The sequence below is a fragment of the Bufo gargarizans genome, unplaced genomic scaffold (genome assembly GCF_014858855.1).
Source record: "Bufo gargarizans isolate SCDJY-AF-19 unplaced genomic scaffold, ASM1485885v1 original_scaffold_1747_pilon, whole genome shotgun sequence".
Classification (NCBI taxonomy): Eukaryota; Metazoa; Chordata; class Amphibia; order Anura; family Bufonidae; genus Bufo; species Bufo gargarizans.
In genome coordinates, this window is record NW_025334494.1 from 52,352 (window position 1) to 124,440 (window position 72,089).

The window sequence follows — 72,089 nt, forward strand, 5'->3', positions numbered from 1 at the left end:
AAGACTTCTAAAGGATTTGTCCCTTGTGGACACCCTCATTTTTAATGCAGACCTGCTTGCCCAAAAATGTTACAAAAATGACAAAAACGCTATGTAAGTAGACTGTACAGTGGTTTGCTCAGGCCCCAGCAGTATTGAACTAAAAAATGATTTGCAGTGAAATACGACACAATTCTTTTTTTTTACGCTTTTTAAAACCACAACTGGGACTGGACCTGAACTGAGAACCTTTATTGGATTTCTTATTTTATCTTCTATTCGATTTATATGTTTACGTGCCATATAGTGCTCTCTAGAATACTACAGTATATTTAGGCTCATGATTTCTTCTCCCCCCCCCTTTTTCAATTTTTTTTTTCTTGATTTATAAATACTTGTGTAATTTACTGGTATTTTATGGACGTCTGTAAGCCACTTGTGAGAATATTTCTGCAGCCTATAATTATATTCCTAATAGACAAACCTGGGCTTTTTGTGTCCTTCATCTGGACAGCTTTTATTGGCGCTTTTGAAGTTTTATTTGTAAGTTTCAAAATGTATATGTGGAGTAAACTAGTCCAAAAACATAAAATCAGCAAATTTTTAATTTAACCCTTTATGCCCATACTTAAAGGGGTTATCACATGACTAATGTGAAAAATGAAAATTAGACCTCATATAGTACATGCCAACCTCTTTCTAAGGCCTCCTGCACACGACAGTATTTTTTAACGTCCCGCAAAACGTGGTTCCGTTGTACCGTAATCCGTGCCCGTTTTTTCTTCCGTGGGTCTTCCGTGATTTTTGGAGAATCCACGGACATGAAAAATGAAAAAAAAAATCTAAGTCAAGTTTGCCATTGAAATGATAGGAAAAAACTGACACGGATCACGGACGCGGATGACAATCTTGTGTGCATCCGTGATTTTTCACGGACCCATTGACTTGAATGGGTCCGTGAACCGTTGGCCGTGATAAAAATAGGACAGGTTATATTTTTTTTCACGGCCAGGAAACACTGATCACGGATGCGGCTGCCAAACGGTGCAGTTTCTGATTTTTCCACTGACCCATTAAAAGTCAATGGGACCGCAGAAAAACACGTTAAACGGGACAACGGCCACGGGTGCACACAACGGTCGTGTGCAGGAGGCCTAACAAAGAAAAAGCCCTGTACGTCACATGCATCCAGAGATCTCCCTATTCATTGCTCCAATTGCTCTGAAAGATATCAAGCTGTCAGCTCAGGGGGTGTGTCGTTTCTGCTGCAGCTAAGGGGGCGTGTCCATGCTCTCCCTATCACAGCCCAGGAAGCAGTTGAAGGATGAGACTGAACATGTGCGGCCTTCTCAGTGAGCAGGACAAAGAAATAAGAATAAAAACGAACAGCAGATGGCGATATACAGAAACATTTTTTTTAATAACTCAGAGGCTATGCTACATTTTTAATTACATGCAATTACAAAAGTATTCAGATCCAGGTGCTGGTTTGAAAACTGTAGAATGTTTTTTGTGGCACAACCCCTTTTAATGTCACTTTAAATTGGAGTACATGTAATTGTATGGTAATTAATAATTCACAGACTAAATTAATGTCTGCCTGACTAGGTCATATCTATCTATCTATATAATATGTACCCATCTATGTACAGTATCTATCTGTCTTAAAGGTGGATTTATACGGTGCAATCATTGTGCAGATTATCGGGAATGAACGTTCCCAACAATCGCTCGTTTCCAACAATCTGCCAATGTTAATGTTCTGCCGATCATCTGATGAATGATCGAAACACTCATTCATTGAGTGAAACTATAATTCGTGCAGGCACCTAAATTATTGTTTCTGGGCAGCAGATCGTGCTATCTAAACAGTGATCTGCTGCCCAGAAACAATGCAGCTGTTCATGAGGGAGCGATCAAAATAGCGATCCCTCGTCTTCGCTGCATGTAAATGCAGAGCTTTACCTCCACAGAACGAGCAGCCGACTGTATTCCTTCCTGACAAACTGCTGCTCATCTTTGCATGTAAATGTCCTTAACACATATCTATCAATCTATCAGTTATCTATCTATCCGCGTCACTCTTCCTAGGCAGGTGACATCACATTCATTAGTCACATGACCTAGGTGCAGCTCATTTCCATTCAAATGAATTGGCTTGGGTTGCAATACCAAGCACAGCCACTATACGATGGACAGCACTGTGCTTGGTCAGCTGCTAGGAGGCGCCGCGGCTTCTTAAAACAGCTGATCGGCATGGGTGCCGGTTGTCGGACCTCCACCGGTCAGGAATGAATGTCCTATCCTGAGAATACGTCATCAATATTAAACATCCGGAAAACCTCAGTAAATTTGGAATGACTGCTGAGAGTCATAGACAAAAGGGTCCGGAGGGGAGGTCATTGTACAAGGAAACAATAGATGAGCTCTGAAATCACCTGTCTTATCTCTACACAGAGGTGATATCATTACAGGCAGGATTAGAATGACAGATAAGTAGATAACTGCAGTAAAGCGGATCTGTACAGACTAAGAAGTGGCGCCTATTATTAGGCTTAGTGACCAGTGCGAAAACTGCAGGATTTTATAGTTATTGTTTAAACATAGATAACGACAAGGAAAATAAAAATATTAAAAAATTATTTAGAAATATGTTAAACCTAAAAACGTGACCTAAACAATAGGTCATTTTCTGATGACCCGTTCCCGTTAAGGGAACTTATCAGGGTGTTCTCATTTCCTTTCCCTCATTAATCTTTCATACACTCTTTACAACATAAAGCAAGGACACAGAAATCTGTGCGAAGTGCGGCCGTCCTGGCGGTAGAAGGGAGGAGAGCAGCCATTTCCCATTGACAGTTTTACAGCAGAAAGGATTTTACTATGAGCTCCTAAAATTCACCAGTGCACCACATAATGGGGGAGATTTATCAAAACTGGTGTAAAGAAAAACTGGCCTAGTCGCCCATAGCAACCAATCAGATTGATCCTTTAATTTTCCAAGGGAGCTCTGAAAAATGAGAGGTGGAATCTGATTGGTTGCTATGGGCGACTAGGCTAGTTTTCCTTAGCACCAGTTTTTATGATTCTTCCCCAATGTATGAATTAATCAGGCATCAGTAAATGGCTCGTTCTGAGCACAGGCACCTGAGAATCCCCTCCGAAAATATGGTGCCAAATGGGAGCATGATATTGTGGCCCAGTAAGGGCTCATGCACATAGTAACATAGACCGTATGTATTTTGCGGTCCGCAAAAAACGGATCCACATAAAATACGGATGACATCCGTGTGCATTCCGTATTTTGCGGAACAGAACAGCTGGCCCCTGATAGAACAGTACTATCTTTGTCCGTAATGCGGACAATAATAGGACATGTTCTATTTTTTTGCGAGTATGGACATACGAAAACTGAATACACATGGAGAACCTTCCGTTTTTTTTGCGGACCTATTGAAGTGAATGGTTCCGCATACGGTCCGCAAAAAAAGCGGAGCAGACACAGAAAGAAAATACGTTCGTGTGCATGAGCCCTAAGGCTGAGTTCACACAAGCCATGTTCCATTTGGGTGCTCTTTGAGTTTAGAACGGTCAGCACCCACACTGAACCCTGATCTCTGGTCGGTGCAGAGGAAATGGCTGCATGTTCTAACTTTCTCCATTTTTATGGCAATACTCAGTAAGTGAATGGGTCTGCAGGCAAAGCCAAGCCCAGGCGGCTACATCCCTGGCCGATCTGTTTGTAATCGTCTGCAAGAGACTTAAAGGAAATGCGTCACCAAAATTGTATCTGTCAGTTAAAATCAGATACTGACACATCTCTTTTTTTTTTTTCTAATTAGTTTTTATTATATGATTGCTGATTTTTTTTAATTTTTTTTTTTTTATTCTGTTTCCTGAATATGATTATGGGGCGGCCATCTTGCCTGAGTTGTTCTTAACAGCATTTAGAAAGCAGTAAGAAAATAGCTTTATGGCAGCCCCATGGGCCATAGACACAGTGGTCAGGAGAGGACCTCATTGACTTCTATGGGTGAGTTTTCTGGGCATGCTCTGTGACCTGTGCAGAGGTCATTGTACATGGAAAGAATAGATAAGATGTGATAACACCTATTGTGAATGGAGGATGCTGTCTTATCTTTATATAGAGGTGATATCATTACAGGCAGAATTGGAATAACAGATAAGCAGGTAACTGCAGTAAAGCGATCTGTACAGACCAAGAAGTGGCGGCTATTATTATTCTCAGTAGCCAGTGCGAAAACTGCAGGAATTTCAGTTTTTTATTTAAATATAGATGGTGACATGGAAAATTAAAAATAACACCATCAAAAAATGTTTTATGTATTTTTAAACATAAAAATTGGATTTAAACAATAGGTCATTTTCTGATGATATATTCCCTTTAAAGGTGTTGTCCTGCCACATATATTGATGACTAGTGATGAGCGAACTTCTGTTTTAAGTTCGGCGTCTAAAGTTCGGCTTCCGGTTAGCGGAGAATCCCGATATGGTTCCGGATATGGATTCCGACTTCCGTTGTGGTCCGTGGTAGCGGAATCAATAATCGGCCATTATTGATTCCGCTACCACGGACCACAACGGAAGTCGGAATCCATATCCGGATCCATATCCGGATTCTCCGCTAACCGGAAGCCGAACTTTAGACGCCGAACTTAAAACAGAAGTTCGCTCATCACTATTGATGACCTATCTTCAGGTTATCAATATCTGATCTGTGGGGGTCTGACACCTGGCACCATGCGAGCGCTACTTCCTGTTCATTACATTGCACATTGTCTCGGCAGTGCAGTGTAATCACTTGAATGGAACGAGTACTTGCAATTACCCTCCGCCACCGCTCCAGATGAGACAATGGGCAGTGTAATGACCAGAGAAAGCTGCACTTGCGTGGAGCACCGCCTCCTCATCAAACAGCTGGATCGGCGGGGGGGTGCCAGCTGTCGGACCGACCCCTCCGATCAGATATTGATGACCTATCCTGAGCACAACCCCTTCAAGGCCTCTTTCACACAAACGATCCGCATTGTGTCCGGATCTGATGGTTTTGCACGCAGGTTCAATCAGTTTTTTTCAGCAATTGTGGTTTTCTTCCATCTGGATTGCATGCATTTTTTTTTTTTACACTTTTTCGAAGAAAAACTGAAGGATAACAATCTACATCTCCCAGCAACCATCAGTGAAAAATGCGTTACATCCGGATGCAATCCGTTTTTCACACAAGCCCCATTCACTTCTATGGAGCCAGAGCTGCATGAAAAACACACAATATAGAACAAGCTGCAATTTTTCCTGAACGCAGATATGAACCGTGAAAAATGAGCCCATGTGCACAGACCCACTGAAATGAATGGGTCAGGTCTGATTGCAACACGCATCACACCCATGTGAAATAGCACTAAAGAGCCCACGGACGCCATGTTTTTTTTATTTTTATTTTTATATGGGAAAGTTCTCTCTCAGTTGCTAAGCTTCACTTTCATTGTGTTTGTCTGTGGATTAGACCGGAGTTTCACCTGCAGCAGCTCAGTGGGATTTGCGGTGAAGTGCCATTAGCTGGTATAGATTACACAACCGAATACCCGCAGCTCCGGCCCATCAGACAAGCAACCCCTCATTACTTTACAATGGTAGTGTAACCGTACACCGTGTTCACCTTCTGTCAGCCTATATCTGCAATCTGACTCCTCTATTTTATATATAAACATGTGGCCCTCGCCCGAGTACAGCCAAGGTCACGCGCTGCCAGGGCATGTTCTGGTGTGCCCGTCTCTTACACGCCCTGGATGGGATCAATATTTATGAGGCTGCAGAATGTCACTTAGGAAAAAAAAGACATTTGTCAGAGAGGTATGAGTTACTGCACGCCTCGCGGAGGACACTAGCACCTAGCGCATTGATTGTCTGGATATTACTGCCGCTATTAACGCGCGTCTGACCGACCGACTGATTTCTATTCCAGTACCCGCCATAGCGTGCCAAGGTGAATGATTAATAAAATTACAGTTTACAGTGATACAATAATTACAGTTATTATAGGGTATGTAGGGAACAGGGCGATCCATATGCCAAGCAGCGTGTCCTAAGGGTCCTGCTGTCAACGTTGTACTTGCACTGGGGACCTCCACTGACTATGTCCACTTGTCCACAATATGAGGCCCTGATAAGTGCCCCCATACAGAGTGATGCCCCCTTAATGGACTCTCCACACAGCATGATGCCCACATAGGAGCCCCTTATACAGTATGATCACCCCTTAGGTGCTCCCATACAGAGTGATGCCCCCTTAATTGACCTCCCACATAGTATGATGCCCTCATAAGAGCCCCCCATACAGTATGAGAACCCCTTAGGTGTCACCATACAGAGCGTTGCCCCTTAATTGACCCCCCACACAGAATGTTCAAGCCCCCCAGAGCGACTAGCTTGGGGGACACTTGGGGGCAATGACACCTATGAATTGTATTTGTTCTTTCTCTTTCCCCCTCCCCCCTCTCCTGGGTTTGTTTTTCCCGCCTTTTTTTTTTTTTTCAAGTATTACCTCAGGTGAATTTGGAGATCCAGTTTGGTCCGATTTGTGCTGGGTCTGATGGCCGGTTAAGGCTACTTTCACACTCGCGTTTTGGCTTTCCGCTTGCGAGATCCGTTCAGGGCTCTCACAAGCGGTCCAAAACGGATCAGTTTGCATTCTAATGTATTCTGAATGGAAAAGGATCCGCTCAGAAAGCATCAGTTTGCCTCCGTTCAGTCTCCATTCTGCTTTGGAGACGGACACCAAAACGCTGCTTGCCGTCTGATGAAACTGAGCCAAACAGGTCCTGGCACACAATGTAAGTCAATGGGGACGGATCCGTTTTCACTGACACAATCTGGCACAATAGAAAACGAATCCGTCTTGGCTATGTTAAAGATAATACAAACGGATCCGTTCTGAACGGATGCAGACGGTGGTATTATCTGAACGGATCCGTCCATGACGGATCCGCACAAAATGCGAGTGTGAAATTAGCCTTAAGATGAAACGCAGCGGGTCAAGCTCAGCCTCTGATTGGTTACAAATTGTTGCTATGGAGATTTCCAGGTTTCTGATTTGTTTCTGCTCCCACGGCGGGAAACTTCTTCCCTTTTATATTGACAGGTTCGCCGCTACTCCCCTAATGTTAACCTTTTTTTTATTTTTATTATTTTTTTTTTTTTTTTTTTTTCTTCGTCGCATTGCTTTATTAGTGGGGCTGTATCGCTCCGCTGATGCTGAGTGGATCTTGGTTCATATGGAACAGTGAAGTGTGCGACAACAGGACGCAGCTACAACATAAGGTCCTTTATTAACTGCAAAACGGTAGCGGTGGTCTATGTGGCCACATGAAACCGTATGTGGGAAAGACCAAAAGAGAATTTAGTATTTAGCCAGAAGGGTCAATAAATGGTTAAAATCCCTCTGGTGCTCTCAGCAATGTAAGATGAGGCAGGGATGAGAGGAGGACTTACCGCTCCTCATAGCGTTATCTCTACCGCCACTAGCTCCGCCCAGGGGTGTGTGGCTTCTTCAATATTGGTGCGGCTCTCGGCGGCCACGCTACGGTCGAACCAGAGCCGGAGGCTATTCTCTATGCTGCACGCGCGCCAGCCTCGGCGTGCAGCGTTCTCCCTGTTACAATAGGTAGCGGTGGAAATATGCCAAGTGTATGTGGCGGTCCGCACCTATTGGAACTATCCTATGCTCCTGATGACATGTCACCCGGTCTGTGGTGACATAGAAACGCGTCGAGCTAACGCGATATTAGGCAGGGATTAGTAGCTAATAGAGGACAGTGATTTAAGCGAGGGGGGCTGTATAGGAATAAGTGCATAAAATAAAAGGCACTTCCCCTATGAACGCACAGTCCCCATTGTGACGGTCTTCTATCTAGTGCTGCCAGGACACGCCGATATAAACATATGGTGTGCGTTTTCAGCTGTGGTTTAAAAGAATACAGTGCAGCTTGTCTTTATTATAATGTTTTTTGGCAGCACGTCTCGTAGTGTTCTCAGCCTATTGGAGTGTAAGACGCGCTACTACATCTCTCCAGCCGGACGGCTGCATCAGCTCTATATAGGAATGTGAGCCACCCTTCCATACTGTTGGCGGCTAGCCACACATTTTAGATTAATATAAATAAAGTTTATTTTAGGCGTCTTAATCAGGCAGTTAACCCTATGTTCTATGTTTTACACAAATGGTCCTTGGTGTAGTAAACTGGTTTAAGATTGGTCTATTTATTGATATGGTTTAATGGTTTGAATTATTTCATTGACTCATTTGATTAATTTTAATACTATGTTTCTATGGTTACCCATAATAAAGCACTGCGGCCATTGTCTGCTCTGGCCTCCTTTCTGCACTTGGCGCAGCAGATTCAATGACGTCACTGTTTTGTGCCTGTCTGCGCCAAAACACCAGGGGTAGAGGAATGGCAGAGCAGAGAGCTGGTGGCTCCCTGCTTCACCCTCGTATTCACCTGTATCTGCATCCTGAAGAAGTTGAAATCAGGACATTTGCGGCAGCCGACCCACCCAGGACCGCTGGACAGAGGTCGAAATTCGGAATGGGTCATAGAAAATGGCCGGATCTTCTGGTAGAAACCAAGGGTCCAGATTTACGTAATGTGATTGGACAGTACAGGTGCTCCCTAAGGCTCTGTACAGGTACAAGATCAGAAGCACACAACGCCCCGCACCCCATCAATCAGCTGTTCAGTAGTAGCTCCGAGGCCAATACACAGCTCCACCCCATGTGCAGTGGACGGAGATGGTTACTGCAGCACTGCTCTCATTCACTTCAATATGGGCAGCGTTGCAGTTACCAACTCCATCCACTACGCAATGGGAGGCACTGTGTAGTTCTGGTGCCTTTTCCTGATGCCATGGCCACTCCCGAACAGCTGATAGTTTGGGGTGCTAGGTGTCTGACCTCCACTGATTATGATATTGATGATCTATCCTAGGGTCAAGTTTTCAGTTTAATTCCTGGAGAATCCTGTAAAGCAGGGCATGGTGGGAATTGTAGTTTTACAACAGCTGGAGAGCTGCGGGTTGGCCATCCCTGGGCTAGTATACATTTACTAATGTATTGTGATGGTCCATATTGCTTCCGTTGCTGGCTGGATTAATTTTTCCATCACATTATACACTGCTCGTATCCATGGTTACGACCACACTGCAATCCAGCAGCGGTGGTCGTGCTTGCACATTATAGAAAAAAGCACCGGCCTATGTGAGCTCCCACGGTCCTGGCCACCAGAGAGGCTGTAGCTTTTTCCTATAGTGTGCAAGCTCAACCACCACTGATAGATTTGAGGGTGGTCGTAACCATGGAAACAAGCAATGTATAACATGATGGAAAAATGAATCCAGCCAGCAAAGGAGGCAATATGGACAATTGCAATACATTAGTAAGTGGCTTGTATTAACTTTCTCTACATGATAAATGCTACTAGCTGAAGTGAGACAACCCCTTTAAGGACGCTCCAAATACGTGATCCGATTTGCTATAAGGAACCTCTTGTGCTGTCTCTGCTGCTTCCAGAGTTATGGCACCTCTCATACAGAATAATGGACAGATTCTTATCGTTCTCCAAGAATGATCTGCACTGGCAAAATTTCAATGCAGATTTATCACAAGCAGAGACTAAATCCCTCCGTCTGCTCCTCTGGTGCGCAGCCACGCTGACGGTATTTTATGTTTTGTTAATTAGTTAAATGACAGTTTAAAGGATGTAATTAATCATTGCTGGCAAATAAGACCAGCAGTGATACAGCTGCTCGCAGATTGGCACTACCGGGGGGAGCATCCCGGGTAATTCCAGTTCTGTTGTCTTTCTGTCTGTCGATGTAGTTATGATTTTTATTAGCATCATTTTGGACCACGTATTATTTAATCATTAACTTTAATTATGAGTTTTGGAGAATGGGGGGGGGGGGGGTCTAAATAAAAAATATCCATCCAAAGTTTTTTTTTTGTTTGTTTTTTTAACCATGGTGTACAAATAAAGTTGTTGGTTTTTTGTTAGTTTTTTTAAAAATGGTCGCTATAATTGCCATACTAGTACCATATATAGATTTTTTTTTGTTTGTTTATTCTTCACCAGTTGGCTGCACAGTTTTACCACAAATTATGCGGACATTGGCTGCCATGGGTGGGCATGACTGGCCTCTGCCATCAGGCAGTACCCCTAAGATACAGCCACACGTTCAGGTTTTTGAAGCACCAAACAAGAGTGGATTCAAAAAAACTGTCGTATCTGTCATTTCAGCAAATGGAATTTATCATGTAGACAAAGTTAAAGCATACCTGATATTTTTTTTTTAAAGTTTGTATAATGTCTGTGCTTCTTTGTACAATCATAGCTGTGAAGGAACAGTTATGTTTGGGCTTCCCTAAAGTTTTTCAGCCATATTATCCCCTGTTTCAGCTGCACAGCTAGATGCATTTCTCTCAGAAGCAGTGGTTGTCTCCCTTCTGCCAGTACTGTATGTAGTGACCTCACTTCTCTTACTTCCCACTATGTTTGTCTTCTTCTAGGGAGCTCAAACGGTTGATAAGGGGGAATAAATCACACTTGCATAAAGGCAGAAGGCTCCTGGGATGCTTAAAAGTAGTTTTATCTGGATCTCCCCCCCCCCCCCCCCCCCCCACTTCCTCTCAGCCGTCTTCTTCTGAGTCTGTTACCAAGGATGGATCTTGCCTGACAACGGGCAGTGGACTGCAAGTTTGGTGGAAGTGAGACCTCTAGTGGCCATGAGTTTACAGCATTTTTCAGGTGGATGCAGGCAGATTTTTTAAATGAAGTGGTTTAGAAATTAGCTTAATACACCATTCTCTATTAAATGAAATTAAATTATGTTAAAGTGCAGTGACTCTTTAATACAAGGCACTTACTAATGTATTGTGACTGTCCATATTGCCTCTTTTGCTGGCTGGATTCATTTTTCCATCACATTATATACTGCTCATTTCCAGGGGTCACAACCACCCTGTAATCCAGCAGTGGTGGCAGTGTTGCACATTCTAGGAAAAAGTGCCTGTCTCTCTAGTGGCCGGGACTGTGGGAGTGCACTTGGGCACACATATGCAGCAGCTCCCATCCCGGCCACATCATATCTGCGCTGCAGTGGTGGTTGCAACCCCTAGATATGAGCAGTGTATAATGTGATGGAAAAATGAATCCAGCCAGCAAAGGAAACACAATGAACAATCACAATACATTAGTAAGTGCCTTGTATTAAATTTATCTACGGTACATAATAAATTCCATTTGCTAAAGTGAGACAACCCCTTTAATACTTTATCTCCTTTTATGATCCATACCTGATTTTGGCTTCTAAAACTACATCAAAAACTTGACTGAGTCCCTTATTTTATAATCGCAGAGTACCTTCACCAGTGTAAAACGTTACCTTTACTGATGATCATTAAAACTTACCCAGATTGTGCCCGTTAAAAGCAATTGACAATAAGGCTGGGCGGGACAAGGGCAGGAAAAAATCACCCTCACACTTGCCCTATCAAACTACAAGCCCTGCCTAGCAAAATGGAATGGCCGCCCGATAGGGGCGATCCCATGTGCCCCTGACAAGGGATAGATACCGCCACCCGAGAAGTGACCTTTTATGACTACAGCCAAACAGTAACGTCATTGGTCAATGCATGTATCAGAAAATAATAAAGTTACTTACAATATAAATAAATAGTCGCACATAATACATATATGCTCCAAAATAAACCAGTGGTGTCTTCGTTTGATCACCAGTGGAATAAAGGAGCACATACCATATGTCCCAGGAATGCAAACTTTGTCCCGACGCGTTTTTCTGAACCGTTCTCTGGAGTCAGTTCATCAGGGGACCACGTATAACACAACAAAACTCCACATAGCAAATAATACAAAAATGGAGGCAATGATATATGTGCGAATCAGATTAAACTATTATAATAATGCCCATATGATAATGGTAAATCTTATGGCCAAAAAGAGTAAGAATTATATTTGGGACCAAATATAATGATCTGCATCACACATCCAAAGCCCCTTTTAAAGCATACCGCAGACCAGTTAAATACTGATAGTAATGATATGACTTTATAAATAAAATTGGAAAAACAGCAGGAAAGACTAATCAAAGTAATCGATCGATGTAGCAGAAAGACGGGAGAATATGGTCATGCTTCCCTTACTGCCTATTGAATTGCCAGGTCTGGAGAGGGTATGATAATTAGGTAATTCTGGGTCAGCACAGGAACATTGGTGGTGCAGTGAGAGATTTTTCCTTCCCTTGTCCCGCCCAGCCTTATTGTCAATTGCTTTTTATGGGCACATTCTGGGTGAGTTTTAATGATCATAAGTAAGGCCTCATGCACACAGCCGTTTTGGTCCGCATCCGAGCCGCTGTTTTGGCTCCGTGTGCTGTCCGCATCCGTTGCTCCGTTCCGTGGCCCCGCAAAAAAAATAAAATAACATGTCCTATTCTTGTCAGCGCTTTGCGGACAAGAATAGGCAGTTTTGCGGATCCGCGATTTGAACGAAGCAGTCATGTGCATGTAGCCTAAAGGTTACGTTTTACACTGGTGAAAGTACTCTGTGATTATATGATAATTTTATAACACCAGTGACTACCTGACATCTGATGTCTATATCTATCAGAACTGTGATAAATGTTTGAGTCCCTTATTTTTTTTGTTTTATTTTTTGTAAGCTAGGGAGTAGAGACTAGTTAGTTTCACAGGACATGGAGAAATAGGTAAATCTGCTCCATACGTCAATGTGCCTTAGGCCTTATGCACACAGCCGTAGTTTCAGTCCACATAATGCGGATCAGATGCGGACCCTTTCAGTTCTGCAGGGCCGCAAAAGTTGCGTAAAGGTATCCACACCTGTATGTCCATTCCATGGCCCCGCAAAAAAAAGTGGAACATGTCCTATTCTTGTCCCTTTTATCAGAAAAGAATAGGCATTTCTAACGAAGAGGAGGACGTACAATTTGCGGACCACAAAAAATGATACAGCCGTGTGTATGAGGCCTTACTTTGAAAAGTATCAGCAGTGATGAAGGACGTTCTATAGCAGAACTAAGCCGTTTAGTTGTGCATCCAGTAGTTAAATAAGACAGTAAATTGCTTAGGCTACTTTAATATTGCATTGTGAGATCCCTGCCAGAACAGCCTGCCAGGACTCGCAACGTTAGTGTGAAACTAGTCTTGCAAAAAAAAAAAAAGCAGCAGTCTCTGTGTCAGTCTCTCTCCCTCTGTCTGTCTCCAGCAGCCGCTCCCCTCTTTTCCGCCCCTCTCTATAGACTTCTATATAATCTGATCCTTCAGCGAGTAGACAGCTCATTTTAGCTGAAGACCGATTTGAGCAGGGAATTAAGAGTTAGTGAAGAGGAGGGGGAGCAGGAGAGCAGCCTGATAAGTAGAGAAGCAAGCATCTTTCTCTGAAAAGTTTTATTACAAAATTTCTTATATTCATGTGTACTACTCTTTAATGCTGCGATCACTTGATCGCTACCAACCCTTAAATGCTGCGATCACCTGATGCCTAGTATATCAAAGCATTATTGTCTGCCAGTGCGCGGGATTTCAGGGCGCGCTGTGGGTTTTCAAGTTGACATCATGCCCTTGATGGTGCATAATTCTGGTGAATTTTCTGAAGACGAATTCTGCTGCAATGTCTGCAGGTAACCTCCGATTTCTTCCATGGATTAATAGCTAAAACCATGCTCGAATAACGCTGTCAAGTCGGAGCCCCAGGCAACTCTATGGTCTTGCTGGGATTTGAAAAATGCATGTATATAAGGAAGTTGGGAGGACTAGCTGCCGGCCGAGCAAAAGCCATGGATGATGTGTAGGCACCTTCAAAGAATCCACAGATCCTTGCCCTTTAAATGCAATAGTGATCCTGCCTGTGATCCTGTTTTGCATTACAGTGGATTGCTTTCCCAGGAGACTAGTTCATGTTCGATATTCTGACATCTCTGTAAAATCAGGGAGGGTGGTATCATGTCACCGCAGGGACAGTGTGAAGTCTACTTGGCACCGGGCATGCGTCTCCAGCTTGATATGGCCCTGTGGCAGGGTTAGTTATCACTTAGCCTGGGCAAGGCTATCCAGTGAAGTTTCCATTGCTAATCTGATATCTTCTTTTGTTACTGGATTTATAACGTGGGGCTTGAACGAGCTTTTCACATAATCATTTTCAAGGCGAGGGGAAAACCAGTTCTCTCGTAGCATCCAGCCTTCCATGTTCATTCAAGTTTAAATATTGCTAATATTTCTTATTTTACAGTAGGTTTGCTTTGTGAGATGGATTTCTGTCTGTGTGCTATGGGAAGGGGCTTTTTATCCAGAGTTAGAAGAAAAAAAGTCATTTTTTTTCTTCTCAAAAAAACAGCGCCCCTCTTGTCAGTGGACTATATCTGGTATTGCAACTGCTTTGAACAGGGATGAGCTGCAGTGACGTACACAGCCCATTGACTTTTTCGGTTGCCCGTGAGTCTTGGTGAGAACGCAGCATTTCCTCGGGTGCATGTCATGTGCCAGATTTGTCTTATGTTTTATACACTTTCTTATGCCTTAGGCCTCATGCACATGACCCTGCCGCAAAAAACGTAAGCCGCCCGTGTTGCTTTCCGCAATTTGCGGAACGGAACGGGCGCCAGCAATATAAATGCCTATTCTTGTCCGCAAAGCGCAGACAAGAATAGGACATGTTATATTTTTTTTTTTGCATGGTCGCGGAACGGAGCCAAGGATGCGGACAGCACACGGAGTGCTGTCCGCATCTTTTGCGGCCCCATTGAAGTAAATGGGTCCGAGCCGCCAAAACAGCGGCTCGAATGCGGACCCAAACAACGGTCGTGTGCATGAGGCCTTAGGCTAGTTTCACACTAACGGTAAGAGATCCGGTAGGGAACAAGCCTACTAGAGCGCTCTGGATCCGGCATTGCCAGACGGTACAGCGTGCCAAGGATTTTGTCCAGCCAATTCTCTACACTAACTGACCCTGTCAATCAAAGTGGAGAGGGCGCAGCAGTTGGAGAGAGAGCAGAGAAATGGGGGCACATATGAACATGGGACCAACACAGATGCCTTCTGCTGCCAAGTGCCCATGTAACAGGTCAGCCAGTGCGATAACTACAAAACTGCTGACAGATGTCCTTTAAATGAGGCAATCCCCTCTCCGTAAATTTCTGATTTAGTACATACTTGCATCCCCCTGTAATAACAATTCTGGAGCATGTATACCTATGAGTCTATGTTGTGCCGTTCCTCTATTATCCCTTCATATGAATGACTTGCCAGTGGTCTGCAATAAAGTTCTATACGGGTGTTACCAGTTGGGGGGGTGTCTGTACAGTTTGACACTATCCAATCAGTGCTCCCAGTGTCAGACTGTGCAGGGACACACCCCCAACTGGTAACACCCAGCTGGACTTTAACTGTAAACTGCTAGCAATTCATTTATAACTTTTAGCAGGAATAATAGAGAAATGGCACATCATAGAGTGATAAGAAAAGATGTTCCAGAATTGTTATTACACGGGGAATGGAAGTTGGTTCTAAAACAGACCAGTCAGGAGAGGTCCATTTTAGCCCCCAGATCTCCCCCCCCCCCCCCCATTCAAGTAAAAAGAAAAGTTGTCTGGATCTGCATATTTCAGCATCTTGTGTATAAGGCCCTTATATACATGAATTTTATATAAAAAGCAGAAAACTTCTTTAAGGGGTTAAGAGGCAAATATTTTTATTAATTCAGGCTGAATTCTCCATTTGGAAGTTGCAGCGTAGAGTGGAAGTGGCGGCTCTGGGCTCACGTCCCAGTTATTGAGGAAGTCCAATGATGTGTGTTACGCGGCTGCACAATTATATTGTATCCTGTTTATCCTTAGTTCATGGGATGACCGGGAAATGTAGCTTTAGAGGAGCTTTACATCTTCAACCATGTGCAGCAGTGAGCCGCTGCTCTGCGGAGGTGGATTTGTGATCTAGTCGTAGGTGTAATATGTTCCTGATAGGAGTCTTCTATGGGCCTGGTTGCTTAGTGTGCTCACCTCAAATAGTGGGATGCATCACTAGGATATGCCACCAATGTCAGATTGGCGCGGGTCCCACCTCTGGGACCGATACCCATCTCTAGAACAAGGGGCCAAAGTTAAGGAGAGCGCACTGTGCATGCTCATAGCCAAAGGGATGCGCTTAGCTATTTTCAAAAGTCCCATAGAAATGATTGGAGAGCGCACCACACAAGCGCGGCCACCGCTCCATTCACTTCTATGAAACTGCCGGAGAAAGAGGAGCCAGCTCTCAGCTGTTTTTGGCACTCCCATAGAAATGAACAAAGAGTGGTCGCGCATGCGCAGTGCACACTTGTTTACTTTCAGAGCTCCCTTCTAGAGTGTGGGTCCCACCTCTAGGACCCACACCTATCTCTAGAAGGGAGCTCCGAAAGTAAACAAGTGCGCGCTGCTCATGCGCGACCACTGTTGGTATTATGCCACCAATGTTTGAGGTGAGTCAACCCCTTTAATCTTCTAGGAAGAAGAGACTTGATCTCAACCCCATCAAACACCTTTGAGATGAACTAGAATGGAGATTGAAAGCCGGGTCTGATGTCACAAATGCTCTTCTGGACGAATGGGCAAATATTCCCACAGAGACCCTCTAAAATCTTGCCTTCCCAGAAGAGTGGAAGCTGTTTTTAGTTGCAGAAGGAGGACCAACTCCATATTATTGCCTATGGATTCGGAGTGGGATGTCATAAGAGCTCCTGTAGCTGTAATGTGGAGGTGCCCCAATACTTTTGTCCACATAGTGCTCATACGGAGAGATGTTCTCATCGAGGGAAGATACTTCCATACATATGCAGTCCGTATGGAATCTAACAGAAATTATCTCCATATGCTAATATATGAAATTGGACAATATGGAAATACAGTAAAGGCCACGTGTTCCTCTATTACAGCTGCGTGCAATATGGAGCTATAATAAGCTCATGCGCATGAGCCCTATTCCAATAAGGACAAGATCCAGCACCGTATTCTTCTAGTTGTCTCGTTGTACCGGAACACAGATTTTAGTAGGAATAATCACGTCGCTGGTTCTCCTTCAGTTTCTGTTGCGGTTTGGAGCCCTCAGAATATAAAGTAGACGTTTGAACATCCGCACCAGATTTCCTCTTTGGGGCACATAGCACATAACGAGCCTGTAACATGCTGGATACCAATTTATTTCATGTTCTGACACGCTGGGTGTATCTTATGTCTCATTCTTTTGTGATAATTTGGTGATAATAGAGAAATAGCCTGAAAATCCAGAGGGAATGTTCAGATGGACATTTACTGGTGGCCTGTAGTTGTTTCATCCATGTTGGTCTGAAGCTTCTTCTTTTTTTCTCTTCTTATTACAGATCAATGAGCTCAGCCACGTCCAGATCCCCATCATGCTGATGCCGGACGACTTCAAGGCCTATTCTAAAATTAAGGTGGACAATCACCTATTTAACAAGTAAGTGATCTGCTGAACCCCTCTGCACAGTATAGACCAGTTATTTGCTTATTGTGGTCAAACGGACACAATGGTCGTCATTTATTAAGAAGCCTGCACCAGTTTTTGGCATAAAAAAAGTCGCAGGACACCATTTTGCGACTTTAACACCTGTGTGTCAACATTTTGCCACTTAACCTTTTTTATACCGTCCTCACTAATTGGGAGTGGCAGGGGCTGGGACATCGGCCCTGGCAAATTTACAACATTACACCTGAAAACAGGTGTAAAAGAGGAGTGAAAACTAGTGTTGAGCAAACTGAACTTCGGATCCTAGATCCAAAGTCGATTAGACCCAGACTTCCTTTTAATGCTATACGGAGATCCGTCCTGTTCCGCGAGGGAAATTCGTTATTCCCGAAGCCTCGCGGGACTTCGGTGAATTACTTCTGGATTTGATTTTTCAACTTTAAAACCATTTTAAATTTTAAAACATGGATCTGAAGTCTGCTTCGGTACCGACTGGTACCTTGGTACCGAAGCCAACTTCGGATCCATGTTTTAAAATGGTTTTTAAGTTGAAAAAAGTTATTTACCGAAGTCCCGCGAGACTTTGGGAATAACGAATCTCCCTTGCCGGAGCCCATACATTTGAATGCTGTACAGAGACGGATCTCCGTACAGTATTCAAACAAAATTTTGAACAAATTGACTTCGAATCTATGATCCAAAGCTCGATTCGCTCAACACTAGTGAAAACTACTCCAGTTAAGGGTACAAAAAATGAGAATGCTTGGACTGGGGGAAAATGTCTGTATGTGGGTAAGTAACTGGTTATTAACGGTACACACTCAGATTGGGTCACTGTCACTAGTGGGGTACCTCAGGGGTCAGTATTGGGCCCTATTCTCTTCAATATATTTATTAATGATCTTGTAGAAGGCTTGCACATATAATAAATATATACGGTACAGACCAAAAGTTTGGACACACCTTCTCATTCAAAGAGTTTTCTTTATTTCCATGACTATGAAAATTGTAGATTCACACTGAAGGCATCAAAACTATGAATTAACACATGTGGAATTATATACATAACAAAAAAGTGTGAAACAACTGAAAATATGTCATATTCTAGGTTCTTCAAAGTAGCCACCTTTTGCTTTGATTACTGCTTTGCACACTCTTGGCATTCTCTTGATGAGCTTCAAGAGGTAGTCACCTGAAATGGTTTTCACTTCACAGGTGTGCCCTGTAAAGTTTAATAAGTGGGATTTATTGCCTTATAAATGGGGTTGGGACCATCAGTTGCGTTGAGGAGAAGTCAGGTGGATATACAGCTGATAGTCCTACTGAATAGACTGTTAGCTGCTTTTTTCTTGCCATAATACAAATTCTAACAGTCTATTCAGTAGGACTATCAGCTGTGTATCCACCTGACTTCTCCTCAACGCAACTGATGGTCCCAACCCCATTTATAAGGCAAGACATCCCACTTATTAAACTTTACAGGGCACACCTGTGAAGTGAAAACCATTTCAGGTGACTACCTCTTGAAGCTCATCAAGAGAATGGCAAGAGTGTGCAAAGCAGTAATCAAAGCAAAAGGTGGCTACTTTGAAGAACCTAGAATATGACATATTTTCAGTTGTTTCACACTTTTTTGTTATGTATATAATTCCACATGTGTTAATTCATAGTTTTGATGCCTTCAGTGTGAATCTACAATTTTCATAGTCATGAAAATAAAGAAAACTCTTTGAATGAGAAGGTGTGTCCAAACTTTTGGTCTGTACTGTGTGTGTGTGTATATATATATTTTTTTTTGTGGGGTTTCGCTCTTCTGGTAGGGTAAGCGGGCGCAGTACAGAGGCAAAATACAAGTCTTTAAATCAAAACGTCAGTGTTTATTCACACTTGAGGCAATTGCACAAAACAGCACGTAACTTTGCAGTCTTGGTGTTAATTCACACACAATGGAAAGTTCATATAACACAAGTCACCTTGCTGGCAGTTCTGCCTCCAGTAGTCCACAGCAGGCTTTAGTGGGCCTGTTTCCCCAGCGTGCGGCTCTCAGCCCTCTAGCAAGGCACAAAGCCTCAGATTCCAAAAACAGAGACATCTCTGCTTAGCCCAGCTGCCTATTTAAGGATAGCCAGGCGCTGCCACAACCCAAACCGGCACTTAAACTCCAGTCCGGTATTTGAGCTCACCTGGCTGGAGGCTTGGGCAGAGAAGTGGCAGATGAGGTATAACGCTGATAAATGTAGGGTTATGCATGTGGGAAGGAATAATATACAGACGTGGACAAAATTGTTGGTACCCTTTGGTCAATGAAAGAAAAAGTCACAATGGTCACAGAAATAACTTTAATCTGACAAAAGTAATAATAAATTAAAATTCTATAAATGTTAACCAATGAAAGTCAGACATTGTTTTTCAACCATGCTTCAACAGAATTATGTAAAAAAATAAACTCATGAAACAGGCATGGACAAAAATGATGGTACCCCTAACTTAATATTTTGTTGCGCAACCTTTTGAGGCAATCACTGCAATCAAACGCTTCCTGTAACTGTCAATGAGACATCTGCACCTCTCAGCAGGTATTTTGGCCCACTCCTCATGAGCAAACTGCTCCAGTTGTGTCCGGTTTGAAGGGTGCCTTTTCCAGACTGCATGTTTCAGCTCCTTCCAAAGATGCTCAATAGGATTGAGGTCAGGGCTCATAGAAGGCCACTTTAGAATAGTCCAATTTTTTCCTCTTAGCCATTCTTGGGTGTTTTTAGCGGTGTGTTTTGGGTCATTGTCCTGTTGCAAGACCCATGACCTGCGACTGAGACCAAGCTTTCTGACACTGGCTAGTACATTTCTCTCTAGAATTCCTTGATAGTCTTGAGATTTCATTGTACCCTGCACAGATTCAAGACACCCTGTGCCAGACGCAGCAAAGCAGCCCCAGAACATAACAGAGCCTCCTCCATGTTTCACAGTAGGGACAGTGTTCTTTTCTTGATATGCTTCATTTTTTCGTCTGTGAACATACAGCTGATGTGCCTTGGCAAAAACTTCGATTTTTGTCTCATCTGTCCACAGGACATTCTCCCAGAAGCTTTGTGGCTTGTCAACATGTAGTTTGGCATATTCCAGTCTTGCTTTTTTATGATTCGTTTTCAACAATGGTGTCCTCCTTGGTCGTCTCCCATGTAGTCCACTTTGGCTCAAACAACGACGGATGGTGCGATCTGACACTGATGTTCCTTGAGCATGAAGTTCACCTTGAATCTCTTTAGAAGTCTTTCTAGGCTCTTTTGTTACCATTCGGATTATCCGTCTCTTAGATTTGTCATCAATTTTCCTCCTGCGGCCACGTCCAGGGAGGTTGGCTACAGTCCCATGGATCTTAAACTTATGAATAATATGTGCAACTGTACTCACAGGAACATCTAGTTGCTTGGAGATGGTCTTATAGCCTTTACCTTTAACATGCTTGTCTATAATTTTCTTTCTGATCTCTTGAGACAGCTCTTTCCTTTGCTTCCTCTGGTCCATGTCGAGTGTGGTACACACCATATCACCAAACAACACAGTGATTACCTGGAGCCATATATATAGGCCCAATGGCTGATTACAAGGTTGTAGACACCTGTGATGCTAATTAGTGGACACACCTTGAATTAACATGTCCCTTTGGTCACATTATGTTCTGTGTTTTCTAGGGGTACCATCATTTTTGTCCATGCCTGTTTCATGAGTTTATTTTTTTACATAATTCTGTTGAAGCATGGTTGAAAAACAATGTCTGACTTTCATTGGTTAACATTTATAGAATTTTAATTTATTATTACTTTTGTCAGATTAAAGTTATTTCTGTGACCATTGTGACTTTTTCTTTCATTGACCAAAGGGTACCAACAATTTTGTCCACGTCTGTAAGTCACCAGTACATACTAAATGATAAAACACTGACATGGAAAAGGACTTTTAGTTTTTTAGGAGTTTTAGTGGACAGCAAACTTAAAGCGGTTCTCCAACCCCTATAAATACCCCCCCCCCCCCCCCCCAATACCCGGGCCCCTCGTATACATTATACTTAGCTGCTCTCTGGAACCTGCGTCGCTCTGGATCCCTGCATGGCCACTGTTGCATCTCCCTGTCTCACGGATCAAAACATCTGGCGATGGGGGGAGCAGCCAATAGTAAAGCCACGACAGGGAGGAGCCTCCCTAGCATCGCGGGTGAAGAAAGGAATTTATTTCCCCTAAAATAAGAAATATTGGCTTCTTCCTCACAGGTTTTTTTTTAAGCCTTCCTCTGGATTAACTTGCAGAATAACAGGCTGAACTGGTGCACCTAATTTATGATGAAGCCTGTCCCTCGTCATAAAGTAGGCACTTCCTGCGGCTGCTCAGGCGGTATCAAAGACCAGCGTAAAAAGACGGTCTTTGATAAATGACCCCCAATGTTTTGTTGGCCCACCAATAGATTCACCACTGGACTCGGCCACAACAGGACCCTATTCTAACAGTGAGCAAGGATAGCAGAATTTACAGTGTGGTTGCCCCATCTTAACATTTATGGCATATTGTTAGGATGTGCCACGACTGTCAGACAGATGCGGGTCCAACCTCTGGGACCTGCTGCTATCTCCAGAATGGAAAAGTGAAGGGACTGCCAGAAAAAACCCAGCGGGCGCTCGCCTGTTTTCAAAACTCCCATTGTTGTTCTGGGGGGGCTAGGACTGGAATCTTTATTAGAATAATACATACACAGCTAGTTTCTTAATGCAATGTGGGCAGAATAGGAAGTTGGGTTGCACTAGGAATTGGTATTTACCTGGTTCAGTTCGATACCAGGATTGGCATTTTCTCTGTATCAAGCTGTACTATTGCACAGCCTTGTATCCGTTCCTATCAGAGAACATGGTGCATGCAAAGCACAGTGCACACCATGCTCTTATAAGCGGCTGCACAGTTGAGAAGGAGGGAGAGAGTCCTTGCCGCCTCACTGCGACGCCACCAATAATATAACTGAGTGGCCCGATGGGGGAGTGTCCTGAGGATAGGTCATCAGAATCAAAATCTCAGAAAACCCCTTTAAGTGTTCAGAAAGGTTATTATAAGGACATTATAAAATTTTCATTTTTAATATTTCAAAGGAAATAACCCATAGATGGTGAAACAGTGGAGTTTTGATTTGTGATACGCCATAGTCTTTGTCCTCTAAAATAATTTGCTAAATTAAATATAATCCAAAATGAGCAGACGCATTTTTCCGGTACCATAATTCAAAAATTTATTTCTCTGCGGTTTAGATACTTTAGGACGGTATTAGCACTCGGCTGAGATTTAAATTTCAAAGACTTTTCTCCAGCAGCACAAAAAAGCAGCTCAAACCATAATTTACGGCTTTAGAGTTGCGCGATGTGGTAGAGTCTTTGGTTTGTGTGGGTCTTTTTGTTTGTTTTTTTCTTTATAAAATACCTAAGTGAAAGATGAAAAAGCCGGGAATTGCTCACCAGTGGCTTCGTATTGATTGTAGTTGTTTCAGCAGCAAACGAGGGATCGGTTTGAAAGGCAAAGATGAATTATGGGCGACACTGGATTGTGTTTGCTTTAGCGACGGCAAACAAAAAAACTCTTTGTTCTCATGTATTATATTGCTAGTTGTTGTCAGGGTATAGGGGTTTAAAGGGCTTTGGATATGAAAGGCAAGCCACAGTCGTACTCTTTTATTTTCCACTTCATGTTTTGATTTTCACAAATTGATTCTCATTAGGTCGGGCAGGTGGCATACCTTCAAGCCTCGACTAGATGAATGCGTCGCGAGAATCGCACAGAAGTCAGCGGAAATGTTGAGCACTGCAGTATCACTTTCCACTGACCTCAACTGAGCTCAGAACTTCAGAAGTTTTTATCTGGAAAAAGCTGCCGCAGTCTACTTTCACACTTGTGTTTTTGCCTGATCCGGCAGGGATCAGCAAAAACGCTTCCACTACTGATAATACACCCGTCTGGTATGAACGGATCCGGTTGTATTATCTTTAACATAGTAATGACTGATCCGTCATGAACTCCATCGAAAGTCAATCGGAGACGGGTCCATTTTCTATTGTGTCTGAGAAAACAGATCTTCCCCCATTGACGTGCATTGTGGGTCATGCGGGATCCGTTTTGCTCCACATCCCATGACTAAAAACAGGTGTAAAAGTTGGTGTAAGGCCTCATGCACACGACCGTTGTGTGCATCCATGTCCGTTGTTCCGTTTTCCGTGATTTTCTGCGGACCCATTGACTAACAATGGGTCAGTTGAAAACTCGGAAAATGCCCCGTTTGTCATCCGCGTCCGTGATCCGTGTTTCCTGTCCGTCAAAAAAATATCCTATTTTTTGACGGACAACGGTTCGCAGACCCATTCAAGTCAATGGGTCAGTGAAAAAACACGGAGGGAGACAAGATTGTCATCTGCGTCCGTGTCCGTTTTTTTCCTATCATTTTCAAGGCAAACTTGACTTAGATTTTTTTTTTCACTTTTCTGGTCTGGTGATCCTCCAAAAATCAAGGAAGACACACGGAAGAAAAAACGGACACGGATCACGGAACAACGGAACCCCGTTTTGCGGGCAGTGAAAAAATACTGTTGTGTGCATGAGGCCTAAATCTATTCCACTGAGGGAGGGAATTAGTTTTATTCGACAATGCCGGAGATGCTCCTAATTTATCACGAGGCGCATGCTTCATCATATATTAGGGGAAACTAAGACCGATTAAAAAAGCCTGCCTTTGCACATTACCCCCCCCCCCCCCCCCCCCCCCCCGCACCTTCCGTAGTTTTATTGTGCTCCACCTGTTTTAGGGTACTTTCACACTTGCGGCAGGACAGATCCGACAGGCTGTTCACCCTGTCGGATCCGTCCTTCCACTGTTTTGCCGTGCCGCCGGACCGCCGCTCCATCCCCATTGACTATAATGGGGACGGGGCGGCGCTCCAGCGCAGTATGGCAGTTCACGGTCAGAGGCCGCCGGACTGAAAAGTCGGACATGCAGGACTTTTAGTCCAGCGGCCTTTTTCCCTGCACTGCCATACTGCACCGGAGCGCCGCCCCCGTCCCCATTATAGCCATTGGGGACAGAGCGGCGGCACGGCGAAACAGCGGAAGGACGGATCCGACAGGGTGAACAGCCTGTCGGATCCGTCCTGCTGCAAGTGTGAAAGTAGCCTTAGCTTTGTGGCCCAAAACTGCTTTGCACAGCAATTTGCAGTAAAACAATGTGTGGTTTCCCCAGGAAACACCTCTACCTAAATACGTCTACGTGTGCGGACACCTACAGCATGAAGCTTAACCCCTTATGGATACAGCCATATTGTGGTCCTTAAAGGGTTTGGCTCATCTCAAACATTGATGGCGTATCTAATATCTCCAGAACGGAGCCCCCGAAGTGAATGACGAGCAGCCACCTTCCATTCACTGCTGTAGGTAGGGATGAGCGAATCGACTTCGGATGAAACATCCGAAGTCGATTCGCATAAAACCTAGTTTCCATACTGTACGGAGCGAGCGCTCTGTACAGTATTAGAATGTATTGGCTCCTATGAGCCGAAGTTATTACCTTGGAACCGAACCCGAGTTCGGGAAATGTTTTTTTTACAGTATAAATCAATTTCTGAAGTTATTATGCGAAGTCTTGCGAGCCTTCGCAAAGTAATCACTTCAGCTCATCGGAGCCAATACATTCTAATACTGGACGGAGCGCTCGCTCCGTGCAGTATTGAAACAAAGTTTAATGCTAATCAGCTTCGGATGTTTCATCCAAAGTCTATTCGCTCATCCCTAGCTGTAGGAGTTCTGAAAATAACAGAGTGCCAGATCAGCTATTTCCGGCAGTCCCAATAGCGGTGAATGGAGCGGCGGCTTTAAGGAAATAGTGATTTATTTATTTTTTTATGACTTTTGGAACGCAGTGATAACTATTTCATTTTACAAATGACATAGCCATACGAGTAGGGATGATTGAACTTGAAATTTTCAAGTTTGATTTGTGGCCGCTCATCAATATTCACTTCGCTGGGCGGCGCTTACTGTCCCCGACTTCACAAGATCCGGCGCATGCGCAGGGCACTGTTCAGCGCAGCGCTTCAGAGCGGGGACCGCAGAAGCCGCCCAGCAAACTGAATATTCATGAGCTGGGCGGCGCTTCAAAACGGCAGTTGGGGAGGCTGGCTGGGCGCAAGAGAGGTGAAACGCCGCCCCTTGGGCAGATTGAAGACCGTTGGAGCAGGTTATAAAACTTAAAGTTTACTGTATGTATAATGTGGACAGGGGGGATACTTATATGATTGTAATACCCATTATAAGACCTGTACTGCCATATATATACCTCAATATGCTTATTGGCCCTGTCAGTGTCCCTTTAAGTTCGCTCATCCCTACATGTGAGGTATCAGGGCAGGATGAGATTTATTGGTAATTGCAATACAGTACTGTGCAAAAGTTTTGGCCAGACATGGAAAACATGCTGCAAAATAAGAATGCTTTTAAAAATAAAAGTGTTAATAGTTTATTTTTATTAATTTACAATATGCAAAATGAATGAACAAAAGAGAAAACTAAATCAAATCAATATTTGGTGTGACCGCACTTTGCCTTCAACATAGCATCATTTCTTCTAGGTACACTCGCACACGGTTTATGAAGGAACTCGGCAGGGAGGTTGTTCCAAACATCTTGGAGAATGAAGCACAGATACTCTGTGGATGTAGGCTTGCTCAGATCCTTCTGTCTTCCTGTAATCGCAGACAGACTGGATGAGGTTGAGATCAGGGCTCTGTGGGGGCAATATCATCACTTCCAAGACTTCCAGTTGTTAAAGGGCTTATCCAATTTTAAAAATGCCCCCCACAAAGCCCGGGCTCCTCCCATAGATCATACTTTCCCTGATCCCCGTCACACATCACTCCGGACCCCTGCGCGGCCGCCACTGTATCTGCCCGTCACACGGATCATAACGACGGCAGGGTGCAGTCAATAGCAGGCTGTGACTTGCATCACGGGTGCTGGGAAGCAGGATAAATATGATCTATAGGAGGGGTCCGGGCATTGTAGGGGACATTTTTAGAACTGGATAACCCCTTTTGTGACATTGGCTGTATGTTTAGGGTGGTTGTCCTGCTGTGGAATACATTTAAACTATTAACACTTCTATTTTTTAAAGCATTCTTACTTAACATCCTTATTTTAACAGCTGTCTAAAACTTTTGTGCAGTACTGTATATGGATGGAAAAATGTTTATTCTTTTTATGTGGGAATAGAAAAAACAGCAATTCCTCCACTGGTTTTAAGATTTGGTTTTTACCCTGTATCTTTCTCCTGGCCAGTGCGATTACAACAATACAACATTTATATGCTGTATTTTTCACGCCATAAGGGCTCATGCACACAAACATATTTTCTTTCCGTGTCCGTTCAGTTTTTTTTGCGGACCATATGTGGAACCATTAATTACAATAGGTCTGCAAAACATAGAACATGACCTATTATTGTCCGCATTACGGACAAGGATAGGACTGTTCTATTAGGGGCCAACTGTTCCGTTCCGCAAAATACGGAATGTACACAGACGTCATCCGTAGTTTTTGCGGATCCGTTTTTTACAGAATACATACGGTCGTGTGCATGAGCCCTAACATGCACCTAGGATTTAGAGGAAGAAAATAGGAAAAAAATATCTTTCTTTGGACCTCAGATCAGACCCCCATTCCTCATTTAGACCTCAGATCAGACCCCTAAATCAGACACCCGTTCCTCATTAGACCTCAGATCAGACCCCCAAATCAGACCTCAGATCAGACCCCCATTCCTCATTAGACCTCAGATCAGACCCCTATTCCTTATTAGACTTTAGATCAGACCCCCTTTCCCCATTAGACCTCAGAGCAGACATAAAATAAATAAATAAAAATGATGAATTAACTTACCTCTCCAGCCCTGTACTATGCCGGCACTCTGCATACCCGGTGGCTCTTAATGCACTCACCGCTCCCTCGTTTTCTCCTGGTGCCTAAATGCACTGTGACCTGACGTCGCACAGTGAAATGAAGGCAGGCAATGAAAGTTCCTTAGACTGTAATATTATTCTATCATGGTCTAAGGGACAAAAAAAAAGTTTAAAAAAATAGGAAAAACTCCCCCACTAAAACGCAAATCACTCCACTATACAAAATTTTACATATAAAAATGAACAGAAAAAGAAACATAATGTATCGCCGTGTCTGAAAATGTCTGAACTATTAAAGGGGTTTTCCGAGATTTGGATACTGATGACTTGAGATGAGCGAATTTATGAAAAGTTCGATTCGGCTGTTTCACAGAATTGTACAAAAAAATGTGCTTTGTGGCAAATAACTTCGTCACGAAGCACATTTTTTTGTAAGTAGCAGGTGCAATGACAGGGAGCAGCGATAGCGCCGCGCCCCCGTCATTGTACCCCTCAGATGCCGCGATCATGTATGCATCGGAGTGTAAAAACAGTGTGAAATTAACATAATTATTATTTTTTTTATCAAACTTACCGCCTCCATTTTGCTCACGACGGGCTGGCCGCGGGTATCTTGCTTGAAGATCTGGAAAGAAATCTTGAGCGGCGCGAGATTATGTCATCACGCCGGGAGGCGTGGTGACGCACAGGATTTCGCCCGAGATCTTCAATCAAGATAATGGCTGGTGGCCCGTCGCGAGCAAATGGAGGAGGTAAGTATGATTTTTATTTTTTATTTTTACACTAGTTCAGGTTAAATAGTTTCGCTGACACGAAGCAGAAGGAAATTCGGCTTCGAGGCGAATCGAATTTATCCAGAAATTCGGATAGAATTCCACTTCGTGTGATTCATATGGCTCATCTCTACTGATGACCTATCCCCAGGACAAATCATCATTATCTGATCGGTGGTGGTCCGACACCCAGGGAACCCCGCCGATCAGCTGTGCGAGAAGGCATCGGCGCTCCTGTGATCGCCGTGGCCTTCTTGCAGCTTACAGCACCATACATTGAAGTGAATGAGGCTGAACACGATACCAAGCACAGCCACTATACAATGTGCCGCGCTGTGCTTGGTGAGCGGTAAGCACCAGTGCCTTCTCAAACAGCTGATCGGCGAGGGTCCCGGGTGTCAGACCCCCACCGATTTCATACTGATGACTTATTCTGAGGACAGGTCTTCAGTATCAAAATCTCATTTGCCATTTTTTGATCACCTAGTCCCAAAAATAGCAAATAAAAAGTGATCAAAAAGTTGTATGACCCCAAAGTGGTACCATAAAAAACTACAGTTCGCCTGACAAAATAGAAGTCCACATACAGCTCTGAAGACAGAAGTATAAAAAAGTTATGGCTGTCAGAATATGGTGATGCAAAGAAAAATATATATATAATTTTTTTGTGTGTGTTTACATGGGAAAAGGCGTTTTGTGGGAACTGGGAGTTTGCTGGTGCTGTCTCTGCCTACATTACACATGGTGATTAAATATTGGTGACCACCAGTGTTTGCTGAAGGCTTTCTAACATTTTGGGAGCATACAGTAATACTAATCCATTAGGCACACCCACTATTTCAATAGTCACAGAACTCACTATCTAATCCACCACCAGGTTGCAGTTCCTTCTGATGTGGTTAGTGGCAATCAGCTTTGGGGCGTCTGTTTTTTTTTTTTTTTTTTTTAATGTTCCTTTGGTCTCTTCTGTGTTTTTGTTTACTTGTTTGCTGTTTTTCTTTACTTTTGTTACAATAATGTCTTTCAGTTTTTGTCATAACTTTCTTTGTCTAGGGATGGGAAGTATATCTCTGCAAGGAGGGTTATTCCTTCATCGGGTCAGACGGAATATAAGATAGGGGCTCTGATGTGAACATAATAGCCTCATACCTTTAGTTTTTTATGTTAGTATTTCAGGTTTTCTATTTTTATTATATTTTTTTTTTTCTGTGTACTATTCTTATTCTTTATACAGTGAAATCCCTTTAATCCAGCATAAAATCACCCAAACAAGTCTGATAGTTGCTACTCATTTCCAGAATAGAACTACAATATAATGTGGAATTTCACCACACATGGCAAGATTTAAAGGAGTTGTCTCAGTTTAGCAGATGGCATTTATCATGTAGGGAAAGTCAATACAAGGCAATTACTAATGTATTGTGATCGTCCATATTGCCTCCTTTGCTGGCTGGATTCATTTTTCCATCACATTATACACTGCTCGTTTCCATGGTTACGACCACCTTGCAATCCATCAGCAGTGATCGTGCTTGTACACTATAGAAAAAAGTGGTTGGAACCACGGGAGTTAGCATAGACTGGCGCTTTTTCCTACAGTGTGCAAGCACAACCACCGCTGTTGGATTACAGGGTGGTCGTAACCATGGAAACAAGCAGTGTATAATGTGATGGAAAAATGAATCCAGCCAGCAAAGGAAGCAAAATGGACGATCACAATACATTAGTAAGTGCCTGGCATTCACTTTCTCTACATGATAAATGCCATTTGCTGAAGTGAGACTGCCCCTTTAAGCAACTGAGAAATTCCAAACACTGTAATATTTCCCTATTAACGTTTTTGGTGGGCTCTCCACTGTTGATAGTGAGTATGATATGCTTTTGTATTAACCTCCCATAATATAGACAAGGAATCGGAGCAGAAAAAATTTAAATAAAACATAAAAATAAATGAAGAGAAGATTTGCTAAGCTAGATGTGCAAAAATTCTGGCTGAATTTGTGCCAGAAAACTGTTTTACACATCTTTTGCCAGATTTTTTAGAGGGGTTTTCCAGGTCCCAGCCTGTCCCACAAACTCAAATTAGTTACACATAACGTGTCTCTGGAACAGCTTGCAATATACTTATTGTTGCGTGGATTAACCGATTGGAAACCTGGTCACGTGATGCTCATCTTCTAGAAAATCCAGCTTCTGTTGACGTCACGTCCTTTACCAGGTTTCTGGCCTGGGCTACACATGGGACATTACTTCCCTTGTGGATGGGGCCCAAAAATGTTCTCTCCCTAGCGCATGCATAGATGAAGTGGATTCAGGAGTTTGCACTTGTGCCAGAAAAAGGAATAGTTCTGGCCCCATCCACAGCGGAAGTGACTTCCAATACATAGTCCAGACCAGTAAAGGACGTGACGTCGGTGGAGGCTGGATTTTCAGAAGAGAAGCATCGCGCAACTGGGTTCCCGGGATGCAACTTTGAGACGGTAAGTATATTACAAACTTTATTTTACAGGCGTGTATTGTGAGTGGGCTTATGGCACCTACTGGGTCCCAGAAAAACCCTTTATGTGTATTAGACACTTTTTGTGCCTCACTATACAGTGTCTAGAGAAGGTGACGTGCCTTAGGGTAAAGGGACGTGGCTTTGGTAGGAAAGAGTGTGGTTTAAAATGCACCACCAAAATTTTGCCACAAGATATTGGCCTGAAGAAAGCCAACTAAGAAGTGGCCTAAGGAAACGTGTGAGGTTTTGTGTGTTTCGTCATCCTCCTCGGATGTATATACTCTTAACAACATGCTATTTGCTTTTCAGAGAAAACATGCCTAGCCACTTTAAATTTAAAGAATATTGTCCCATGGTCTTCCGAAATCTAAGGGAAAGGTTTGGGATTGATGATCAAGATTTTCAGGTAAGACAATCTTATGGAACACCTTATTCTCAAGTCTCACCCAGGTCGGAGCTTATGCTTTGTGAATGATCAGTCATCTGATGGGTTCCCCAGTGAGGTATTAGAACGGGATTATAATCAGCTGGTTTTGGTCAATAATTTGAGGTCAGGCCTTCCTCATTCTCAGTGGTACAGTTATGGTCCTAATGTTTTTTTTTTGTATTATATTGTTCAGATTGGTTCAATCCACAAAACCCAAAACCAGCTGCCTCTGTGCTGGCGGAACAGTGCCCGGGACAAATATTTGCCCTGATAAAATAGGAAACGTCTGTAGGGTTGATGTCTGGCATTGCGCAGACCCTTAAAGGGGTTGTGAAAAAGAATGGGGGGGGGGGGTTGCAAACCTTTTTGGGTGGACCTATAAAGGAATGGTCACTTACCTGCTTATCAGCACTGTCTCCCCGCTACTTCTTCTCCAGGCCTCTCCCCTTCTTATTCTTGGTCAACCCCTTTAAAGGGAGTCTGTCATCAGGAAGTTCACCATTACACCAGTCACAATGCCTTATAGGGCTAGCTCAGATAAATGTAATGATACCTTTCACTTGGCAATCCGTTGCTTCATTCTGGGGGAAAAAAACCCACTCTTAATCTATATGCAAATGAGCAGTTAAGTGCACTGAAGGCGGGCCCAAGCCACTCTGTGCACCCTTGCTGCTCCTGCTTCCTCTACCAGTCCCTTCATCTCCTTTCTGATTGACAGGGTCAGGCGAGATGACTGTGCAGGAACCTGGCCTTGTCACAAACTAGAGGGAGGGGCTGGCAGGAGGAGGAGCAAGGGTGCACAGAGTGGCTTGGACCCACCCTCAGTGCATTTAACTGCTCATTTGCATATGGGTTAACTTTTTTTCTCCCTCCAGAACGAAGCAACAGGTTGCGAAGTGAAAGGTATCATTGCATTCAGCTGAGCTAGCCCTACAAAGTTGTGTGTCTGGCTTATCAGTGAATTTACTGGCGAAAAAATTCCCTTTAAAGGCATTTAAAGGGCAATACCCATCCTATGTGACAGCCAGAGGCATCCAGGGTTAAAGAAACCTTATAGCACAGCCCTATAGCCCCAACCACCTCTGGGCCCCCATAAAGGATGAATATTCCAATCACAGCCATGAATAGATGAGATAAGACTGCCCCTATAAATGGATTGTCCAGGATTAGAAACCACCACCACTGTACACAGGTTGCAGCTTTGCCCCATTTGACTCCAATGGAGCTGAGCTGCAATATCAGAAGCAACCCGTGAACAGGCGTGGCGCTCCTTTTGAAAGGAGGCAGCCATGTTTTTGTCATCTTGGACAATCCCTTTAAATCTACAGTGTTACATTGTGTTACATTGATTCCAGTGAGTTGGAAGCTCTATGAATACATATATACTGAGCTCTGCGTTATTGATATCCATTGTGACCGTTATCCACTGCGGCTGGTGTACCTTTATGGTTAATTCACTTTTTATATATAGAAGTCATCAGCAGTGTCACCATTCATTTATCTTCCTCCTTCCGACGTGTTTCTCTTCCTGTTTAAATAGAAGGAAAGAAAAAGTCACTGTTCCAGACTAAATTTGTATGTAGCCCAGAGCAAAATGACAGACAGGGCGAGTCCCAGATGGGGCAGAAATTCCAGTAAATGTACAAATCTTGCCGAACTGGCATACCGAAATTTTTATCATCCAATGAAAGACCTGCAGACAGGGGCACGAGTCAGAGGGAGTAACCTATTGTCATTGGACATATGCACTGGATTTCGGGAGATTTACTAAGCTACATGTGCCCCAACTTTACTTTGCCACAAGAAACTGGTGAACATGCCTTGTTGTGTGTCTAACGCTTTTCAATTTCTAGTGTGGTTCAGAGAGAAGGCAGGGTTTAAAAGGCACAAACATTTGCAGCAAGATATTGGTGTCAAATATGCCACCCAAGAGGCGGTATAGGGAAAAGTAGGTAACATCTAGCACCATGCATCAAAGCTGTCACACACCGTCAACCAAATCATCAGATTTGTACCTATGAAACTGCTTGGTCTGTTACATGTGCACTTGGAAGACATCTGTGTTGGTCCCATGTTCATATGTGCCCGCATTGCTGAGAAACATGATGATTTAATATATGCAAATTAGCCTCTAGGGGCAACGGGGGCGTTTCCGTTACTCCTGGACGCTCAGCGCTCTCTGCAAATGCCGCGCCCCCTGCACTTTGATTGACAGGACCAGGCGTAATGATGTTTTCACTGCCTGGCCCTGTCAAAATGGAGAGGACGCTGGAGTTACAGACAGAGCAGAGCCTCTAGGTGTAATGGTAACGCCCCCGTTGCTCCAGGAGCTCATTTGCATATATTAAAATTATCATTTCTTAGCCATGCGGACACATATGAACATGGGACCAACACAGATGCCTTCAGCTGCCGAGTGGACATGTAACAGGTCAGCCAGTGTCATAGGGACAAATCTGCTGACAGATGAACTTTAAAGGGGTTTTCCCGATCCTCAGGCTGTATGAAGAGGCCGCAGTGCTCCGTCGGCTCCTAAGCCATGTGATGTCATGTTCATCGATCACATGGGCTAGGCACAGCTTGGTCTCTTTTCAGTGAATGGGGGTGAGCTATGCCAACAGCAGCGCAGTGCTTGGTAAGCTGTGAGGAGGCCGCAGTGCCCACCAGTGGTTTAGGTGGTTATAATACTCCCTGTCTCCAAAAGCACTTTGGAGTCTCTTAGCAGAACCACAGACGTGCAATAAGGTTCTCGTTACATCCTTCTGCAGTTCCCGGACTGAGTGGTGCAGAACTGAGAAATAGTTGGCCAATGTGTCTGGGTATCCATATGGGGGATGCTTTAGCAATATTCCCTTCCACAGCAGCAATGTTCTATTTTTTTGCGGAACGGAAATAGGGAGTACTTTGGTAGTATGGCTGCATTGTAGGGTCAGAGTTTAAGGTTCTCTGAACTTGGGCCCAGTTGTGCAGGAGGTTGAGTAGACAAGTCTTCCCTCCAGGCTGCTTCAGAGGAGACTCTCTCTACACTAACTAGCCAGGGGACGGACCCAGTCCATCACCTGACAACCTAACACACAGTTTGCCAAGCTGTTAACTCTGTGTTGTCCACACAATGCCATACATATGTACAGCGCTATGGAATGAATGGCGCTTTAATAATAAATAATAATAATTTAGAGCATGCAGACAACAAATCACAACAATTAACTCTTTTTCAGTAGCCCTTCTGGGGTACTGCAGTACGAAACTGCCAGAAAAGAGAATTTTAACTATTTAGTACAAGAGGATGGCGTGAGGAGAAACATATTCTTTCACTGGATGAAAAACTATTACAAAAGGCTGATAGTTTTCAGTGCAGCTTATCTAATACCCTCACATGATGTGCAATAATGTACAGAAAGCAGATTCCACAGACATGTTAAATGTGTGAAGAATTGACTACTGGAATCTGATGAATTGCTGTGGGCCACATAACAAGTATTCTAGCAAGTTTCTAGGAATTTTTTGAAGATGATTTTGGACGGCATAGCTCCACTGTAAAAACCGGGTGGGACTGGGGAAAAAGGGGGAAAGAAATAAAACCATTATTTTTTAGGACTTTTTTTTTTTAAAACTGTTCTTCACTTGAAGGTAACAATTACTTGTTTTACATTAGACGTATTGTCCATTTCTGATCACACAGTCCTGCTTCAAGGACTAAGCAGCAAGTGTTTAATTCTGCTAGAGCGCTACCACAGGCAGAAGGAAGCATTACACAGTTCTCACTGAAATCAGTGGACATTGACTTCACAGGCGGCTCCTCCAGGGTGAGAGGAGCTTTTTGCGGATGCTCTGCCTTCTGGCTCATCAATAAGGGCCCCTTTATTTATTCAGAAAGCCCTAGAAGTGTAATTGAATTTATGATTTTCTAAACCAGACGACCCCTTTAAATCTTATTTGCCTAAAATATCAAGTTCAACTAACTAAAAAAAAAAAAAAAAAGGGGTGAACCTATTAGAGCTTTATACGCCAGGACTAAAATTCGGTGCAAGGTAGTCCATGGTCACACAAATTGGCTGATACTTTTTGTTGGTTTTCTTATGAGATCCATGGATGTCATCATTGGTGGGCCCCTCAAAAATGGGCATATTACTTTTAAGAAATGTAGTAAAATGCTAGTATGCCTAATACTGTCCCATTTTCTTCAATCGGAGGAGTCTCCTAACTGGTTGTCCTTGGTCTTCTGGTCCTATTAAGACAATCCATGTTATCACGATGGAAATAGATGCTAAATGATCAGACGTTCTTAGTTTATGGCTGTTACAATTTAAAGGTATACCTCCTGAAATACAGAGCAGAGTGTATTCCTCCTGGTAATGTACAAATGAATCGACATCCGTGTTTAACCATTCCCTTGTCAATGGGGCGTGACCCTGCAGTCTCTCTTTTTTTTTTTTTTTACAAAGATGTTAATATAATTTCAACATTATCATAGCCAGTAACATTCAATCCAACACTGTAAACTCAAGCCTAATACCTTAAGCCCCAGTATTCCCCCTCTTTCCCTTAGCTGCTTTCCCGGCCCCTGCAGTCTCTGATACTATCCGGTCAGTGCTGACTTGCAAGTGGAATGTCCAGTTTATTCATCCATTTCCAGGAAGAATAACAGAGGAACACTCCAAAGACCTACTGATAGGGACCTTAGATTGTGAGCCCCATTGGGGACAGTTGGATGCTAATGTCTGTAAAGCGATGCGGAATATATTAGCGCTATATAAGTGCAGAAAATAAATAAACTGCATACTGCTAAGGATACTTTCACACTTGCGGCAGTGTGATCCGGCGGGCAGTTCCGTCTCACAAATGCATTGCAAGGACGGATCCGTCTCTCCGCTTGTCATGTGGACAGACGGATCCGTCTTGTATCTTTTTTCACATTTTTACCGGTATGCGCAGGCCGGAAGGACTGATCCGGTATTTTGAATGCCGTCCCCGGCACTAATACATTCCTATGGGAAAAAATGCCGGATCCGGCATTCAGGCAAGTGTTCAGTTTTTTTTCCGCCGGAGATAAACCCGTAGCATGCTACGGTTTTCTCTTTTGCCTGATCAGTCAAAACGACTGAACTGAAGACATCATGATGCATCCTGAACGGATTAGGGCTCTTTCACACTTGCGTTCTTGTCTTCCGGCATAGAGTTCCGTCGTCGGGGCTCTATGCCGGAAGAATCCGGATCAGTGTTATCCTAATGCATCCTGAACGGATTTCTCTCCTTTCAGAATGCATCAGGATGTCTTCAGTTCCGGAACGGAACGTTTTTTGGCCGGAGAAAATACCGCAGCATGCTGCGCTTTTTGCTCCGGCCAAAAATCCTGAAGACTTGCCGCAAGGCCGGATCCGGAATCAATGCCCATTGAAAGGCATGGATCCGGCCTTAAGCTAAACGTTGTTTCGGCGCATTGCCGGATCCAATGTTTAGCTTTTTCTGAATGGTTACCGTGGCTACCAGGAAGCTAAAGTCCTGGCAGCCATGGTAAAGTGTAGTGGGGAGCAGGGGAGCAGTATACTTACCGTCCGTGCGGCTCCCGGGGCGCTCCAGAGTGACGTCAGGGCGCCCCACGCGCATGGATGACGTGATCGCATGGCACGTCATCCATGTGCATGGGGCGCTCTGACGTCATTCTGGAGCGCCCCGGGAGCCGCGCGGACTGTAAGTATACCGCTCCCCCGCTCCCCGCTCCTACTATGGCAACCAGGACTTTAATAGCGTCCTGGCTGCCATAGTAACACTGAACGCATTTTGAAGACGGATCCGTCTTCAAATGCTTTCAGTACACTTGCGTTTTTTCGGATACGGCGTGTAATTCCGGCAAATGGAGTACACGCCGGATCCGGACAAAGCAAGTGTGAAAGAGCCCTAACTCTCCATTCAGAATTCATGGGGATATGCCTGATCAGTTATTTTCCGGTATAGGGCCCCTGTGAGGGAACTCTATGCCGGAAAAGAAAAACGCAAGTGTGAAAGTACCCTAAGTAAATCTCCATACACCGCTTGATCTCTTCAATGAGAACCAGTACCCCCCACCAGAAAAAAAAAACAGCGTTCCCCATACTTTACCTAGCCATATTGTCCCTCCATAGCCCTGCTATTTCATAAAAATATTTATTACATATTAAAATTACTCCTTTCAGGGTCCGTCTGAAGATGCTCACGTACATGGTGGTCATGACCTTGACCCCTGAAAACTACAATTGGGTAATTACGTGAGTGATCTCTCACCGTGAGCTCTGTTGGCCAAATTACCTCCATCTATGGAGTCTGTAGCCCCCGGGTCTAGTGATATCAGATGTCACTGGTTCAGGACCTTGACTTTGAAGCAGAGAATGTCAATTTCAGGATAATTTATTGCGACTATCCTATGAGACTGTGTTTGAGATCATCCAAACAGAATCCTGAAAACTCGCTCTGTCCGTTTGCTTTAATCTTACTGGAGTGTAATTCGACCGGTGCCTTTACAAGCAATCTGGCACTGGAATGCTGCTTTCATCTTCTTCTGAGCACCGTGGACTCACCTGCCACCTGGTGGTCACTCAGTGGCGCTGCCCCCAGTAAGATTAGTCCGCACACGAGCCTGGACGGTGCACAGTAGGCTGTTTGTATGAAATGCAGCAGCCTATGAATATGGATGAGGCTGCCAATGCAGCTGTGTAAGTAAGAGTGGTGTCAAATGAACCAAGTGCTCCGTATAGGAAAACCGCCATCAAGCATCTAAAGAAATGTACGAGGATATGAGAGGACATTGCTTACACAGCTGTCCATGGGATTCTGCATATATGCCGAACCCAAATGTCCCAGATCTGACATAATGTTCCATAGATTTATAGGTTGTTGCAATAGGAAACGCAATATGAATTTAGCCGTTGGTCCCTAGTTTGCACGAAATATTGGGAATGGTTATTATGCAGAAAATAACTGTGGCGGATTTACACTCCATGTGTAGTAATGTATCACCTAGGTATAAATATAGGTGATACATTCCCTTTAAGGATGACATCTACAGCTGAATATCTTGTAGTAATTGTCTCTTCTCATTGTCAGAACTCCCTGACCAGATACGCCCCGTTGGCTAACGACTCTCAGGCTCGCAGCGGAGCTCGGTTTCACACTTCTTGTGACAAGAGGTATATCATCAAAACTATTACAAGTGAAGACGTGGCTGAGATGCACAACATACTAAAGAAATACCACCAGGTAAGTCCAGGATGTATCTAGAGATACAGTCAATGGATGCCGTGATTATGAGAACGTGACTGCAGCCACCTGGGATATCGCAGATACCAGCCTCGCGTTTTCCACTGCAATTAAAGGGGGTAAACTCATGACTAGTGTTAAGCGAACTTGTGTTTTCAAGTTCGGTGTACAAGGTTTGGGTTATCTAAGAATCCCGTTATGGATTTCGCTACCAAGGACCATAACTTATGGCCTGTGATCGCGGAATTCATAACGGAATTCTTAGATATGCCGAAATTGAAATCACAAGTTCGCTCATCCCTACTCATGATGTCTACCACCCCCTTTATATAAATTAGGACATCATAGAGAAGACTGACTTTCTCGCGCTCTGTCTGGTTGACCCTTCCTACTCCATGTGTTACAGCGATTGCAAGTGATTTTCACAGGCAGATAATAGAATGCATTGATACTTTGATTAGTCAGCTCTGCTACATCTACACTTGCCTAGGTGTCCTCTTTCCGTCTCCAAATGTGGAAAACTCAATGAACCCTTGAACCATTTATCCATATCAAAGCACTAGTGGAAGTGGCTATTAGCATTGGCAGCCAAACAGCTTCCACTTTAGTCATCACCTCGTCCCTCAGGACTTCCCATATTACATAGTCTTGCAAAATATTATCTTAAAGGTGTTGTCCAGGGGGATAAAATTAGTGGGCTGAAAGAAAAAAAATAAAAGAAGCCATACTCTCCCTTACTGATCCCCCAGTGCTCCTCGGATATTCACTGGCTCCCCACTGGACTCCACTTCCTGGTCACATCCTGGCTCGCAAGAGATCAAGATGCCTTTCCAGCCAATCACTGGCCACGGTGGTGACCCGCCTCAGCCAGTGATTGGCTAAGCAGACATTTCCAAGCTTTTCCTGCATATCGGGGCCTGACCAGGACCTGAAGAGCAACAGGGACCCCGGTAAGCATCAAAACAATAGGGGCGGGGGATCAGTAAGGGCGGTCTACGTTTAATGCTTACCCCTGGGCAACTTATTTAAAGTCTTATTATTATATTTTCATAATAATCAATGATGGAAAGGGGACAACATTCTTCTTGGCAAATTCTGGCATCATCATGGATTTATGTAAGGGGACTACTACGTTCACCTTCACAACCAGTTCTTTTTATTGTCGTAATCAATCTGAAATGAAAATTTCTTTGTAAACCCTTATGGAGACCTGTGCATCTCTATGGTAACAGACTACAGACAAAACCTGTGTAGTCCCGTTCTTTCTCTCTCCCAGACCCATACTTTTTGCTAACGTTTAGTAGTTTGGAAAGAAGTCACGGCCGGGTGGAAGGGAGTATGACTACAGGGTTTGTTTGTAGTCTGTTACCATGACGATGCATATGGTTACATAAGACTTATGCACACAAAACTGCATAATATTTTTAATCAAAGTGCTAAGTTGCTCCAATTCTGAGGGTGTACATGGCCGTTTATGAAAAAAAAAAAAAAGCACTTTGTCTGTGTTTCTGCTATGCTCCGGGCTAAGCTATAACTGGGGAGTCCTAATAATTTTCAGAAAATACTATGACATAACAATCTATTTGGAGATTTATAGAATCAGGACTTAGACTTGGGAAAGTGAGACTGGGCCCAGATTTTGGGATTTAGATCCATGAATCTAATCATCTCTTGCCCGGTCCATAGAGCTGCAATTCATTCATCCTTCAAGACCTGTATCCGGTTGGCTGTGATTCCTTTTCCTGGATCTGCAGTAAGGCTACTTTCACACTAGCGTTTTTGGTGGATCCCTCATGGATCAGCAAAAACGCTTCCGTTCTGATAATACAACCATCTGCATCTCGATACCGGAAAGGAAAACGCAGATGTGCAAGTAGCCTTGAAAAAACAATGTAATTCTGCCAGTTCAGAAGTAGTCATTTGTTTCACAGACTCGTACAAAGTTCTCCCGAGGCATAAATAATGTATGTAGGAGGAATCTATATACTCAGGGCCGCACGGCTTATTATGTGCGGGTCTGTGCAGTGGAAAGTGGTCCGCTCTTAATAAGCTCTCAGAGCCCCCGCTGAGCACATTTAGGATGGAAAATGTGCTGAGTTCATCATTCGCTGCCTGCACTAATATGATGAAAACGGGCTGCGGCACACCAGAGGTCGTTTATCATGTTCACATTTAACAACACGTGTTTTATGTTTCCTTAATTGGTTGATATATTATATGTAGCGTAAAGGGGAGCTCCGATTGTAGGACGCTCATACGTGTTGCTTTATTAGACTTGGTTGTCATTTTCTACTCTTGCGTTTTATATGTAGTTCATCGTGGAATGCCATGGAAACACTCTTCTCCCGCAATTTTTGGGCATGTACCGGCTAAACGTGGACGGCGTGGAGACGTATATGATTGTCACGAGGAACGTGTTTAGCCATCGGCTTTCTGTTTATAGGAAATACGACTTAAAGGTAGGTGCAGAATCTGTAGTGATTGTGTATATTGTGTAGATCACTAATGTCCGTAGTGAATAGATGGCCTTATAATGCCGACCAATGGCCTTATAATGCCGACCAACGGTTTCGTCTGCAGATGGTCATTATCAGGCTGGAGCTGCATGTTAAAAGGGTGCCTTACGACAAAAGCTTTTTGACTGTTATATTCTCTCAACAGTCCTCATCTCGGCTGGAGAACATGTTCTGTGCTCTCCAAAGACCGGAATGGGGGCATTGAAAAAAAGCACCAATTTTTACACCCACATAGTGACAGCCCTGGTGGCCACCAATACAAGTGCCTCTTTTAAGGTGCCAGCTACCACAGTCATGGAGACATTTCTCCCTGCTGCCTGCACAATGGGGGGGCGCGTCCTTGAGGATGCACACAATTGTATACACTGCATATGCCAGGGATGGCCAACCTGAGGCTCTCCAGCTGTTGCAAAACTACAACTCCCAGCATGCCCAGACTGCTTACAACTATCAGCCTACAGCAGGGCATGGTGGGAGAGCTGCAAGTTGGCCATCTATGGCATAAACAAATAAGCATGGGTGCAGACCGTCATGCCCCCTGGGACACATTGCACATGCCACAAAATACCTCCCACTAGCTTTTTTTGTTTAGATATGTCATTTTTTTTTTTTTCTTCTTTTTTTTTTTTTTTTACCCTTATATATTCACGTGAATTCCAGTGATTAACCGGAAAAAAAATAAAAAATCCTGATTAAACGGAATGTAGAAAAATAAAATCAGTCTTCTGATGATGCCTCCTCCAATACAGGAAGGTGGGTTGTCGTTTTTCTCTTCCGGAATTTTTCTGCAATCAAGCCGAGCAGTATTGTTCAGGCAGACGTCTCACAGGCTGGGATTGTGCTGTATAGCGGAGCGATCATCTTTTATCCCGCAATCAGCACATAATGTTCAGTTCAACTTTATTTTATTTTAAATTTTTTTGGACGTTCATGAATTATTCATGGGAGGTTTCTCAAATCTTGCCCTATAAATAATGATTCATTCCAGATCCGCTCATCGATACATTCTATATGTAGAATAAAAGCTATATTAACCCGTTAAATTAAGCCAAAAGGCCATGGTATAGTCTATAATACATACAGATGTATTTTAAGGTTCACTATGAACATAATATGGAGAATGTATTAAATAGGCTGAGCCAAGTTGTAAAGTTATCCCCTATCTACAGGGGAAAACCATCTGATTGGTGGGCCTCCGACCGCTCCATTCATTCTCTATGGGAATACCGGACGGTCTGCTGTCGCTGCAACTCCTATAGCGATGAATGGAACATCATTAGTCATGAGCAATCTGACGCTCCTATCTTTTAGGGAAACCAGATCCCCCTTCTTGTGTACCGTGAAGGTCCCAGATGTCGACCCCCCACCAATTATATGGTTATCCCCTATTCTGTAGATAGGGTATAACTTCAGAACTTGGCAAAATCCCTTTAAAGTTGTTTTCCCATCTTGGAAATTTAGGCCCTATGCATACGACTGTATTTTCGGTCCACATCTGATCCGCATTTTTTGGATGCAGACCCATTCATTTCAATTGGGGCTTCCCCCATCCGTTTGTCTGTTCCACTGGCCCGCAAAAAAGATGTCCTAGACTTGTTTGTTTTGCGGACAAGGATAGGACATTTATACAGGGGTAAAAATAATAAAATAAAATAAATGGCAGCATGCACACGACTGGGAACCATGTGTTATGTATTCGCAGTTTGCATGAGGCCTTATGCAGTATCTATAACCTTTATAGAGGAGTAGAAAGCGATGGTCATGTGTATGTGGCCTTCTCTGCATCCACCAGTTGGCTTAAAGGGGTATTCCCATTTCAGACAATAGGGGCATATCGCTAAGATATGCCCCCATTGTCAGATAGGTGCGGGTCCCAGAGGGCGCACCAAACATGTGTTGTTGCCCTCCATTCATTTCTGTGGGGCCGCCGAGCGCTGGTTCGGCTATTTCCATCGGCCATATAGAAATGAATGGCTGCACAAGCGTGGTGCACTCCCATTCACTTCTATGGGGAAAGCGCTTGGTGGTGGCCGGACCAAGGGAAACCCGGGGTCCTCCAGTCACCACTTTCCCTGCTCGGTTCTCGATATAAGTGCAGGTCCCAGAGATGAGACCCGCACCTGTCAGACAATGGGGACATATGCTAGCCATATGCCCCCATTGTCTCAGATGGGAATACCCCTTTAAATAGCCCACCACTGGCCAGTTTAACCCCTTTTTCTCCCTATAGATGTGGACTTTGTGGCTATGACATACAGTAGTTGCCTAATATAATGCCACTGCATAATTGCCAATCGTCCCGAATTTGCAGGGACAGTCCATGATTTTCACAGACAGTCCTGGCAAATGCGTGCTGAGCTGGGCTGAAAATGGGTGTGGCCAATGCAACTCCACCCATAAGTGGGCATTCCTGTGTGAGTTTGGGCCTTTCCGGGGCAGGGCTTAGATGACCCAAATTTAACAACTAAAATGTTGGAAAGTATGTCACTGGAATTCTGCTTAGCTCATCAATTCTTGCATTGAACCATAATTCATACCAAAAAAAAAATATTAAGACACGATCATAAATCCAGCAATTCTGTAGTTACACAGGCATCTTTCTGTCCTCCAGGTCTTCATTTTTTTCAAACAGGAAGTAGCTGTCAGCCACTTCCTGTCTGCCATGTTAGCTCACGTAGTGCTGGTTACTGCAGATTTATCAGTAGACGGCAGGCAGACTATTTAATGTGGGTCTGTGGTCTAGAGGCCACTGGAAGACTGTGTTCTGTCTCGTGTCTTACTAGGGGAGACATATCAAAACTGTTGCAAAGGAAAACTGGCCAAGGCTACGTTCACATCTCCATTAGGAGATCTGGCAGGCTGTTCCAGGCTGCACAGAGCAGCCTGACGGATCTTATACTTCTTCACCAGATCCCCATGGACTGCAATGAGGTCCATCGGTGATCCGTTCGATTTCCAGCATAAATGCCAGGTTTCAGAAGGACACAAAACATTTCATGCAGCTTTTTTTTGTCTGACCAACAGCAGGCATTTGCACCGGATCAGGCTGCCGGGTCTCCAATATGGAGATGTTAACGCAGCCTTCGGTGTCTATAGCGATTAATCAGATTCTGCCTTTGATTTTTCAGCGCATTTTGGGAAAATGAAAGGTAGAATCTGATTGGTTGCCATGGGCAACTAAGCCAGTTTTTCTTAGCAACAGTATTGATAAATTTCCATGTATGTCTTTCCATATCAACTCAGCGTTATTTTATTTTTTTTGTAATTCATAATGCATTTTAATGTGGATTTTTCTGTTCGGTAAATTATTTATTCTAATATGTTAAAATATCAGCAATGTTTTACCTGCTCTGCTTGTATTTCATAGGGATCCACTGTGGCACGGGAAGCCAGCGACAAAGAAAAGGTACATAGCTTATTTATTACCATTGGACTATTAAAGACCGTGACTCTCTGACAGAGACAACCGTGTGCTTTGATCATGTATGAGAAGAGTAAATGTAATAAATATTCCCTAGAATGAAGGGGCGGCAGCTCTAGGTAAAGCAGGGGGGCCCCTTGTACTCGCTGCCATTTGTGTGGCCCTGTGATGCAGTTCTATGTGCGGTCTGGTCAGGAGCAGCGCTCTGTCACTAGAAGCCTGAAGATACCACAGGGCTTCTCTAATTCTAGGTATTGTTTGTGGTCCCGGCATAATCAACATTTTTGAAATTTTTGTATTTTCAAGACTATGAAGCGTACTTGCCCACATTTGAAAGTTAGCACACAGGAGATTGATGAGTGCAGTGCTGTGTGAAACTTTCCGGGCATTGACATGCCCCCTTGAGTCAGTGCTCCACCTCTTTTAAGCATCACCCATTTTGTGTGTTGTTCCCCGAGTACGGCGACCTGCCCCCAAACGCACTTGGGGCTCTGGGGATGCATCTAAATATGCAGAATCCTGATGCCACATACATGTACAGTACACGGAGGGCTGTTTTCGATGTACCTTGCTGTGCCCAGGAGATTTGCAAACTCTTCCGGGAGTCCGGGAGGTCTCTCCTGTTTATGCGGGAGCCTCCTGGACATTTCGGAAGAGTTGGCAGTTATGCTATAAAATGGCTAAAAGTTTGCTCGGGTGACAGCCAGGGGTGGGATTCAAATTTATAACAACCGGTTCCCTACTCAACGGCAGACACACGCGGAGTCACGACACATGTTTACATATACATACACCATATATACAGTGGATATAAAAAGTCATGTTTCTGTGATGTAAAAAATTGAGACAAAGATGAATCATTTCAGAACTTTTTCCACCTTTAATGTGACCTATAAACTGTACCACTCAATTGAAAACCAAACTGAAATCTTTTAGGTAGAGAGAAGAAAAAATATAAAAATAAAATATGGTTGCATAAGTGTGCACACCCTTAAACTAATACTTTGTTGAAGCACCTTTTGATTTTATTACAGCACTCAGTCTTTTTGGGTATGAGTCTATCAGCATGGCACATTATGACTTTGCAAGATTTGCCCACTCTTCTTTGCAAAAACACTCCAAATCTGTCAGATTGCGAGGGCATCTCCTGGGCACAGCCCTCTTCAGATCACCCCACAGATTTTCAATCGGATTCAGGTCTGGGCTCTGGCTGGGCCATTCCAAAACTTTAATCTTCTTCTGGTGAAGCCATTCCTTTGTTGATTTGGATGTATGCTTTGGGTTGTTGTCATGCTGAAAGATGAAGTTCCTCTTCATGTTCAGCTTTCTAGCAGAAGCCTGAAGGTTTTGTGCCAATATTGACTGGTATTTGGAACTGTTCATAATTCCCTCTACCTTAACTAAGGCCCCAGTTCCAGCTGAAGAAAAACAGCGCCTTGGCATGATGCTGCCACCACCATGCTTCACTGTGGGGATGGTGTTCTTTTGGTGATGTGCAGTGTTGTTTGCGCCAAACATATTTTTTGGAATTATGGCCAAAAAGTTCAACCTTGGTTTCATCAGACCACAACACCTTTTCCCACATGCTTTTGGGAGACTTCAGATGTGTTTTTGCAAAATGTAGCCTGGCTTGGATGTTTTTCTTTGTAAGAAAAGTCTTTCGTCTTGCCACTCTACCCCATAGCCCAGACATAGGAAGAATACGGGAGATTGTTGTCACATGTACCACACAGCCAGTACTTGCCAGATATCCCTGCAGCTCCTTTAATGTTGCTGTAGGCCTCTTGGTCGCCTCCCAGACTAGTTTTCTTCTCGTCTTTTCATCCAGTTTGGAGGGACGTCCAGTTCTTGGTAATGTCACTGTTGTGCCATATTTTCTCCACTTGATGACTGTCTTCACTGTGTTCCATGGTATATCTAATGCCTTGGAAATTATTTTGTACCCTTATCCTGACTGATACCTTTTAACAATGAGATCCCTCTGATGCTTTGGAAGGTCTCTGTGGTCCATGGCTTTTGCTGTGGGATGCGACTAAGAACATTTCAGAAAAGACCAACTAGAGCAGCTGAACTATATTTGGGGTTAATCAGAGGCACTTTAAATGATGGCCGGTGTATGCTGACTCCTATTTAACATGATTTTGAATGTGATTGCTTAATTCTGAACGCAGTTACATCCCCAGTTATAAGAGGGTGTGCACACTTATGCAACCACATTATTTTAGTTTTTTTTTTTTCTTCCCTTCACCTAAAAGATTTCAGTTTGCTTTTTAATTGAGCGGTACAGTTTATAGGTCACATTAAAGGTGGAAAAAGTTCTAAAATGATTTATTTTTGTGTTATTTATTTACATCCCAGAAACCTGACATTTTAACAGGGGTGTGTAGACTTTTTATATCCACTGTATGCGTCACACATAAATACACCATATACATGGTTCACATGCATAAATACACCATATACACACTGCACACACATACCACCCAACTAAGGAGCTAAACTATCAGTGGTCTACAAAGCAATGGAAGTCAACATCTCCAGCTGCCCTGCCGCCACCAGAGCACCGGATCGATCCAGTTGTAATTTTTACAACCAGTTCTGGAGAACTGAAGGGAACTGGCTGAATCCCATGTCTGTTGACAGCTACCTCACCATAATTTCTTGTCCCAATTTCACATTTGTTCTGTAGGGCTGAGGGAGAAGTCTGCTTATCTCCCAGCAGAAAAAAGGATCAGAAATAATTAAATCCAGTTGAAAGGCCCAACGTGCATTTTAAATTGTCAGAGTAACCAGCAAAAACGGAGGGACCATTTACATTTACTTAAAACCGTTGACCAGGATTAGAAGAGCAGATCTGCTTCTATTTCTTTCTTTTTTCTTCCACCATCCAGCAGCACAGTTGTGGTCTAGGAAAAGCTAGTACCCTGTGTGATGCCTAGTGCAGGGCTTGAGGCGGAGAAGTTGGTGCATGACCTGGTCTTCCTTGAACTTTTATGTCCTACATTGCCCCTGCAGGCTGCACCAGTTTTTTCTGGAGTTTTGCTTTAAACCCTTAAAGGGGTTGTGCAGCGATAAATGGGGGTTAATTTACCATAGCTTGTATTGGAAAATGTTAAAAAAAAAATATTAGCGTTATTAGTTCCAGTAGAGAACAGTCTGCTGGAACTACCTGGAACCAGCATTGTCTGATATTATGCAAGGCTTGCCGGGCCCATTGACTATAATGGAATGCGGTGGAGACCTGGCTGTTACCCGACAAATATGCCAGGATTCGGCTGGACAAAGAACTATGCCGGAAGAGACTGCCAGAACTTAATATCATTTATGTAAAATAAGCGTGATTCTTTGCATCAGTACGATTGCAGCAATACTACATTTATGTAGTTTTTATGATGTGTTACTACTTTTAAAAAATAAACATTTTTGCATTGCATCACCATGTTCTGACACTTAACTCTTAACATTTTCATCTACAGAGCGGTGTCGGGCTTGTTTTTTGCGAGGCAAGGTGTATTTTTTATTAGTACCATTTTTGGGTATATGCGACTTTTTGATTTACTTTTATACAATATGATTTAATCTAGGAATACAGAAAAATTGTGTTTTTTTATTTATTTTGGAACACAAAAAAAGCTGTGGCCAAATCTTGAATTCTGGCCAATTGGATGTGACAAACCGTCCTACAATTTAATTTTTTTATAGTGGTGTGAGGGTTTTTCTAGAATTTGCGGCATGCTCTGGGTGTGACATTTTTTCAGGCGTTCTCTTGAGAAAGAAATGTCTGACAAAAACATTGCGTGAGGAAAAAAACGCCAAACCCAAAAAATGCTTGCAATCACTTCGGTATGGCAAATAATCCACAGATATACACAGTGAGGGGCATTTATCAAGGCCCAACAGATTTACTGTCATGTATGCCAGAAATGGGTGTAAATGATAGTTCAGATCTACATTTGAAAGTCTGTTGCCTCAATAATTTTGGAGCATTCTGCATCGGCGGTCGTTAGTCTGGCATTTGTAACACCAGTCTTGGGGTACTTTCACATGTGCGCTGCAAAGAATGCCAGGAATTGGCCGGAAAAAAAAGCTGTTTCTGTCAGGCCCATTCCCAGCACACTTGCCAAATTGCAGCTGGATCTCTGCCGTTCTCAATTATAATTAATGGGGTCGGCTGGCATTCCGGTAGCATCCGACTAGAGTTAGTATTTCCATCCCAGATAATTGTGCAAACTTCCCAAAATTATGACGCACATTTCCTTCTTACCAGACTGCTGTGGAAGCAAAGCTGTCGCCCATCCAGTAATCATGTTTCTGGTCGTTCAGAATGTGATTGGCTGATTCGGGTTGTTGAGTTGTTTTCCTGCGCACGTGTTCTCCTGACCCATGTGATGTGCCACATTGTATCGAGTATTTGTAGCCGGTTGTCTCAAAATATGTCCTTGTGCAGTCATCCTCCACTTCATCTTGGCCGACCTCCTACGGCTGACACATTCTTGCATCTGTTTTGACTTTTTCCCTTCCCCCAGAAGATTCATTGTTCATTGATGGGACATCACTCAGGAGCCCATTGCTGAGACAGATTAGTCTTCTCCCCGGCATGTGAGGAAGCACTTAGCTCCCCGGTGGCCTGTCTTTTCAGGGAGGAGTTGCAGCTCCAGTATGGTATAAAATTAGTGGTTTTAGTTTGGCTTACTTCTTCTTTAGTGCTGACAGTCTGGGCATCGTGCCAGGACGCAAGAAGTCAGCTGCTCAGTGGAGAATTGGAAATGGAAGAAAAGGTCGAAAAGGAAAAGACTATTATAGACAGGACACCTTTCCCCGGGGTGGAACATCTCACTGCATTCATTGTATTGGTTTTTCTAACAGTTTGAACACATATTTACCTGCAATCAGTGCTTGTCATTGCTTGTAAATTGCTTGTTTCCCTGTCCAATTGCACTTGCATACTGTTATTGAATCGAAGTATATGAGGAAATAACCCGTACGTTCACTTAGCAATAACTGCCCGATCTAAAGGCACTTATCCTGATTCCACTCCACTGATACAGTACTCTTCCCCTTGCAAAGCTAGCAGTTGTCAAAAAAGAATTCATACTCGCCTAGTTCACCCCCCACTGATTCCAGCACCGCCGCTCCGATCCTCCTTGCCGCTGCAGCCGCGACATCATCTTATAGGCTGCCAGAATGATGGACCTGTAAACACCAGACAACACTACAGCCAATCACTGGCCTCATCGGTATACAGCACAAGAGGTCAGTGATTGGCTGCAGCGGTTACGTGGCGTATACGTATGCCATCGCTGACGCCAAATAAATAAAACCTGAGGATCAGGGAAGCAACAGGGCTAGGGCTGTGAACACGTTTGGGTACAAATTTTTAGCATTTCATTTTAAATATTTAGGCTAAAAATCATTTTTTCAGTTGATCTTTGGTAAAAAAAAAATTCAATAGCTTCTCCCTCTACAGCCTTCAGTTTCAGAACATCTGCAGACTATTGCTGTCTGCCTCACATCAAATCCGTCAGGGAGCTGATCTGTTGGCTTGATCTGTAGCCCTCATCTCTGAACTCCTGAGAGCTCATAAACACTCATCATAACTGAATTCTTATCAGTTTGGTAAGAATATGACTTAAACACAAGTGTTTATGAGCTGTCAGAAGTTCAGAGATAAGGGCTACAGGTCAAGTCATCAGAGCAGCTCCTGGTGTAGTCTCTGATCCTGCAGTAATATTTCCATGCATCTCAAATACAGAGATGTTGAATTAACCATGGTACCAGGTGACTTGTTAGCATAGGAATATCAGTACTTAAAAGGCATATAAAAGTGTACATAGACTCGTTGGTTAACCTGTATTTAATTTTTTAGGCCAAAGAACTGCCAACATACAAAGATAATGACTTCATCAATGATGGTCAGAAAATCTACATTGATGAGAACAACAAAAAGATGTTCCGTGAGAAGCTAAAGAAGGATGTAGAGGTAAGACATAGGGCTTCATATCTACACTACATCAGGTACTGGACGCATGGTGAATCTATTGAGTCTGTGTTGCAGTGGGGTAACCTATAACGAGATATAGCAGATGGATGCCCTTCTAGGCTACATACTTAAAGGGTTGTCCGATGGATAAAATAAAAAAACCTCAAAACCTTGTAAAATAATACATTAAAGAGCATTTGTCAGCAGGAAGTATGTCTGGCTTAACAGGGTTGACGCAACCCTATTAAGCCAGACATACTGCCTGTTAGAGTTGATCCTGCAGATTCGAACATTACCTTAGTTATGGTTCTACTTGGCGCTGTTCCTGAGAAATTTGCGGTTTTATTAGAATGCAGATGAGGTTATTGGGCTGACCTGAGTCCATTGGAACACCATATCACCACCCCCGTAGATCCAGCCACTCCTCCCTTTCCCTTGATTGACAGGGCCAGATAAGGTTGTATTCTTAAGCCTGCGCTATTGTACCAAGGATCAGCGCATGTGCAGAGGATCTGCAGGTAATTTCTGCGCATGCGCTGATGACACCAGTGTACACCCGGAAATGGAGTCAAGCGGAGGACATGATATGGTGTTCTGAGGGCTCAGGACAGTTCCTTGGGGACAACGAGCCGGACTGCAGGGGAAACACGTGAGGCTACGGTGGGCCGATGGGGTAGTAGTTGTTTGTACTCACAGTTAGTAAAGCCTCCCTAGGCCTGCATTGCAGTGGATGGGAAGACCGCACTAAATCCTCCGGGGCACTCTTTATTGCAGGGAACACCAGCCAGATGGAAGTTGAGGTGCCCTTGATGGTATCAGTGTTTAAGGTGCTTTGGTGGCTGGGGCCCTGTGTTCGTGACGCCAGCACCGTAAGGTGCAAATGTTGAGTGTAGTAGTAGTAGTAGAAATGATGAGGAGTCGGTCTTAATCAAACAGTTAAACATTTAATGAATCAATTGTCTTCAGGTAGTCAGTACAGATACAGTTCATTTGTATGGCATGAGTGATGACTCAGAAATAGGTTCAGCAGTATTTCTTTTATCAGGTTTAGGCAATTGTCAGTTGAGGAGTTCTCTTTAAGGCTGACACTTTACAGGCAAGACTTCTGTAATTATTCTAAGTCCCAACTATTGCACTCTGGTACTAAATATGCTGTTTTCTACTTATCTTGTGCTATCCAATAAGGACGTTCTCCCTTGCGGCAGGCATCAGTCTTCTGCTACATTATTTGCAGGATGCTCTCCTGAAGTAATCAGGTTTTTAGGTTTCCACTATATCCCGGAAGGCTTCTAGTGAATAAGCACAATTCTGCGCACTAATTATTCATTCGTGTCCCGGCACTTGGAAAGTTGCTCTGAGGTACTTGTGCTGGTGAGGTCCATAGGCTGGATTCAGCTGTAACCCTCACTAGGCTTGCTTCATATTTAGACATAGACTCATTGTCTTGTGCTGGGCTGCAGTAACTACTTGGTCTGTCATCTCCAGGCTTGATCAGGGCCCAGAGGAAAGAAAGGCAGCTACATTGTGGAACTTGCCTGTTCTCCTCCTCCCATACACTTCCTTCTCCTCTCTACAATACACTCTTTACTGAATTCACTTCTTCTCTACTCTCAGCTAGACACACTCCAGTTATATATATTATGTGGCTCCAGCACCACCTAGGGGCAAATGGGTGTAATGACATTGCCAGCCTCATAAATAGGAAATAATATACATTGCAAATGCATTAGATAAATAGGCAGATGTTTAAAGTGTCCCTTTTGCACACATAGGTGGGACGCTGCAAATGCAAAGCGTACATTTCTCAGAATTTGCACCACCTAGAACCATAAATAAGATATCATCAGCTGGATTACCTCTACCAGGTGATATGCCTGTATTTGTAGGGTTGATCCTGCTCACAGGCACTCTTTAAATCATACTCACCTGGAAGCTGAGACCAGCAGGGGACCGGGAAATGGCAGAACAGGAGCCACTTACCCTCTGGTACGTCTGGTCACAGCAGTGGGCACCTTATGATCAGCTTATTATTGGGCAAACCTTCTAACAAAAACAAAACAAAGTAAAAACTAATAAATGCATTTGCTTCTCATAGTTTTTGTCCCAGTTGAAGCTTATGGATTACAGCCTCTTGGTGGGTATCCACGATGTGGAAAGAGCAGAGCAAGAGGATGAAGAGAGTGAGGACAACGATGGTGAAGAAGAAGGTGAAAGTGATGGAATGCAACCTATTGGCACGCCACCAGACAGCCCTGGGAACACATTAAACAGCACAAGGCCACTTCCTCCTGGAGAGTTTGACCCAACCATTGATGTGTATGGAATTAAAAGCCATGAAAGTAGGTTATCATCATTTTGCCGCTCGTTATTCTGATTAGTTCCTGCATTGGACAACTTATTTAGGTTTGTCTACGCCATGATTGATGAAGGTTCACCTTGAAGTCACTTTAAAGATTAAAAATTGAAGAACTTAAAAGGGTTGTATACGTTGGGGGTGGGGGTTGGCACCTGATGGGTAGTCTTTAGCAGGTAAGCATACTTACCTGCTTCCTGACGCTGGCTCCCGGCTCCTGCGCTCTCCAGCCTCCGCTACTCCACTCGAGGTTCCTAGATGTAAACTTCCAGTTTGACATTGCTGCAATCACTGATGGTCACATGATGCAAGGGGAGCAGGTCACTGCCGCCACCAGCGATTGGCTGCAGTGGCATCATACTGGAGGTTAACATTCAGGTACCCGAGCAGCAGAAGCCAGAGAGGGAAGGAACCAGGAGCTAGCATCTGAAAACAGGTAAGTATGCTTCCCTTCGCAGGTCTGTCTAGGAGGGGGGAGGTTTGTTGCCAAACATGGTCAACCTCCCCCAAACGTGCACAACCCCTTTAAGATATCCTATCACAAAAGGTTATTATATCACTACCCTTGTTACTAGAAAGTCTTCTCAGAATAAATGTCAGGGGGCTTCCCAGATATCGGAGATGTCAGCACAGCAGCTTTGATCTTCCTCGTCCATACGATGCAAGAGGGCAGCAGTCACGTGACTTGTTTGGCTGTTCTCAACTTCCTCCACTAGGGCGCAGGCGCTTAACCATATATGGATATGTTCAGCGCATGCGCAAACACAAGACACTCTGCTTCCTGTATCTGTGCATGCGCCGGACGTGTCCACATACCGGTTAGCGATTGTGCCCTAGTAGAGGAAGTCAAGAACAAGTAATGTGACTACTGCCGTTTTGCGTCCTATGGATGCGGAACATTCAAAGCTGCTGCGTTGACATTGCCTATATCGAGAAGCCGGGGGGTCTTCAGTTTCAGAGCTGGGGTGCAGTACAGGATTACTTATGCCTGCATACATAAAACATAACTGGTTATGGGAGTTTTCTAGTTTTATGAAGAGATTGGCAAACCCCCTTAACAGCATTCAGAGATATGCTTGACGGTAGCCACATGGACCATAAGAACCTGTAGACTGGAGATGACTCATTGACTTCATTGGAAGTGTGGGCATGCTCTGTGACCTGCACAGAGGTTCTTCTGCAGGGAGGAGAGCTGTGTCCATCACCACCTGTTGTCTGCCCTCATCTCTGTAATAGAGGTGTTACCTGTCACTGTAATCCTGTATGTGATGATAATTAGTTGACTACCGATAAGTGGTCTCTACAGAAATGTAGTGGTCAGGATTACTCTTATTATAGATAGTGGCATGGAAAATGTAAATACAGATCACCAAAAATTCAGAAATGACAAAAGATGTAAAATAAACTCTGTTTAATTAATAGGTCATTTTCTGATGATACATTCCCTTTAAGTTTCTAAATTGGGACATTTTCAGTTGCCGTAGTGCAGTATTTTTACCTCGATGCTTATGGACGTCTATATAACCATCATTTCATGGAAGATTAGAGAGAAATTGAGACCAGTAATTATATATTCTTCAGTTGTCTACTGTGTATCTTTGGGTGTTTTTGGAAAGGTTGACAACCAGTACAAGATCCAGCAATAGCGGTTGTTTTCCAGCTTTACCAGGCTTCTGAAAGGCAAATCTGCCTTGGACGGCAATACAGGAATGAAGGATGCATCGTTATGAGACTACACAGGTTTTTTGTTCACTGATCTTGGACATCTTAATGACCACTCCTATTGGAGGAGTAAGAACGGCCATATTGTTTGTAACAGAAGTTTATCAGATGTAGACAGGGGCGGACGGGCCATAGACGCTACAGGGAAATTTCCCAGTAAGCTGATGCCCAGGGGGCTGCCCAAGCCATCTTTACGCCGCTGGCTAGGAGCATCAGATACTAATTCACCTGGCCAGCCTATACAAGCCCTCAGGATGGTGATACAGTTAAATACTGCAGTGGGGGCCTCAGTATTTTGTGCTGCACTGTGGTATCTGGCTCTGCGGGGGCGGTATTTTTTTTCTGCACTACAGTATCGATGGCCCCGCCCACTCCTGTTATCCCTGCCTGTATTGCCTCACCTTTTCTCATTTTGGACACGCCTACAACACGTGGCTACTTTGTTTTGTTTTTTTCCAGGGCCATTTTAAGTTCCCAGTTTGCCCCTGGGTGCAGCTATAGGTTGGTAAATTTTTAGGACTACTCCAGAAATGCTGTATCTTTCTTTACAGATGGACCCAGGAAGGAAGTGTACTTCATGGCCATCATTGATATTTTAACTCACTATGATGCGAAGAAGAAAGCAGCACACGCAGCAAAAACTGTTAAACATGGGGTAAGTATCACAGCTAAAGGGTTCACTCCTCATTTACACGCCCTGGTTATATCTTCATTCTTGATGGTGCTCAGTTCGATTTCCAAATCTTGGACATACAGGGGACATCTCACAGGGAGCCAAATAACCTGTCAGTATGAATTTTAGGCATTGAAGGAAATCCACACAAACACAGGAATGAGTTCAGGATGGGGTGCCGTCCTTCAGCAGTCAGGAGGTCTGGGGTGTAACTTTCTAATATACACCCAATTGTGCCCCCCCCCCCCCCCTACATTGATCCTGGAGATTGTGAGGGCAATTGAGAGATGCGCATGGGCATTCCCTAGTTGCCTTAGCGCTTTCCTATGTGCCGCGCATGTAATGGGAGATGACTTTCTGCATGAGGTGTCCAGGGTGTGCAATTCTATGGCTCCACCTACAGCAATTCACACCATTGGGATGGGGTAAATGTTAAAGAGCTGTATGGTCTCTGCACTCTTTTCTTTGGGATTACATATTGATTAATCAGTATTGAGATTGATGGAGGGCCAACTCCCGACACCCCCCTGATCAACTGTTTGAGGAGGCCAAAGTGCTTCAGTAAGCACCGTGGCCTCCTCATATCTTACCAAGCACAGCGCTGTACGTTGTATAGTGGCCGTGCTTGGTATTGCAGCTCAGCTCCAAGCACCTTGGATATGTGACCGATCACCGAGATGTCACACGGCCTAGGAAGAGGCCTAAGTGCTCATAGAGTGCCTGAGGATAGGTCATCAATATGTAAATCCCGGAGAACCCCTTTAAATAAGATTTAAAGGGTCTGAAGAAGATTTAGGATCAATACGAATAATATACTATACGCTAGAATCACCACCGGTCACTAGACAGCAGGAGTGTGTCCTCTGTTGTACATGTTAGTTCAGACAGAACCACAAAGCAGAAAGTGTAGATCCGTTAATGAGGGTCATGGCGGTCAGACCTTTTATCAAGCAGATGTTTATGGTTGGAATACCCCTTTAAATTCATAGTTATGGAGAAGGACCACCTCTATCGTCTTACATTGTCAAAGCCTTATTATTTTCTCTTTGCAGGCAGGTGCGGAGATTTCCACTGTTAATCCAGAACAGTATTCTAAGCGCTTCTTGGACTTTATTAACAACATCCTGACGTAACGTCTTCTGACATCAAGAGGGGACGAGACATTGATGCAATATGGGTGGAAAGACAGACAGACCGTGCTGTAACGTACACTCACCATGCAAAGACCCCCTGGCGACTTGCATCTTCTGGCAAAGATGACGTGTGTGGGGAGATTACTAATATCCGTCGCTTCCTGGCATAGTCCTAGTTATTTTTTACTTTTTTTCATGTTTTAATCGAAGAAGGAAATTTGAATCCGCTTTACAAAGTTGCACAAATGCAAAAAAAAATAAATATATATATATAATAAACAGACGCAAGCCACGTAAAATCAATGGATGGAGAGTACGGAAGCTACCAGTGAAAGGTGCATGTGAAATCGATATGAAGCCGTAAACTGTAGATCAGTTTATTTTTATTTTTATTCGTTTTTTTATTTTATTAGGTTGTTGAGTCAGTATTCATTGCAGATAATACTAAAGGAAAGAGAGAAGATCTGCAAAACATCACCGGGGCACATGCAGGAACCTTGGTGGCGGAGTCATGAGATTCGGGATGGGAGCTAATGTTTTCTTCACAGACGAGACTGTCTTTTGGGAGCGTCGATGCCATAATGACCGTTTACATGAGTCTTGACACTTTTGCCACAATTATCCGCACTTCACGTTAACAGGGATTGCATTGACATTTTTTCGGAAGTGTCGCCGTATCCATCCACTTAAATGTTACCGAGAACCTATTTGCTTGCATAGTTTTAGACACGTACCAGTAACCTGTTGACTCTTCTATAGCTTTCAAACAGGCGAGACCATCCTGGAGATCGATGAGAACAACCGTTTACATTTGTAACGCGAGGGCATTTCACTTCATGTTCTCCGTCTCTGACATTCATGTCTGTATCCAGTACGTTCAGTAGACTTTTTAAATTTATGTGTTACGAAAAAAATACAGCATCGAACAATGACGTGGATTTGGTGTCCTGGCGATTTTAAACATCTTGATAAGTTTGAAATTTTTGTCCTTTTTAAAGGCTTGCAAGGTCACGGATCCCAGATTTCTGTTACAATATTACCAGTGAAAATGAATAAAACACTTGAAAGCGTATAAAAAACCCTTTACCGAGGACCAAGTATTCGGATTTGTAAAGCTTAGTTCGCTACTTTATGTAATATACATGGACATCCTTAAAGGGGTTGTTAGCAAATCCCCCTTCTTGGGCAGGCCGGCGAAGAGAAGCATACTTACCTGCTTTCTGGCTTCCCGCTCCTTCTCTCCTCAGCCTTGGCATCTTCACCCGACTACCAAGATGTAAGCTTCCGTTGCAGCCAATCGCTGGCCACAGTAGTGACCTGCAATCTTTGCATGATGGGACTTTGCACCGCTGTGGACGATAGGCTGCAGCAGCATTCAAACGGAAGTTTACATCCAGGGAGTGCAGAGAAGGAGCCGAGAGTCAGCACTGAGAAGCAGGTAAGTATGCTTCTCTTCGCACGTCTGCCCAAGAGGGGGGAAGTGGGGTGGCCAAACCCCCACCCTTCCCCCCCAAAAAAGGCGCACAACCACTTTAAAAGGGTTGTCCAGGATTTTGATATTGAAGGCCATCAATATCAGATCGGCAGGGGTCCTGAGGATAGGTCATCAATATCAGAATCCTGGACAACCCCTTTAGAGGGATTGTCTTGTTAAGTGTGTGGTCTTCAACCTGTGCTTTTCTTTTGTGAGAAAGTACAACTCCTAGCATGCAGTACCAGTATCCTAGAAGGGCCACACATTGCAGACCACTGCATTAATAAGACCTTTGTCCGTATGCACTAATAGAGCATATTGATTTTATAGAAGGGGTCCCCCTGTTCTAGAGAGAACAGCTTGCACTCTGGAGGACTATCTTACATGGGTGTCGTTTATTTCAATCGGTGATGTGTAATGCTATGGGACAAGTTTACTAATGCTGTCTGTAAGGTAGACCAGGCTATTAGAAGATTGGCTCACACTGCGTGATAAATTTGGGGCATGTTAGATTCATGCCTTCTTTATATCACCTCTCGGGTGCTATTGTATAGCTTAGACTCGTTTTTGCACCCAAAAAACTGATGCATGTCAGTAGCCTGGTAAATCTGGCACATCTGAAAAGTGTCTAGCAAGGCCCAAACATTTGCAAAACATTTGACTTTGGCGCAGGTCAATAATAAATATATCTAAATTGGTATATAAAACATTTGCAAAGCTGCCAGTGCTATTGAGCCCATTAGATGATTGTTAGCAGCTCATCATGTATGGATTGTCTATATGGGAACGCCCTTGTCTTTTATTTATTTTTATATACAGTACAGACCAAAAGTTTGGACACACCTTCTCATTCAAAGAGTTTTCTTTATTTTCATGACTATGAAAATTGTAGATTCAGACTGAAGGCATCAAAACTATGAATTAACACATGTGGAATTATATACATAACAAAAAAGTGTGAAACAACTGAAAATATGTAATATTCTAGGTTCTTCAAAGTAGCCACCTTTTGCTTTGATTACTGCTTTGCACACTCTTGGCATTCTCTTGATGAGCTTTAAGAGGTAGTCACCTAAAAAGGTTTTCACTTCACAGGTGTGCCCTGTCAGGTTTAATAAGTGGGATTTCTTGCCTTATAAATGGGGTTGGGACCATCAGTTGCGTTGTGGAGAAGTCAGGTGGATACACAGCTGATAGTCCTACTGAATAGACTGTTAGCATTTGTATTATGGCAAGAAAAAAGCAGCTGAGTAAAGAAAAACGAGTGGCCATCATTACTTTAAAAAAATGAATGTCAGTCAGTCCGAAAAATTGGGAAAACTTTGAAAGTGTCCCCAAGTGCAGTCACAAAAACCATCAAGCGCTACAAAGAAACTGGCTCACATGCGGACCGCCCCAGGAAAGGAAGACCAAGAGTCACCTCTGCTGCGGAGGATAAGTTCATCCGAGTCACCAGCCTCAGAAATCGCAGGTTAACAGCAGCTCAGATTAGAGACCAGGTCAATGCCACACAGAGTTCTAGCATCAGACACATCTCTAGAACAACTGTTAAGAGGAGACTGTGTGAATCAGGCCTTCATGGTAGAATATCTGCTAGGAAACCACTGCTAAGGACAGGCAACAAGCAGAAGAGACTTGTTTGGGCTAAAGAACACAAGGAATGGACATTAGACCAGTGGAAATCTGTGCTTTGGTCTGATGAGTCCAAATTTGAGATCTTTGGTTCCAACCTTCGTGTCTTTGTGCGACACAGAAAAGGTGAACGGATGGACTCTACATGCCTGGTTCCAACCGTAAAGCATGGAGGAGGAGATATGATGTGTGGGGGTGCTTTGCTGGTGACACTGTTGGGGATTTATTCAAAATTGAAGGCATACTGAACCAGCATGGCTACCACAGCATCTTGCAGCGGCATGCTATTCCATCCAGTTTGCGTTTAGTTGGACCATCATTTATTTTTCAACAGGACAATGACCCCAAACACACCTCCAGGCTGTGTAAGGGCTATTTGATCATGAAGGAGAGTGATGGGGTGCTGCGCCAGATGACCTGGCCTCCACAGTCACCGGACCTGAACCCAATCGAGATGGTTTGGGGTGAGCTGGACCGCAGAGTGAAGGCAAAAGGGCCAACAAGTGCTAAGCATCTCTGGGAACTCCTTCAAGACTGTTGGAAGACCATTTTAGGTGACTACCTCATCAAGAGAATGCCAAGAGTGTGCAAAGCAGTAATCAAAGCAAAAGGTGGCTACTTTGAAGAACCTAGAATATGACATATTTTCTGTTGTTTCACACTTTTTTGATAAGTATATAATTCCACATGTGTTAATTCATAGTTTTGATGCCTTCAGTGTGAATCTACAATTTTCATAGTCATGAAAATAAAGAAAACTCTTTGAATAAGAAGGTGTGTCCAAACTTTTGGTCTGTACTGTGTGTGTGTGTGTATGTATGTGTGTATATATATATATATATATATATATATATATATATACACACACAAAGAGAAGCTGTCTCCTCTCCTGACCTGTCTGGTTTAGTAACTACTTGTATTCCCCATCCAATAACAATCCTGGAGCATCTATTCTTATGTAGTGCCATTCCTTTATTATTCCTGCTTTCAGTTGTGAACGAATTACTAGTAGATTGCAATGAAGGTCCAGATGGGCATTACCAGTGGTGGCCCTGAACAGTCTGACATTATCCAGTCAGTGCGGCCAGTGTCACACTAGGGACACACACCCAACTGGTGACACACAGCTGGACCTTCATTACAGATTGAAAGAGACACGTAGTCAGCTCCCTGGCTTCTTAATTGTAGTCCCCTGGGTGTACGGAAAAAGGTTGGAAAGCTTCCAACATGAAGAACGGAATATCTAGTACTCCTGTCAGCTTTATAAAATCTTCTGTACTTCAAAACATCAGCATCCATCTTCAGTGACTTTGCTTACGCGTTTTTGATCTTATGATTGAAGATGTTTCCATGTGGATGTATAACATATAGAAGATTTTATTCCACGCATAGGAGTGCTGGATATTCCTATCTTCACTTGAGATTCCTAGACATTCCCTTATAACTTCCAACAGGAATAATAAAGGAAAGGCACAACATACAGTCATAAGTGCTCCAGAATTGTTATAAAGTAGCAATACCTCTTTAAATTCTTCCTAGGATCTTAGGACCATGAAACCTTCTGACAAAGTTATGCATTTATTGACTGACCCAGACTAGTGGGGCCTTCCCCTCTGGGCACCCCAAAAATGCATATCTACCTGACACGTTTTCAGCATCCATTCTCTTGTCAAGACGGACTGTGCACCTCATGTTCTAGTTTCACATCTTCATCTCCTGGCAGAATAAAGCTTTAAAGGGATCTTCAGGCTATAGAAAGACCCCATATGTCTTTTGCCCCATTGAAAAATAATAAACATGCAGTCCTTACCTTTAAATTTTTCCTCTGTTCTTCTACTAACCCAATCTCCGCACAATGATGTGTCATCCATCATGATGCCTTATGACTGTGGCAGCCCGCACCCCCATGGTGACGTTCTGTCCATACTGATACCACATCGCACCACGTTATTGCATCACAATAGCAGAAGGAATGCACAAAGTCCAGTGGCAGGGGTAACAAAGAGGACTGTTAAAGGTAAGCACTTTAAAAATTGAACACTAATCAGGTCGTAAAACGGCTTGATGCTTGTTAAAATTCGCTATAGACTGTAGATACACAGTTGAGTCACATTATTATGAGCACCAGCTAATATCCAGAGTAACCACCATGTGCAAAAAGGACAGCAGCTAGACGGGCTGGGAGTGACTCAGTAAGGTCCCGGTAGGTTGTCACAGGTATCTGGAGCCATGCTGACTGCAGTGCATCCCATAGCTGCTGGAGGTGCATGGGGGAGGATCCACAGAGCCAACATGACCATTGAGGTAATCCCAAACATGCTCAAGTCTGGGTAATTAGGGGGCCAGGGCAGTACTTGATAGTCTTGGTCATGCTCTTGCTGGAAGATCCCATCCGCCTCAGGGAAGACCATCAGCACATATGGGTGTATGTGATCTGCAAGAATGGATTCATACCCAAATCGGTTGAGAGTGCCTTCCACATGGATCAGTGGGGCCCAGAGAATGCTATGAAAAGATTCTCCAGACCATAATGTTGCCACCACCAGCTTGTGTCCTTCCGGAAAAGTCGCAGGGTTTTTGTTCTTTGTTGTTTCTCACCTGGCACACCAACGTCAATCCGTTTGATGAAGCACAAAACAAAGATCATTGGAGAAGACAACCCTTTACCAATGAACAGAGCCCCAATTCCGATACTACCAAGAAAATTTAAGTCTTTTCTGCTGATATAACTTCATTAGCAGAGCTGCAGTGACCATCCGTCTACTTCAGAGCCCCATAGACAGTAGGATTCGCTGAGCTGTTGTTCTAGACATGCGTCTGGTAGTCCCTTGGTTCATTTTGGTGGTGAGCTGCTCCCCTGTAGCAAGTTAGTCCAACCTTGAGCACCTTCATATCCAATGTTCACCTCTTACGTCATTGAACGTGGTGCTTCACAATTGCCATGTCTCACAATGGTGCCATTTGTCCACTCTCTATGCACTTTCACCACAGCAGCACGAGAACAGTTCACACTGCGCAGTGTCAGATATACTGCCCCCCCCCCCCCCTTGGCCTGAAAGCCAATTATAATCCCTTTTTGCAAATTTGATAAATCACCCCTTTACCCATGACAGTAACTAGGGATATGTGTGCAGACAGCCTATCACACACCTTACAGTATATACCCACCATGCCAGCTCACCACACGTGACTTCCTTCATGAGCTACGCACTGTCGAAAGTAGAAAGTGGTCATAATAATGTGACTTGATCCTGTGTATATAGATAGATAGTGGGCGTAGGTTATTCTACTTTATTGGTGTAAGTCATGGTAGCATTTAGGAAAGAGGAAGGTAAATACCTACATGTCTCACTTTACAGAACTTATGAGCCATGGACTCTAGAGAATTTTTATGATTGATATGACAGAACAGAGGTTAGAATGGCATAAGTCAGGAAGAATATTTGAACATAGAAATGATTAATAAGCCAAAGCCCCCACCCCCTTTTCCTGACTTTCCCAATCTGAAGGAGATGACCGGTTTAGGAAACCAATATTCAAATACCTTACTGGGTAATTCAATGTTAATCGAAGGGTTCCTCTGTTCAGGATCCTCACCTCGTTGCCAGACCTTAGGGAGGTTACAAACATTGTCCTCTGGAGGACCTGTCCGGTCCTGCATTACACAGATAACCCGTTGACTTTGATAGTTTATGTGAAATGCTTCATTTTCCCTCTTGCGGCGCTTTAAAGAAATGTAACACTGGCTAGGTTTCCTCATAGCTGATCGCTGGGGGTTCCAACATGGAAAAGACTTCAACTCTTTTACAGCATCTGTTTTTGAAGTTCATACAGCACCATAAGACACGTGTCATCAACCAGACAGCCATAATTTTCTTTGGGTATCTTAGGGGAGATTCATGAAAAACTGCCCAACTCAAAAACAGTTTTAGTTGATACTAGGAATTCATGTCAGAGAGCAAGAGCACTATGACCCCCAAAACTACACGTGCTGTCCCTGTCACAGGCCACAACGTTAATATGTCCTTGGATCAGGGGTATCAACAACATCCAACAGGACCTTCTCGAAAGCTCAGCTTTGTAATTTTGGAATTGATACTAGGAAGAGGCAGAGGTTCAAGGGCTTCTTCCCTTCCTCTTGAAGGGTTTGATAAACTAAACTTGGAGGAATCGGGGCCGGGCAAAATCAGGAGTTGAGGACACAAATTAGATTTTGCTATTGAGCCCAATCTTCTGGCCAAGAAAATTCATGGGAATGCTGTCTGGTGACACAGTTGGTAAAGTACTTTGGTCGCTCTACACTGCGCCCATTGCAGTACGTGGCATCCGCTCCATTCACTGCTATGGAACATCCAAGTGGATGAAGAAAGCCATGTATGCGTCGCATGTTCTCCATTCATGGCAGGGTCCCATGCATAGGAGATAGGAGCAGGTCCCAGAGGTAGGACATTTATGGCATATCCTATTCATATATGCCCCTTCCATTTTCTGTTGAATTTAGAGGTATTGCTGTAATATCGCTAGTAACCGATATTCAGTTAAATGGGTTCTCCGGGAATTAAGAAAATGAAAATACTTAAATATTACTTTATTATAAATATATTCTCAAATACCTTTCATTATTTATAATGGCTCGTTTTGTCTGGGGAGCAATCATCAGGGGAAACAAAATGGCCGCTGTCCCATTAGTTCACACAAAACCTGTCCTGATCACATAAGTTACAACACTGAGGTAAAGAGCTGCCTCATCCTCCTCTCCTACTTGTCAGAGATTATGATCCTCAATACAGATGAGAAGAACTTTAGATGAATCTCTGTAGGAATGTAGTTCATGAGGAGACATGAAGTACAGAGAGGACGAACAGGACAGACTGCGGTAATGTGGGGCTGTGGTAATGGAGACTGCATACAAGTGCTGCTGCTCATTACCCACATCTCACCCTCCTCTCATGTCTCCTCATCACCTCCATTCCCACAGAAATTCACCTGTATTGGTGGCCGCATTTGCGGATCCGCAATACAAGGGCACCGTTCCGTGTGCATTTCGCATCATGACTGCGGACCCATTCTTTTCAATGGGTACGCAAATCTGGAGATGCGGAACAGAAGCACGTTTTGTGTGTACAGATAGGATGGCGGCCATTTTATTTCTCCTAATGATTGCTCCCTAGACAAAACAAGCTATTCTAAGTAATGCAAGGTATTTGTGAATAACAACCTTTTATTTTACCGATATTCTTACCCAAGCACTAGTGACTATAGGAGGTGCAGAGGTTGCGGTCACGGCCACGTTTTTTGATGAGGCCAAAGACCCCTCTGCTAAAAATGACATGTAACAGTTGGGGGGCACCTGTCCAAACTTTGCGCCAGACCCCAAGAGCTTTATTCTATGTCTCGGTACAAAAGACCGTGAGATTGGAGCACATGTGAAATGCCAATTTGCTCATCCATATTGGCAACATCTAAAGAAGGCAGGACTGAACCTATTGTGTTAGTCTGCCATAGACGTGTTCCCATGTAGAATAAAGAATATGGTACTTAAAGAGCACCTGTCGGCAAGATCAACCCTATTAAATCATGCAAATGTTCAGATAGGGTTGATCCTGCAGATTAAAATGACACCTGTCTGTGAAAATCGATTGCAGCTTTTATTTTACTTTGTGAATCTAAGTAAAGAGAGGAGATAAACATATTAGTATGCTTTCTGTAGGGTTCGCCTATTTAAAATGAAACTTTTATTCCAAATGCTAATTAAATATGTTGTTTGTATAATCCCAAGTGTTGCTACTAATGGATGATAGGTAGAACAGCATTCCCTGCCTGCAAGGGCTTATGCACACAACACAGCCGTTATCAGCTGGTGCCCGTATTACGGTCCTCAAACAGCGGGTCCACAATATACGGGCACTTCAATGGGTCTGCAATCCGGAAGGTGTGTTGTGGAACGGAGGCACGGAACCCCTGCGGAAGCACCACTTCCGTGGGGTTTTTCTCCGTGCCTCCGCACCGCCAAAAAATAGAACATTTTTTTTGTTGTGTGGGCGGATCACGGACCCATTCAAGTTTGAATGCATTGAGGACCACTGGTGGATGTGTGTGATAATAACCCACCCCAAATAGTTGGCATGTATAACTGTACTCGCCCTTGCTGCTCACCCTCCCATCCAACTAGCTGTCCCGATTCTAACTTGACCCTCCGCTTTTTATAAATGAATTGATCATCAGGGGTCCGTAGTATGAACAAATATATGGCTTAAGGCAACTTTTCACATTCACACTTGCGGCACAGCAATCCGCCAGAGAACGGCCTGCCAGAGTTCTCCGGATAGTGCCGCCTGCCCACCGGACTCAATAGACTATAATGGGATCTGACGAGAATCCATCCATTCCCTGGTATAAGTGCCGGGATGTGGCCGGACAAAAATCACTGCATGCAACAGTTTTTGTCCAGTCGAATTCCGGCATTTATTCCGGGGAGTGGCTGGATCCCAAAAGTTCCCATTATGGTCCATGGGCTATGGTGGTGAACGGACGTATCCGGCAGGCTGCTCTGGCGGAAGATTGCTTTAGCGCATGTGTGAAACTAGCCTAATAGCCAAAAACAGAGCAACACAGAATAGCACAGTGCTCTGATGGGGGCACAGAGATCGGCGCTTACTGCTCTGATCTCAGCAGAAGCAGCTTCCCCAAATAAGAGCGTCAGTGCACCAAGGGCAGGGTCTAGACCAGGGATTCTCAACCTACGGCCCTCTAGCTGTTGAAAAACGACAACTCCCAGAATGCCCTGATAGCTGTAGGCTGTCCAAGCATGCTGGGAGTTGTAGTTTTGCAACAGCTGGAGGGCCACAGGTTGAGCATCCCTGTTCTAGACCTTCGGTGCACCCAATACGTGGCCCTGCCCCCTCTGTGTAATGAAGCCTTTGTTTGCCTAAACAATAAAAGCTTGTTTCTCTGGAACACCGCAACCGATTTTTAACCAGACAGGTATCATGTTAATCAGCAGGATCAACCCTACCAGATAGTATGCATGCCCTCTTAGGGCTGTTCCTGCTGAAAGGTGCCTTTTTAAAGTAAATTGTGGTCTAACTGTTGCATTGTGTCCCATTGCAAAAATGTTAGTTTTCTAGGCGCTAGCTGTCGCACCGCACCACTCTTTCTAGTGTACGTTTTGTTGGGTATGCTCTGACTTTCATATAATAAGAGGACGTTTTTTTTTCTTCATTATGCTTTATTATCCCATCTATGGCAATTTACTAGAAGTGCTTATCTGCTGAGCTGTCATAAGCAATGCACTTTAGGCCTCATGCACATTGGGAACCACAATTTGCGGTCCCCAATGCACGAGCAACGTCCGTGCAGCGGCCGGGACGGATCGAGACCTATTCAACTTGAATGGGTCTTTGATCCTTCCACACCGTAAAAAAATAGAACATGTTCTATTTTATGGCGGTGCGGAGGCATGTCCAGAAACACCACGGAAGCACTTTGTAGTGCTTCCGATCCGTGCTTCCGTTCCGCACCGCATCTCCAGAATTGCGTGATGCAGGATACACACCTGCACACGGCCGGTGCCCATGTATTGTGGACCCACAGTATGCGGGCCGCAATACGGCATTGGCCGTGTGCATGAGGCCTTAGTGTGGTGTATGGCATGGAATTATCTATGTACGTCCATGCTCCATTACTTATTGCCCCGCCAAGCAAATACAGGACATAAAATGGCTTCTCGGTAACCCTCCTGTTCTCCTCACCAGTGCTGTCCATATGTCCCTTTCTGTTAGGGCTCATTCAGATGGCCGTATGCTGTCCGTAAAAATGCGGATCTGTTTTTTTGCAGACAGTTCAGCATGTCCACAAAAAACGGATTACATTCCGTTGTTTTGCTGACCCATAGTCCTGATTTTCACTGACAAGTATAGGGTATGTTTCATTTGTTTTTCTGAGCCGTGCAATGGAAGAAAAGGGCCCCATAGAAGTAAATAGGGCAGCATCTAATCTGCAAAAAAAAAAAAGATCTGCATTTTTGCAGACATCATACAGCCGTGTGAATGAGCCCTTCTGGAGTCCATTGTCCTGACTGCTGTACAGAGAACTTGCTTGAGAGTCTTCAGTCCAGTAGGGGGCAGTAGACAGGCTACGTACTGGATTATCCTCACTGTTGGGAGCCCTCTTCTCGGACTGGAGAAATCTGTCACGTGTGCAGTGTACATTAATACATGGAGGGAATACGGTGGCTCTCCTGTGTGGGCAATATGCAGGTGCACGTGTCTAAGCTGACTCACCCAGTCAGAAGAGGCAGGCGTATAGGACCATAGGAAGACAGGCACTCTATATGAGGTCACCAGCAGATATCAACAAAGGACAAGGGATAGTGTGTATATGATAAAAACTATATTTATTTGGGTAGTAATAAAAACTTTATCAATATAGGTCATTCCCAATGTACAGGGAGAGGAGTGGGTGGTGTAAAATAGATGAATGGATAAATGAATAAAGAAAAATAATGTGAAAATGTGATGATAAAGCCCAGAATCATGGTATGTAGAACTTTAAAAATTAGACAATTATAGTCAATAGTCTGAGATAGATTCAGTTGATTAAAATAAGTAAAAAGTTAGTACAAAGATCTAAATTGTGACAGGTTTAAAAGAATATATCAGCAGCATTCCAGATCCGATGTATGTGTATACACAGCTATGCAAAAGTTATTTTCAGCGAACCAGTGCCTGGTGGCGTCCCACCTAAAATTGGCTATCATCAGTGGATGATGAAGAAGGCTGCAATCCTTCGAAACGCGTATGGTTATCCAAGCCCTGGGAAGCGCTTCCAAACTCCCCTGCACCATCAGGCTGCCTCCATCCATTGACAACACTGGGAATTAAAGCGCGCGCTAAACTGCCGTAGGTGGCAAGAACACCAGACACAGTCAGCAGCCCTCTGACCAGAGGAAAAGACGGCAACATTCGCATCGACAGACCGATCCACAAACAGCAGCCCTTCGCGGTCAACGCATCCATCTGCAACCGCGCTGCCGGCCCCGTCTATCCATAACCGCACTAAGCATCCACAGCACTCAAAGGATCCTGCGCCGAGACACCTACATAAAAGAACCGACGATCCTCCAGAAAGGTAACAGCGACCAGTCAGCCAATTTTAGGTGGGACGCCACCAGGCACTGGTTCGCTGAAAATAACTTTTGCATAGCTGTGTATACACATACATCGGATCTGGAATGCTGCTGATATATTCTTTAAAACCTGTCACAATTTAGATCTTTGTACTAACTTTTTACTTATTTTAATCAACTGAATCTATCTCAGACTATTGACTATAATTGTCTAATTTTTAAAGTTCTACATACCATGATTCTGGGCTTTATCATCACATTTTCACATTATTTTTCTTTATTCATTTATCCATTCATCTATTTTACACCACCCACTCCTCTCCCTGTACATTGGGAATGACCTATATTGATAAAGTTTTTATTACTACCCAAATAAATATAGTTTTTATCATATACACACTATCCCTTGTCCTTTGTTGATATCTGCTGGTGACCTCATATAGAGGGCCTGTTTTCCTATGGTCCTGTACATTAATACATCATAGTCTTTCTCATTCAATAAAAAAGTCTAAATTTTTATGCAAAAATTAAAAGTATAAAAACATTTTAACACCTCTTAATTCAAACATCTTTAACGTTTGTTAAAGGGATTCTGTCACCTCTTTTTACCCTATAGAGATGCGGACCTGCACGGCTAGATCGCCGCTAGCATGTCCGCAATATACCGGTCCCATATCTCTGAGTGGTTTTAATAAGTGTAAAAAATGATTTTATATATAAATGTAAATCAGCCTGGTAAGGAGCCCAAGGGGCTGCACTAACCGTTCTGGAGCCCAGCCATGCGCCCCTGTGAAGGGGCCCAGCACCGCCTGTCTCCAGAAATCTCCTCCTTGCTCACAAAGTCAGATCGCCGTTATCTTGCGGTGCACAGTTCCTTCCCTGAGGTTGATGCCAGCACAGGGAAGGAACACTATGCCGGCACTACGCGAGCTCCCGGCGATCTGACTTCGTGAGCAAGGAGGAGATTCCTGGATACAGGCGATGCTGGGCCCCTTCACAGGGGCGCATGGCTGGGCTCCAGAACGGTTAGTGCAGCCCCTTGGGCTCCTTACCAGGCTGATTTACATTTATATATAAAATCATTTTTTACACTCCATAAAACCACTCAGAGATATGGGACAGGTATATTACGGACATGCTAGTGGCGATCTAGCCGTGCATGTCCGCAACTCTATAGGGTAAAAAGAGGTGACAGAATCCCTTTAATGAGTAAAACCTTACCAACTATGGGTGTAATCATACAGCCGCATTTATTATGCAGTCCGCAAAACGTGGATCTGCAAAAAATTACGTCCGTGTGACATCTGTTTTGCATCCATTTTTTTTTGCAGACCCATTGTAACAATGCCTAATGGACAAGAGTAGGACATGTTCTATCATTTTTTGCGGGACTGCGGAACAGACATACAGATGCAGACAGTAAACAGTGTGCTGTCCGTGTGCTGTCCTATTGAAATTAATGGGTCCACATCCAATCCGCAAAAAATGCGGATCGGATGCGGACCAAATATATAGTCATGTGAATAGGGCCTTAGATCTACGGTATGTCGGCCAAACCCAGGGAGTTGGGACAACTTTACCCCAATGGTAAAGGATGTTGGATTTCAGCAGCTTGATCATTGTGGTCTCTGGAGATAAGCTGCTGCCAGAGATGATGGAGGCGGCTTTTTCCCCTCTCCACACTCGTATGCATGCTCAGCCGTACATGGGAGGATCGGGAGAGATAGTTGTCGTCTGGCAATTATCTCATGTGGACAACAATTTTTGTGTTATTTACTCCTAAAAGTGTTCTGATCGTTCATGGCTATGGATATTTCTTTTCCATGGCAACTTTCACATACTCAGTTGAATCCATCTTCAGTTGAATCCAGAGCACAGAGACAACCACTGAGCTGTTAATTCAGTGACCAGTACGTACCAGTAAGAACATGTAGTGAGTTAGCTAAAGAGACACTATAGTGCAGCGATGGCTAACCTTGGCACTCCAGCTGTGGTGAAACTATGACTCCCAGCATGCTCCATTTATTTCTATAGAGTTCTGAGAGCAGCCAAGCAAGGGAGGCATCTTGGGAGTTGTAGTTTTACCACAGCTGGAGTGCCAAGGTTAGCCATCACTGCTATAGTGCATGCAGTGCTGCCCCATTGTGCTAGTGGAGAACCTAATGTCAGGAGCTGCAAAGACACGGAGGAGAAAGCAGGGACTGTGCGTTTCAATGTAGCTGGGGTGACCTTGTGACTACCTAAAAACTCTACAGTGATAAAACATGGCTGCCATAAGTCATCTGAAAAGAGACTTCCTAGTTGGTATAGTATCGCTTTTACGCTTTCAACATTATTATATACTGCTGTCTTTGCGCAAGGTCCTTGCTTCCAATTTGGATGTAAAATTGAACAGTTTTTAGGACAAAGACAGATGCAGGTAGGTGTATTGTGTCTAGTAAGGTAGGTCTGTAGATAATGTGTACAGCAGAATATGTGTGCACCCTATAACTAAAGGCAGGCTCCCGTCCAAAAAGTGCAAAATCATGGATTAGATAGAAATTATCTTCACTGTCCCTTTAAACAAAGCCCATTAAAGACCATGGGGAGCAAAGAACACAACATAGGCCTGGCCTAGTCCCGAGAGATGTACCCCCAGCCGCTGATATCAGGCATTGATTGACCGCTACACCTATCTTCTGGCAGAGGGGCGCAGCCTCAGGAGAGGACACACCCCCTGGGACAACCCTATATTCCATTCTATAAAATCTATGCCCCGTTTCCCTCCGTGTATAGGATGAATGTCTATGTATATACAGTGACGTGTTATATACCATTAGTATGTGAGCTGGTGCCATTAATACGTTTTATTCCAAATTTTTGACAAGGCTACATATTTACACGCCATGGCATTCAGCCTAATGATGGTACTGACATAAAGGTAAGAAAAAAAAATATTGTGGAAAATATCAAAAATGTTATTACTAGGACGTATTTTCTGCAGTAACTTGTGACCTTTGTCTATGGAGCATACGCCACCTGGCCACAAGGGGGAGACAAATGACCTGTCCAGGAGAAGATTCTCAATGTGACACTGGTGACAGGATGAATATTCTGGGGTCAGATTGTAGGATCGTGGACACAAATCTTTTAGTGAAATTTGTGAATTAATTAAAAATAAATAATTAGAAAATCCACTTTCCAAGGTTTCTAGAACACTAATTATTAAAGGGTCATTCATTCCATAGCGCTGTACATATGGAAAGGGGTGCGCATACATAATAAAAAACAAGTACAATCTGTTGTCAAGTCCAGATTCTTAAAGGGGTTTTTGGGGTCTTCTATATTGATGGCCTATCCTCGCGTTCAGTCATCAATATCAGATGGGTGGGGGTCTGACTCCCTTCACCCCCGCCGATCAGCTGTTTGACGGGGCCAGTGACATCATGTACATTGGTCACATTACAGTGAGCTGCAATACCAAGCACAGCCACTGTTCAGTATATGGCGCTGTGCTTAGTAAGCTGCCGCTTCAAATAGCTGATCGGCGGAGGTGCCGCCCACTAATCACATATCAATGACCTGGAGAACGCCTTTAATATTGTTCTCTCCATGTCTGTGAGGGGTTCCTCCT

At 43.8% G+C, this 72,089-nt stretch overlaps 1 protein-coding gene across 1 annotated transcript; it reads left to right on the forward strand.

Annotated features, from left to right (window-relative positions):
• The first annotated feature begins 17,442 nt into the window (after positions 1 to 17,442).
• Positions 17,443 to 57,329, forward strand: LOC122923574 (phosphatidylinositol 5-phosphate 4-kinase type-2 alpha). Its single transcript, XM_044274423.1, has 9 exons — positions 17,443 to 17,536; positions 31,095 to 31,191; positions 38,293 to 38,445; positions 40,758 to 40,904; positions 44,329 to 44,367; positions 50,249 to 50,362; positions 52,458 to 52,701; positions 54,989 to 55,092; positions 56,163 to 57,329. Exons 1-9 carry the CDS (start codon positions 17,472 to 17,474, stop codon positions 56,241 to 56,243), a joined length of 1,044 nt encoding a protein of 347 aa, XP_044130358.1. The 5' UTR covers positions 17,443 to 17,471; the 3' UTR covers positions 56,244 to 57,329.
• The last annotated feature ends 14,760 nt before the right edge of the window (positions 57,330 to 72,089 follow it).

What these genes read in the sequence shown, in the direction of transcription:
- LOC122923574 (XM_044274423.1), top strand. Translation starts at nt 17,472, where the DNA reads ATGCTGATGCCGGACGACTTCAAGGCCTATTCTAAAATTAAGGTGGAC. An exon ending in ATAGGAAATACGACTTAAAG is followed by an intron (nt 40,905 to 44,328) that starts GTAGGTGCAGAA and finishes TGTATTTCATAG; the next exon opens with GGATCCACTGTGGCACGGGA. An exon ending in TGGAATTAAAAGCCATGAAA is followed by an intron (nt 52,702 to 54,988) that starts GTAGGTTATCAT and finishes CTTTCTTTACAG; the next exon opens with ATGGACCCAGGAAGGAAGTG.